The sequence below is a fragment of the Populus alba genome, chromosome 17 (assembly GCF_005239225.2).
Source record: "Populus alba chromosome 17, ASM523922v2, whole genome shotgun sequence".
Lineage (NCBI taxonomy): Eukaryota > Viridiplantae > Streptophyta > Magnoliopsida > Malpighiales > Salicaceae > Populus > Populus alba.
In genome coordinates, this window is record NC_133300.1 from 17,722,558 (window position 1) to 17,793,691 (window position 71,134).

General features: G+C 33.0%; 7 protein-coding genes across 13 annotated transcripts; 3 read left to right on the forward strand and 4 right to left on the reverse strand.

Moving 5' to 3' along the window:
- Positions 1-4,824: 4,824 nt before the first annotated feature.
- Positions 4,825-17,798, reverse strand: LOC118039622 (valine--tRNA ligase, chloroplastic/mitochondrial 2). Of its 2 annotated transcripts, XM_035046374.2 has the most exons (27): positions 17,498-17,798; positions 16,562-16,652; positions 16,282-16,408; positions 15,415-15,498; positions 14,960-15,054; positions 14,229-14,320; positions 13,914-13,967; positions 13,606-13,658; positions 13,454-13,515; positions 13,114-13,189; positions 12,342-12,425; positions 11,998-12,146; positions 11,787-11,904; positions 11,555-11,671; positions 11,014-11,234; positions 10,355-10,444; positions 9,297-9,408; positions 8,939-9,049; positions 8,638-8,775; positions 8,477-8,527; positions 8,288-8,400; positions 7,530-7,677; positions 7,103-7,207; positions 6,880-6,981; positions 6,134-6,206; positions 5,778-5,944; positions 4,825-5,505 (listed from the first exon to the last, which is right to left on the reverse strand). In XM_035046374.2, exons 1-27 carry the CDS (start codon positions 17,652-17,654, stop codon positions 5,377-5,379), a joined length of 2,919 nt encoding a protein of 972 aa, XP_034902265.1. In that variant the 5' UTR covers positions 17,655-17,798; the 3' UTR covers positions 4,825-5,376. The 2 variants fall into 2 exon arrangements, with proteins under 2 accessions (XP_034902265.1, XP_034902266.1); XM_035046375.2 differs by lacking the exons at positions 16,282-16,408; positions 16,562-16,652; positions 17,498-17,798 and having other exon boundaries at positions 14,237-14,320.
- A 4,337-nt stretch (positions 17,799-22,135) lies between these two features.
- LOC118039623 (geranylgeranyl pyrophosphate synthase, chloroplastic) lies at positions 22,136-23,298 on the forward strand. The gene has a single exon (XM_035046377.2). The coding sequence runs from the start codon at positions 22,204-22,206 to the stop codon at positions 23,296-23,298; it is 1,095 nt and encodes a 364-aa protein (XP_034902268.1). The 5' UTR covers positions 22,136-22,203.
- Positions 23,299-24,779: 1,481 nt separating this feature from the next.
- On the forward strand, positions 24,780-25,901 carry LOC118039625 (heterodimeric geranylgeranyl pyrophosphate synthase large subunit 1, chloroplastic). The gene has a single exon (XM_035046378.2). It carries the CDS (start codon positions 24,787-24,789, stop codon positions 25,777-25,779), a length of 993 nt encoding a protein of 330 aa, XP_034902269.1. The 5' UTR covers positions 24,780-24,786; the 3' UTR covers positions 25,780-25,901.
- A 29-nt stretch (positions 25,902-25,930) lies between these two features.
- LOC118039626 (1-(5-phosphoribosyl)-5-[(5-phosphoribosylamino)methylideneamino] imidazole-4-carboxamide isomerase, chloroplastic) lies at positions 25,931-30,826 on the reverse strand. Of its 3 annotated transcripts, none has more exons than XM_035046380.2 (8): positions 30,609-30,826; positions 30,408-30,439; positions 29,755-29,965; positions 29,144-29,229; positions 28,381-28,482; positions 27,946-28,079; positions 27,143-27,191; positions 25,931-26,537 (listed from the first exon to the last, which is right to left on the reverse strand). In XM_035046380.2, exons 1-8 carry the CDS (start codon positions 30,766-30,768, stop codon positions 26,361-26,363), a joined length of 951 nt encoding a protein of 316 aa, XP_034902271.1. In that variant the 5' UTR covers positions 30,769-30,826; the 3' UTR covers positions 25,931-26,360. The 3 variants fall into 3 exon arrangements, with proteins under 3 accessions (XP_034902271.1, XP_034902270.1, XP_034902272.1); XM_035046379.2 differs by having other exon boundaries at positions 30,408-30,475; positions 30,609-30,825; XM_035046381.2 differs by lacking the exon at positions 28,381-28,482 and having other exon boundaries at positions 30,408-30,475.
- Positions 30,827-32,309: 1,483 nt separating this feature from the next.
- Positions 32,310-36,174, reverse strand: LOC118039627 (uncharacterized). 4 transcript variants are annotated; one of them, XM_073405506.1, is made up of 6 exons: positions 35,987-36,174; positions 35,761-35,845; positions 35,115-35,250; positions 34,311-35,042; positions 33,727-33,919; positions 32,310-32,965 (listed from the first exon to the last, which is right to left on the reverse strand). In XM_073405506.1, the coding sequence occupies exons 2-6, from the start codon at positions 35,835-35,837 to the stop codon at positions 32,940-32,942; spliced, it is 1,164 nt and encodes a 387-aa protein (XP_073261607.1). In that variant the 5' UTR covers positions 35,838-35,845; positions 35,987-36,174; the 3' UTR covers positions 32,310-32,939. The 4 variants fall into 4 exon arrangements, with proteins under 4 accessions (XP_073261607.1, XP_034902275.1, XP_034902276.1 ...); XM_035046384.2 differs by having other exon boundaries at positions 35,761-35,846; positions 35,984-36,174; XM_035046385.2 differs by having other exon boundaries at positions 35,761-35,846; positions 35,980-36,174.
- A 2,574-nt stretch (positions 36,175-38,748) lies between these two features.
- Positions 38,749-42,787, reverse strand: LOC118039628 (glutathione S-transferase DHAR3, chloroplastic). Its single transcript, XM_035046386.2, has 6 exons — positions 42,401-42,787; positions 42,226-42,316; positions 41,181-41,324; positions 40,515-40,632; positions 39,944-40,084; positions 38,749-39,089 (listed from the first exon to the last, which is right to left on the reverse strand). The coding sequence occupies exons 1-6, from the start codon at positions 42,630-42,632 to the stop codon at positions 39,003-39,005; spliced, it is 813 nt and encodes a 270-aa protein (XP_034902277.2). The 5' UTR covers positions 42,633-42,787; the 3' UTR covers positions 38,749-39,002.
- Positions 42,788-61,260: 18,473 nt separating this feature from the next.
- On the forward strand, positions 61,261-63,646 carry LOC118039629 (DELLA protein GAI). The gene has a single exon (XM_035046387.2). It carries the CDS (start codon positions 61,496-61,498, stop codon positions 63,362-63,364), a length of 1,869 nt encoding a protein of 622 aa, XP_034902278.1. The 5' UTR covers positions 61,261-61,495; the 3' UTR covers positions 63,365-63,646.
- Positions 63,647-71,134: the final 7,488 nt, after the last annotated feature.

Consider the following 71,134-nt stretch of genomic DNA (forward strand, 5'->3'; position numbering starts at 1 on the left):
TAAATACTAGATTAATTTGTCGACTGAACCAGGTTTCAAAACTATATTCTTATTCTTCTTTCTAATAATTTATACTATTTGAAATTTACCAATCTTGAATTCCCATGCCACTTGTCGTGGCAATAATTGTTATATATATATATATATAAAAGAGAAGGAAAATCCCTTCTCTATGTGTTTTTGCCCACGATCAAGTATCTGTAGTCCCATCCCATCTTTGTAATTTGAGGAAGATGGAAGGGCAAATAGGGAAAGTAAAAAGATCCGATATGAACGAGGGCCTGTTATTGTTTTATTTTTTAAATATATCTCTGACTGTTTTAGTGTGGGGCCATCAGCACCCACGTAGAGAGACCCCGCCCCTTCATTTAGGGTTGTCTCTCCTAATCGGCAATTTAATAGTCTCACCATATCAGCCTTCTTTCTCTCACTAAGAACACCTTACTTACTTTCGTGGCCCCCACTAAATTCTATCCCCTTCGGCTATTTTAGAATTCCATCACAGTTTTATAAAGTTTCAAGAAAACAACATTTATTAGAGAAATAGTATGGTTTGAATATAGTCACTGTCAAGAATTGTAGTTGACATAATTGTTATTGAAAATAATGTTATTTTAAAAATTATATCTCTTTTAATTCAATTAATATAAATAAAAATTTAACTCAAAATCTAAAATCTAATATCTAAGAAATGAAATTTAAAATCCAATGGTTAAGAAAAAAATAGATTATTAAAAAGATATCAATGTTTTATTTTTAACATATTTAGTACTGTTAAATTTTTTTGATAAAACAATTCTAGTCAAGCCTTAAAAGACCATTAAACATGACTGTAATTTGTTAAGGGTTTTGATTGTTGTTAATTTGAGGTTAATTATGATTTTTTTTTTTGTGTTTTTTCAAGGTATAATTAAAATTATTTCATTGAGATTTTTTTAAAAGTATTGGATATATCAAAAATATAATCTGAGATATGCATTTTCTCTTTTTTATTATTATTTTTTTATTTTTCTATCACATCACCTTATCTTTTTTTTCTCTTCCTGGCAATTGGATCTTTAATGTAATTTGTTAAGTATTAAATTTTTATAAAATATTTAGTTGATTTTTGTTGAGGTTAATTGATTTACAAATAGAAGATGTTTTGAAATGTTAACTAAACAATAGATATTTTGAAATGTAATTGTGTAGAAAAATATATTACAACACAAGTATAAAAACAATATTTTAAAATAACATATATGTTCAAGCTATATTATTTTTCAAATATTTTTTTGATATGTATTATTTTCCCAAAATTTTTAACAAATCATGCTATTTTCAAAGAAACCCACTGTAACGCATAGGATTCAACTATGAATCATCTATTTTCAAAAGTGATTTTAAGAATATTTTTTATTAAAAAAATATATAATCAATATTTGTTTTTAATAATCTTAATATGTTAATATATAAAAAAAAATTAAACATATTCTTACAAAAACATAGATATTTCACATTTCCAAACACACATTTAAAGCTGCCTTGTACAAATTCCGGCAACCTGTTTCACGTTAACTATCTTGATAACCTTTACAGCAAACAAAATATCTTGTGTGATTTATCGTGTGGTGAGAAATTTCAACTTATGGGGCTACCGGAGCCAGAAGATGATGATGATGTCCAAAAATCTGCAACAACCTTGCAGAGAACCTACTTTTTTTGTTTAAAGAAAACCCATCTTTCTCTGTTTTTATCTTCCTTTTCTTTTAACGAAAAAAGAATCATCTCTTCTAGTAAATTGTAGTTTGGAATTCGGAAGTTTTCTTGCTTTTATTTCCTTCTGCAACTCACCCACCAACCACCTACCTCCGTCATACCCTCCGGTTGTCCTGGTGCTGGCAAGGTTTTACAATAAAATAAGAGTTGATCCTTTAAAAATCCCAGTTAACCCGTAATCCGGTTAAAAGATCATTGGTTCTAATAAAAATTCAAAGCAATATTATTATAATTTTTATTTAAATTAGGTTAATTCATGATGACCTATATCTTGTCCCGGATAGAATTTAATAAACATGATTCAAATCCAAGACAGACTTCACAAGTAGTAACAGAAGCCCCTTTCCACACTGTGTGGAGTCTAAGCCCCGCCATCCTCTCGTCTAAGACGTGGCTATCATCATGAAAGGAGGAGGAAAAGGCTTGTAATCTTTTCTAATCTCTCCAAATGGCCAAAACACCTTGAAATCATAGAAGAGAAGAGAGCCATAGGATGCTCTGTTGGGTTAATCAAGCAAATCAAAATCTAAAAAATAGATAAAAAAACAACTTAAAATAAGCAATTTTTATTTACTGCTTCCTTATTTAGGATAATCTACATCCTGTCCTCAGAGTAGTTGTGTAGCCTTCTACAGTACAGGGTCAGGAAGCCGTGCAAGTGGAAGTATGGGGGCAGAGAAGATACTGTAAGTTTTCCCTCAAAGGGACATCACAGGGAAAATGTTGTATCAGCTTTAATCTCATTGAAGTGATCTTTTGAACTCGAACACATATTGATTATCAACTCAGAACCCAAGACTCCTCACTCAAGTGAGGAGTACAGCTCAGTTAAAGTAAAGATGGGTTGATAAGAAAATGCTGATGTAACCTCTGAGCAATGAAGTTTGGGGCAGAGTTGACATGGTTTATAGGCTAGGAAATTGTTACCTGCCACAATATGAGAACGTTTCTTGGGTACAACATAACAATCCAATACAACAGTGATGGATGTTTTACCATCTAGGAGAGCACAATAGCAAATTCAAGAAAAAACAAACTCGTTCTGAGAAAGAACAAAAAGAGAGAGATAACAAACTCCTGATGCAGCATTTTTCTTTTCTTTTTGCCAAGTTTTTGCAAGAGCAATGGAGCTGAAGAACTGGGATCATAGCATAAACAACAATCAAACAACTTGCGGCAATCTGGGTTTCAGAACTGCAAGCAATGCAGCATCAGCAGATACAGCAAATAGAGCAAGTTTCAGCAGCAACATATACTCTTGGTACGTAAATAGCAATGAGAACAGTCATCTCAATGCAGCGTTGGAGAAGCACCAAAAACTAATCCACCTACCACCTCCGCCACAGCAATGCAGCAGTTTGCACCGGAAAAATCAACATGAACCCCACCGACCGTCTCTAGGAGTTAAAATCGGAAGAATTTCCCCTGCCTGCACCTCAACTGTTTTCTTACCTCCAAGGTAAACTCTTCGTTTATCTTTTGTAGTCAGATGGTTGGCTCCACGAGCCCCGTCTTTTCCCCTCTTCAAACCTCTTGGTGCATGCACACGCCTTTCTGAAAGGATGCATTGCTCACTACAAATGGCCGACTGAACTCTATCTCGTACAAGGCCATAACTCCCTTTATGAAGCCCAGATCGAGCCTCCACTGTTCTACCTGTGCAAAAGAACTGGATACCTCGGATAAAAAATCTCTGGATCAGTCATTCGAGTATTGGTCATATGGCACTGGACTCCACTTGTCCCATGCCAGAGCGGACCAGCCCCACTTCCAGCCAGGAGTAGTACCCCAGTCTCTGCATGATGCCCTCTACATGCAACGAAAAAAACCAGTTTCCCATTTTCAAAAACAGGTGTGATGATAGTTATGTCAGGAAGATGGCTACCTCCAGCACTAGGATGATTGGTCACCAAAACATCACCTTCATTAGACTCGTTTTTTTATTACTGACTACGTGGATTAGGTCTTAGGACAGGTAATAGAACTAGGGTACTAAGCTTCCTTGCTCTCAAGAATGGCATTGACACTCAAACTGTTGGCTTGAAGATTATATTTACTTGCACTATAACAAAATTTGAAAATTCATTCAATGTCGATGAATCAGAAAAGTACAGCGAATACTTCCAAACAAAAAAAAAAAAGAAGAAGAAGAAGAAGAAAAGGCTTGTCGATGTTTTCAAATAGCAAAGCAATTCGTTTCTTACCACTTTTGAATGTCAATAACATGAAATATTCATCATGTTATTTACTAGACAATGCATTATAATTTTTTACTTAATTTTTTGTTATTAGATAATGATGATTTATTATATTAATTATAAGACTCACTCAAGACTCGAGTCATGAATTAAAAAAATTGATTCATGGGTTGACAAACCAATTTATTTATTTTTTTTTTTAAAAGTATGAAATGATGTTTTTTAAAAAATAACATTATTTTATATATAAAAAACACAATACCTAATATCTAGTTTATATTTTATAATAATTGCATTTATAAAGACAAGATTTCGAACTAATTGTAAAACTTGTCAAATTGACATGAACCCCTATAGCACAAGATTATTAATCAACAGAAAAGAACAAAATAAGGCAATTCATCCAGACAAGAGGGGAAAAAAGAATTTATCAACTACAACTAGCACAATCATAGGATAGGAATAAATTGACTCTCATTACCTCAAGTTTCCCTTAATCAATCACATAAAACTAGTTGCAAAAGGATGTAAAATCATTGAAGCCTAGTTGATCGCCTTGACGTGCTTTTGTTGCCGGATTTGAGAAATCTGGTGTGAGCTTTCAAGTCCAGAGTGTCAAACTGACTTCGCAGTTTTTGCTCGACTCTTGTACATATAATCCTCAAAGACTTAAAATACCTATCAAAATGTGTTTGATTGGTCTCGTTTCTTTCTTTTTATGAATTGGACGAGATGATTTTATTAGACAGTAAGAGTTAGGAATTTAACAAGAAAGAACTACCAGCCAAGTAGCTATCCACCAACTATTTAGAATCATCTGATAGTGCTTCAGTGAATTTAGCCTCGTTCTTGATATATTTAACATTGATAAGGGAGAAATTCTACAACTGCATTAAAATAGCCATTGGCAATACTCTTACTAGGTTTCAAGTCATCAAAGCTGAAAAGACTACCTGATCATGACGAGGCAAAATGGCAGATACATCCACATAAATGGTAAAATCTATGCAAGAATTAATGTTAATTGTACAATGTCAAAAGGTAACGGCAGGCCAAAATGACAGAACTGCTGCTGCTAAACGAATAGCTGTACATTTAGATGGCCAAGAATTCTATCAGTGACCTCTCGCACAAAAATAATCATGGATGGGAGCACGATCTCATAAGCAATTTGTCAAATACTTCTATCTCTACCATGAAGCAAGGCAAAGCAAGACTCAATTTATGCAGAACTTCCAGATATCGGACTGTCCACTATCCTGTCCAACTTCTTCTCCAAACGGTCATCCATAATTGCCATTGTCCCACCAGAAAGTAGATGGTGTGGACGTCAGATGGTTGTATGGAGCACTGGTCTTGCAATGAGGTGAATCCAATTTTGTGGATACATTGAGAACAAATGAAGTCTACCCCAGACAACCTATTGTGACACCAGAATAGAGGATTTTAGGAAAGCTAACCGGTTCTTGGTGAGTTTTATCTTCTCCTCTGCTTCTGCTGCCTTTTCTCGAACCCCACGGACAACATCCTCGGGAGCTTTCTCTACAAACTGGAGAGTGAGGCAGATTGTAAGCATATTGCAAAAGTCCACATGTCAAGAGCTATGAAATGTCATAACAGTTTTTAATTAACATTAAGATGTGCTACGGCCTAGAAATTATATAACCTTGGATAATGCATAATCCACAATGAGTATGGTTCAGCAATCCCCTATTATTATTATTGTTGTTGTTGTTTCTTTTTTTTTTTTTTTTTGTGGGGGGGGGGGGGGAGAGATCTTTGGACATGAATGCATGTATATGTAAGAGCAGAAGTTTATACTTTCTGGGAACTGAGACGAGCAGCAAGTCCATCATACTCCACTTGCATCTTGGAGAGGCGCTTTGAAAGGCGTTCTACTTCAGCAGATATATCGACCATATCTGCAAGAGGAAGGTAAGCTTCCAGTCCCTCGCTAGCAACCAGATGTACCGACTGGTTTGCATCCCCTAAAGCACAATAGAATTTACATCCATTAGAATATAAAGTTCAAAGGCCAGTCATGAGTGAAGTGAAAGAAAAAAAATGATAGAAGCAAAAATACTATACACGATTTATATCTGTCCCATTGACAAGAAAGAAAACAAAAGGCATAAACAATGCACAAACAAGAAAAATTGATTGGGAAATAAACATGCCTGGAGGAGAATCTGTGAAATGGATATTTTGTAGATCTAGCCTGGAAAGAAGAGCTAAGACTTCCTTCTCGTTCTGCAATGACAGGTTATTATACCATGCTTAGTGTGCACATGCACAGATTTAACAGATAACCCAGCTATGAAGTGTAGATGATCAGTGGGCATATTACTTTTCCTATTATCAAATAGAAAACATAATATTGATGAAAGAAACAGAGCTAAACAGATAATGAGAGCATATATCTCTATCATTCACAGCAAATTATATGAATGGTTGAGAGAGGACCATTTCAAGTTTCAGAATATAGCTTGAATTAGTTTTCATGATATGACAGGGCATTTACAAGTTATAATCAGTTTGGGCAACAGAAGTTTGAGAATCTATACATGCAAGAGTTCTTCCTAGCTTTACTGAACAGAAGGCCAGCATGTTGCTGCATGTTTTATCTGCATTCCTCTCTTTTAAGAATTTTTAACATCTCTACTGCACAAAGATTTCTTTTAGCCAGGGGGGACCCTGGCCATGAGCTCAGTAGGTGTTTGTAGAGGTGGGGAACAGAGACAGCATATGAGCCTATTGGAGTTGAAACGTAAAAGGTTCAAATGTTACTTTGCCAATCCAACAAAAATCAAGGACCAAGAAAGAATGTTTATATCCCTGCTTGAATATGCAGCTAAAGCTCTAGTTAGAACAAGCACACTAATGCCCACCTAAAAGACAGGTTAGGAAATTGGAGTGCACTTACAGATATATATTGGATGACTTCTTCACTGGCAACTATAGATGCAGATATACGCTTGGCTGGCTCAACTGAGTATTCTGCTCGAGCATTGCGGATTGCTCTAGTCTAATTCATATGTGAAGATGAAATCATTATGCTTGTACTAAAAAAGATGAGAAATAAATATAAATTTTTTTCACAGGATGACAATTGAGTGTGCAAGAAATGAAAGTAGTTGTGTACTCACCAAAGCTTGGAAATTTTCAAATTTTTTTATGGAGTTGGGAAACCGTGGAAGTGAAGTCTGGGGCCAAGGAGATACTATAAGTGCTTCTTTCGGGTCGGGGAGTGCCTGTATATAAATTGGAGGATGTCAAGAATAAAAAAAATGCATCATACAGTTGTTGCATCTGTACCAAGTTAACAAAGCGACATCACAAGGAACATATTGTATCAGTTTCAAACTTAAAGAAATGATCTTTTAAACTCAAACACATAATATCAACTTCTAAAATAAAAGCAGCGATCTTTAAACTCAAATCTCAACACAGTCACTCAAATGAGTCCAGTTGAGTTAAAAATAAAAGATGGATTGAGAAGAGATATTGATGTAACCTCTAACCAATAAAGCTTTGAGCAGAGTTGAAATGATTTATATGCTACAAAATTGTTACCTGCCATAGTTCTTCAGTGACAAATGGCATGAATGGATGTAGCAATTTCAATACATTTTTGAAAACATACAATAGAACCGCCTGTGCCTCTGAACAAGCTGAATCGGCTCCAGACTGGTAAAGGCGAGCTTTACTGGCTTCGATATACCTGGCCAAAGTACATCAAAAGAAAGCTAAATGTGGATTATAAATTAAGATAACAAGCACCGCATATACCTAGAGTTCCACACCTAGTGCACATAATGTGGCAAACAAGATTCCAAGGATTCCCCTGGTATTATCACAAATATAAATGATGCACAAGTATGAATGTTAGCACATGTTTTTGCATCATATGGATATGCGCCAAATAGGAAAAAACTATGAGTTTCACCAATAAAGAATGACAAGACAAAACAAAGAACTGCTGACATTTTCCCACTTTGTGAATCCAACATTTTAAGGGATCAATTGTCACTTTATCTAAAACAGTTGTACTGAAAACTAGCTGGATAATTAATGAAAATCTTATTCTTCAAAACATAAAAATTATAACGCTGACAACCATGTGACATAAATCATACATGTACTAAATCTCAACCACTATATTTCATCAAAAGTGCAGCCTCTCCCTTGTATCAAATGCTTTGTATTGTGATGTTTAAATTGAAGGCTCATTTTTAAGATTCCAGGATCAGGAAATTATTCATCATCTACAGTACCTCTATTCAAATAACAATAAATATTTTCCAATGAAAAACTAGATAGATTTAATGTACCAATCAGCAAAATCACTCCAGAAGAAATCATATATTTCCCTCCCAACATCTCCAAAGAAAAACTTATCATAGCTCGCTGTGACCATGTCAATAAGAACATGAAGTTCTGACACCTGAAATTAAACGAGGTCATTAGCTTAACTATAGGTATTTGACAACGGACACGATGCTTCATAGCAATTTTCTTACCACCCAACATTCTGGTAAAGGTAGCCTGAGAACAGACTCCTCTTTGTCAAACTGCAAGAGGAATAAAATTGGTTCAGTTTACTGAACACAGCAATTCCTACAGTAAGCATAGAAAACGTGACCAAAACAAAACCACGCCCTCTCATAGAGAGCAAACAGACCTTACAATTCCTTATAGCTTCCCAAGCAGATACATCAGTTTGACTAGGCATATTCTGTAGCACAAACTTGCCCGCATTCCATAGTTTGTTGGTGAAGGCCTTGTTGGCAGTCAACCTCTCAGTAGACAAATTAAGATCCTGGGTCAAAAGTAAGTATTTAGTAAACAAACAGCATCTGATGTAAGCTTGAAACCATCCACTGAAAAGGGAGGTATAAGATAGGCTTCATATATATGTATTATATAAAATGCCAATAAGTCTTTAAGGAGGAGTTTCAAGGATTATAAGAAAATAAAGCAACCTGGCCAGCAGTTCCTAGAGAAATAGTGAATCGTAGAGCATCAGTGCCAAACTCTTTGATTGTATCAAGGGGATCTATTACGTTACCAAGTGTTTTGGACATTTTCCGTCCCTGAAAAAAAGACAAGAGGATTTGGAGGTAAAGTGAGGATAATACATGCAAGCTAAACTATTGGAACAACAACTGAGTAAAATGCTAATAATCACAATAGAAAAGCCAAAGTTGGTCACTAATCCTTGCAGTAATTATCTTTTCATTGTCTTCATAAGACATGAGATGCTGTACATATCCATGAAACTGTACAAAGATTTATGAACCAATACATGCATATGAGCAAAACTACACACACTCTACTAACCTGTGAGTCCCGGATAAGCCCATGAAGATAAACATATGAGAATGGAACAGTCCCAGTAAACTCAATTCCCATCATGACCATCCTTGCCACCCAAAAGAACAAAATGTCATGCCTGTTCAAACAACAGAAACAAGTGTCAATGGCAGCAATCTAGAAGTAACAGATAAGCCCATGGAGGAGGAAATCTGAAAACAATGAAAAGGCAAACAGTGACAATAAAAGCCATATTATCAAATGAGAAAAAAAGAAAGAAAGGGAATTCAATGGTATTAAAGATGGTTCCCCTCAACAGGAAAGACAGTCATCTCGTTGTGAAGCCAGAAGGCAGGTAAATCACCAAAACTCTTAACATCATCACATAGATAAAACTGACTGTGATATGACTCGGGCATGGTTCTACCAAGATGGGTGCCAGAAGGCAGGTTTTGCGAAAGTTCTGCCCTTGAACATTTTCCCATGATGTGGTTAGTCGAAAAGAAAAAATGAGCACTAGTTACTGCAATCCAAAACTTTTATGGTGTATTTACCATTGTGTCAAGAAAATAACTGATTATTATTCACTTCTTTAATGCTGCAAATTGTTTCCAGCCTATCTTATACCAACGAAGTCAGCACCCGCAGTCATAATTATGATGCAGAATATATATTCCATCAGAGTTGGCAGAAAATTATCAGCAAAGGCCAAATCATAGCAGCAATGCACTAACAAGAAAACCATGACTAATCCTGTGATGAAAAGATGCAATTTGAACACTCTCTTGCTCACTGTTCATGTTCACTCTATAAACAAAGAGTAAGGGCACAATATACAACCCAAAAACACCAGAAGCTATTTTGCTCCATATTCAGCGTGTCATAGATTGAGGCTTGGCTGCCAAGCACTCCGGATACTCTTTTAAAACTGGCCAGGTTAATTCAAAGTTTTGAACTCCCCACTCAGCCAAACTGGTTAAAAAGTATCAATCCAACTTCAATGTTTAAAAAATGATTAAACTACAGCCAAGATAAAAGGACAAAAACAAACCAAAGTAGCAAGAGTCAGCAAGAGAAGAACATACCCAGTTTCAAGCATTGTTGTAGGATAAAACTTCTTAAAATCCTCTGATGAAACATCTGGCCAACCAAGAGTACTGAATGGCCATAGAGCGCTGAAGATGGAAGTTGAATAAATGAGGCTAAGGAGAAGGAAATCCACTTCATTTTACAATGATAATTCCATGGGGTTATGTGGAAAAGGTAATTCCAGTTACCCATGGGTTCTTATGAAATTATTAGAAAGTGATGAAAGATCCAAAATTCCCTCAAACAAAAATTAAATGATTGATAAGAGATTGATTACAGCATGCAGGAGATAGGAATAATCATCAAGGCTTCCACAATATACAGAAATGACACAGATTTATTATCCACGCATAATCTGAGGTAACTTCTTTTTTTGCAATCTTTATCCCTGTATCTAACCAGCTAGATTATATAAAAGAAAAACTGTTTGGGGGGAGGGGGAGTGGGATTGACTGAAAGAAGAAAAGCCAATGCAGAAGAAAGTTTGGTGCTTATTCTTCACTGTTGGCACTTCTAGACTCCGAGTCAAAACCATTTGCTGCTTTAGACATTTCCAAGAGAGAGTCATTGATCGCTTAAACTCTTCAATCTTTTTGTATAGAATTTAAGTATTAATAAGAAGAGATAAAGGATTGTGATTCATTGAAAAACAGACCTTGAAAACCAAGTATCCAGAACATCTGGATCTTGATAAATTTCAACATTTTTCCCATACTTCTCACGAGCTTTCTCAAGAGCTTCATCAGCATTCCTTGCAACTATGTAATCTTCTTCACAGTTTTTTCCTACAATGTACCACACAGGTATGCGGTGCCCCCACCATAGCTGTCTGCTTATACACCAATCCTTGATGTTTGACAGCCAATGATTATAAATCTGTCATCAGCAAAAAGAAAGTTGTAAAAAAAGCACTTGACACCGAGTATAGTAAATAGTAAGGAAACTCATGACACAATGATACCCAGGTTGATGTATATTGCTTCAAGATTAATAACAATTTACATGGTTATGGGGGACAAGATAGGCCACATAGAAAAACTAATATCAAGCAGGATAGCAACTACACAAATTGGAAACTACTGGGATAGAAGGCTCAGAAAAGAGTCAATTTAAGCAAGCATGAGAGTAAGTCTAGCTGATCAACACACGAATCAAATGCAGACAAACATGACAGAATTTGTCTTAATCTTGCATACCTTCTCAAATCTTTCAGGTATTATGGTTAACTCTCCTTTTTCAACAGCACGAAGGGCCTTCTCAGCCAAGGGCTCCATGGTAACAAACCACTGTTTACTTACCAATGGCTCAATTATCTATAAGAGGGGAAACAAACATCATGACATTAAAACTGCCAGTTAAAGCATTTTTTCCACCAAATTTCAATCCTCAATATTTGGAAGGGCATATGTAAAGACAGTATTAACGCACTTCTCCTCCACGTTGGGATCTAGGAACCCTTAAAGTGTGCGGCTCCTTTTTGATAGCTAACCCGGTCTCCTCAAGTTCTGACCACAGTTTTTTCCGTGCCTCAAATCGATCGAGACCACTAAAATTCCAAGATTTGTTTCCGAATGTTAGGCAAACATAAATTCTCCAGCACATAAATTCTTCTACTTAAGATAATTATTTCATGTCTCACCTGTACAATCCAGCAACCTCATTAAGGGTCCCATCCTTATTCATCACATTAAGAATAGGGAGACCAAGCTTTCTAGCAAGATAGTAATCATTATGATCATGTCCCGGGCTTATCTTCAACACACCAGTCCCAAAGTCTTTATCAACATGCTGCCAAAATAGCAATCGGGTTATTTTCCAGAAACTTTCATCTTGCTTGAAAGAACACAAGTCCAGGTTATATGTGCATGGTTGACACAACATTCAATAATTACAGAACACTAGGGGAATTACCAAGAAAAATATATCATGAAAAGCAGCTAAAACAAAGCAAAATGCACCAAGTATCAGAAAACATGCTTTTACCTTGTCAGCGATGATAGGTACATGGCGGCCATATGTCATGGGTACAATTGCCATCTTCCCAATAAACTTAGAATAGCGGTCATCCTGCATAACAAATATATATAATAATAAATATTGAGTTATCAGAATTTATGTTTCCCCAAGTCTCATAAAACTTTATATAAGAGAGCATATGAAACAACTAACTAAATCACAGGACATTTTATGATATCTGAGCCACCTCCAAATTGTAAATACTACAAGTAGCTTATCTGTGCAAGTGCTTCAGTTTTATCACAAGAAAGAGAATACTGGTACATCTATTTCATCTTTTGTTTCAGATTAAAAAACTAGGATATGTCTGTGACTAAAGAATGCATGGATATGCGTTACCACAAAATTGTTTGGTAAATAATATCCACACTGAAATTATGGAAAACCCGAGGTTTAGTTAGAGGGCTTGCACACTTTATCACAATTACAATGACTATTATACTGTCAGATCCTCAAAAATCTTGAATAATAATAAGAATTGGTTGATCGCTATTTTTTTTTTTCCTTTTTCCTGTGATAATGGCAACGAAGTTATTGTCAATGTTTAACAAGCTTATAATGATGAAGATCAACAAATTTTTGGACAGCTTATCACCATGTTGGTACTTATTAACCTATGCAATGATAACGTATGTTCCTTAAATTTAGGATCTAAATAATCGATTGAATAACCATGTTACTTTGTGTCCTAGTATGATAGTTTAAATAGTTAATGTAGATTGCATAAATATGCCCCTACCTTGGGATTCACAGCAATAGCTACATCACCAAATAAAGTCTCAGGCCGTGTTGTTGCAACTGTCAAGAAGTCACTCCTACAAAAGGAAGTATAAAAATTCCAATTTGCATACTGTAGCAATGTTCTAGAAGCTGTGGCAACATAGTCAAGTTCACGAAGTGGTAATTCCAGAAGTACAAGAATGCAAGCAGATCAAATCACCGACACAGTACCCAGATAGTAAAAAATATGTTATAAGTGCAAAAACAAAGCGGTACTTACTTCTATTGATGAGCTGTTAGACATCATTTACTTACAAAGGAAATGAAGAAATAGTACAAGTGAAATCTCTGATACTTACTGTCCAGCAACTCGATACTTGATGTGATATAAAGTGCCAGGTTCCTCAGAATATTCTACTTCCTAAGCACAAATAAAAAGAACTTATATCAAACTATATTATTTGTCACAATAACAGCAATCAATTGAAGCTGTAACCCAAAAATAGCATACCAAGTCTGAAACAGCAGTCTGTAGATTAGGAGACCAGTTAACCAAATACGAGCCTGGAAGAAAGTAAAAATTTAGTGAACTATTTATCAAAGTAACCAATCGACTGTTTAATATCCTAAATAGTAGAATACCCTGCACAGTTAAATACACAAACTGAAAACAGGAAGCAGAAAGTAGCCCCCTCCTCTTTAGCACCAATGAGCTGGTTTAATCTTGTAAACAGGATCAGACTGCAAGAATGTGGATCCCCCAGCCCCTTTCCCTTTTAGTGGAAAAAAAAAATAGTTCAGCCAATAAAAGTATGATACCTTGATAGATTAGGCCTTTCTCATGAAGCTTGATAAAAGCCTCAACCACAGATTCTGCAAAATTAGAAAAAATGGTGTGAGAATAAGGGAATATCTGATAAATGCAGCTTTAGAAGGCACATAAGAGGTGCTTGTCAGGTACAAAAGCATGAGGAGTCCTTTTTCAAATGAAAGTCAAATAATGAGCAGAGAAAAAAAAAGAGAGAGATAGATGGCACCCTAGCACTTTAACACTACCCATAAACTATCCCCAGTCAGATACAGTTTTCTAGATTGGCCACTGTTCTACTTCTGCCAGTAAGAAAACTGCCTTACGACTTAGCTGCTCATCAAGGGTGAAACGCTCTCTAGTCCAGTCACAGGAAGCACCGAGTCTCTTAATCTGATTTGTAATAGTTCCACCATATCTGAAATCATAACAAGCCAAGTAAGGAAAAAAAAACCCATAGGAGGTGGCGTGCCCTGAAAACTGAAACAACAGCAAACTTAGCAGTAGAAGTAATCTGAAGTTGGATAGGCAACCTTCAAATTTCAACTTATTTTTCTTTTGTCACTGGGACAAGGACCTACTGAAGAAATTAAAGCCGAAAGAAGAAAGGAGGCGGTCATAAGAAACAAAGAAGCTGAGCAACAATTAGCAAACTTTAATTTTAGAATCTATAGATGGGTGTGGTTTGTTTTTCAGATCTCAAAACAAATGCATTAAAAACATAATAATCAACAATAGCATTCATACCACAAAAACATGCAGAATACTGCCTAAATTTGATCTCCAACAACACATTCCTTGTCACCTAATAGCTTAATTTCTATTAAATGTCATTACCACTTCAATTTTTATACCCCCACACCTCAGAAGTTCCCTTTGATTCTTTTGATTACACATGGTATATAAATATTTTTGGAACCAGAAACACGTGGCCAAAAATTGAAAGCTGGAAAAAAGAAAAAAAAGGTGTCCAACACAGAAGAAGGTAATGCCATGCTCAATCAGAAAACATAGGTCACATAAAGAATAAATACAGGAGTAAGTTTGGGATATATACTTCTCTTTCCACTCCCAAACTCGTTTTGTGAACTCATCTCTGCTCAGATCAGTCCTTTTGATTCCTTCAGATGCAAGCATTTTTTCAACAACCAACTGAGAAAAGAAGTGCATTTATTCAAAACATACAAGCAATTCAAGCAACATTACATCAGAAACTTATAGCCAAAATCACAAGTAACAAGAAAAGTAATGGAATGACTGAAAATAAAAACCCTAAAAGTACGTCAAATCTGATTTAGTAAGATCCCTGTAAAAACAGTTTAAGAGGGAGGCCTCATTTCACCAAGAAATACAGCTAAAGAGTTAGGGAAACAAAGTTAAGGAGAAGCTCCAACACTAACAATATTTTTATGGAAGAATAAGTGAAAAATGGAATTTTTTCTGTTAAAATTCCCCACTAGGAGAATCAATCAATACACTAATATCAGTAAAATAGTCAGTTCATAGACAAACCTGAGTTGCAATACCAGCATGATCAGTACCAGGAAGCCACAGTGTTGGTCTTCCCTTCATACGATTGTATCTAACCATGATATCCTAACCAAAAAGGTCACCAAGTTAGGCAAAGGAAGAAAATTCAAAAGGCAGAAAGGGTGATATATGATCCTTGCACGACAGACTGCAGGGAAAATGTAAATGTAATCATGATACACAAAAAGCACACCACTTAATATTTATCAAACTCAGTTCTCCAGATTGATTAAAATGAATCGAGAGCATAATATCACGCTGAAATGTCTGTAAAATGGTAAGTGTCCTCTGCATATACTGTCTATTGAGAAATTTAAATTGTTGTTGATGACATAGGATGAGATGGCCAAAAAAGCCTATCAAATAATTGATTCAAAATATTAAAGGGAGGTTTAAAGATAAAAGTTCACAGAAAAGTGAACGAAAGGGTTTGATAAACTTAGTGTTCTTATGCATAAACATACTCCATCCTCGAACCTTAACTTTATTTGTGGGTTTTAACATTTTCCTTCCTTAAGACAAGCACTTTTTTCCACATTCTTCTAGCATCATTCACAATAAACATCAGCAGTTGAGGTGCCTTTATATCATCTGCTTTTGCTAATAACTTTAGATGATAAAATTCAGACAGAATCATTCCATGTTACATCACTCATATCTTACTATCAAAATCTTGCTCATTCATTTAGCCCTTGAATCCCAATATTAGAACCATAAAGATATGATATTTGCTTCTTTTATTTTTAATTTTTTAACAATGCTTCAAACATGTAGTGTGGTCCTACTATGGTGTACAGGAAAGATAAATGAAAACTCAAGTCATAAATCAATTAGTTTCAGTTCCACAACCTCAAGAGTCACAAACATGGCATGCCCCATGTGCAACGAACCAGTAACATTTGGAGGTGGCATTGATACCACAAAAGGATCACTCCCCCGGTCAAAAGTTGGCTTAAAAAATCCTTGAGATTCCCACCTAGCATCCAACAATTAGATGACGTTACTGCTGAATGAACATTTGATAAGACACATTAAGAAGTAGCACAGCACCATTTGCATATGAAAATACCATCAAGTAAACATTTACAAAATGTAAGATGAAATTAGAGTATGTTCAAAAGAACAGTACCAATTGTATATTCGTTCTTCTGAAGAAAAATCAAACGACTTTGCATTTTCTGGAGAAGTAAATACACCATTTTCTGTTGCAGCAGAAGCAACTGAAAAGCAATAAGAAATGTGATTAAGCTCCCAAAACAAATTATATAAACAAAACAAGTACTAGTTTGCTTAAATCCCAATTTTTCTCTTCAACAAATTCACAAACCAAGAGATAAAACATACATTTTCATACATAATTTCCATTTTCAGTTCTTTACACTGTTAGTTATCTGATACTTTTAGTGATATAAAGTGATAGGAAATGCCATAACAGGCTTCAGCCTGTTTCACTTGATCTTCAACGACCCTCGGTCTTGTATTTTTACCATTTTTGCAACTTCAATTCACCCTTTGATCCTCTCTTCGATACCAATTTGTCAAGAACTTAGGAATTTAACCCTCGACAGTTATGATTATGACAGAAAAAAACTAGAGAGAGAGACAAGTAACTTCTAAATAGTATAGCAACTTCTAAATTGTATTCTACTTTGCAAATTCTGTTACAGCAATCACTCCTTTATACACTACCAGTTTTGGCGGGAAGAAACCAACCAGCTATCTTTCACAACTAATCAACTAACTGTATTGATATGCTAACATACTACAAACCCACATTAACACTCAACGCAGTCAATATTATCAGCAGTTGATCGCATCAGGCTGCTAACAATATCAAAAGGTTCAGGCTTTGCGATTTCAATTTCTCTCGGACAGAAGTAAAACCCATTTAAAATCAAATATTAATTAACAAAAGAAGAAACCCATTTTCTATAACCCACAAATTTGAAGCTCCAAGCTTCACATAATCCAAAGTATCAAACTTTATGATCCCAAATTAGAGGACTAAAAGATTGTGTAATTTAAAGTTTCAAACTTTAAAAAGATTTAATGATGATGGGATTACCTGCAAGCAATCTGGGTTTGGTGAGTAGATGGAAAGGGAAGTGAGAGAACTTGATGGGACAGTGGCGTCGTTTAGAGAAGAGAAGAGGGTTGAGTCTGTGAGCAGAGGAACAGGAAGAGAGGAGAAATGGAGAAGAGAGCGTCATTTGAAGTATCATGTTTTAATGGGAATGTGAAAAAAGATGGTGGATTGTGGAGAAGGGAAGGGCAGGGAAGGGAAGGGATAAACCCTGTGAAGGGAGGGGGAGGTGTGGATGGCGTGGGGTTCTAGCGGAGGGATAAACCCTGTAATTGAATCATAATTGAAATATGATGTTATTTTTTTTAATATTCCATTTGAAATCTAAATAAAAGAATTAACAAGAAATTAAAAACGAAAAACACCCAAATGGGTCAAGGTCCAGCCCGCAGAGATGGTCCTTTTTTTTAAATGGGTAGACGAGACAACATCCTGATATTTTTTTGAAAAAACTGCTTGCCCATATTTGTTGGAGTTTTTTTATCTGAAAAATAATATATTTTTTTTACTTATTTTGATCCAAAAATACCTAAATATAACACCTTAATTTAATTTTTCAACTCAAAAACATCCCTAAATTGCTCCAAAACACAAATTCAATCTATAAAAAAAAATATATCTTCAATCCTGATCAAGGTTTCAGACAAATTAAAAATCTAAAAATTCTAAAAAGAACTCATTTTATTTAATGAAATTCATTAACATAGGATTAAATTTTTTTTGTAGTTGAAACATATGTTAACCAACAATTTTCTCTCTCATTCACTATTATCTGATGAGTTTCTTTTTTGTTTTTTAAATTTAGAGGCTAAAAAATAAGCAAAATAAATTTTGAATCAAAAACAATAATCACAAAAACTATAGGGATTATTAAAAAAAAGAGAGGGGCAAAGTTGGTGGATCAAAATGTACATTTTTATTTGAATATGTGAATCAGTTACGAGATTTTTTTGTTTTTTTGTTTTATATATTTATTTTATTTTGTTGAATTTTTCCTTTTCTGAAATAAATTTTAACAAATTAGTTATAAAATTAATTATAAATTAATGCAATTGAGAAAAAAATAAAGAAAAAATTGTAGTCACAATGAATTGTTATAGAGAAATGCCTAACCCTCGCTGTATATTTTCTAATGTAATGTTGATAGGCTAGCATGACTCTGTTGATAAATACATAAGAAATTTAAAGAAGTATAGAAATGAGACAAACCGATAATTATGATGATGTGTTCCTTTGTTTAGTGGGACAAAAGCAATTCACCAACGTAACTAATAATTTATCTAATAGACAAATAGTATGATTTTATATAGTATAGTTTATTAAATTAAAAGATATAGTGGTTTTTCTGTAACAATACTTACAATGCACCGGGATTGTAATAGTGCGCCGTGAGTTTATTATTTTTTTATCATTTGATTTTTCAGTTATTTATTTTTTTTATTTTATCATTTTATATTACTCTGTTGTAACTGATTTGGAAAAATAAAATTTAATTATGTTGATTCAAAACAATTTAGACTTTAGGACCATATTAAAACTTAAGCAAATTTACAACCCCTTCATAGCTAAGGATGGATAAATGATTGGCGCATATAACCCACGCGCTAGCGTGTGGTGAAGGTCACAAACTGTTGTGGTATGTGCATCTTCCTTCAAGCTCCTAAGATAATCTTTTTATAGTTTTGTTGGAATCGTGTTGTCGATGATATATTTATGAGGGGACACATATTAGTATTGGAGGCCTGGTGTAGTTTTGATGATCATATTTTTTTTTTAATATATCCTTTTATTAATTCCTCGTTTAACTCTCTTTAAAATAGAAAATATGGATTATTAACTTTTTTAATATCAAATTTGATTTTTTTTTTTATTGTTATTTTTAATATTTTTTTAATTTTATTATTTAATGTTTGGTTGGTTGGGGATTATGATTTGTAATTTTTTTCAATTTGCTTTCCATAAGCAATCTTGGTTTCATGATTCGGATTATGAGTTTAGCAGGTCACTCGGGTTTACTTGTGTTATTTTTTTTTTTTTATTAATCGATTTTTTTTTATTTCATCAATTTACATTGAAATGGTTGAAAATTGAGTTTCATAATTTTTTTTATTTGTTTGTTTTAGGTCATCTCGATCTAAAAACCCAGATCATTGGTTTAATTAATTAACATGGGTTGACCTTGAATCATTTTTTAAAAAAAATCTTTTTTTTAAAATTAATCATTGTTTTTAATTTTAATCTTCAATGTTAGGTTAGATGAAAATTGGGCATCATATTTTTTTCTATTTGCTTTAAATGGAGATATTTCATTCTCGTTATCTGGATCAAGTGTTTGGTAGGTCAACTCGAGTTAATTTTTTTTTTTTTTATTCTTTTTATAAAATTGAACTTTTTTCTAGTTTTTTCTTCAATATTTTGTTGGATGGTATTTTTTGGTTCTTAGATTTATTAAAAAATTATTTAGATATTATAAATCACCAATCGATAAACTTTTTTTTGTCAAGAAATTATTAGACGAGTCTAATTCATCATTTAAGATCATGGAACAATCAATAAATTTATTATAAATCATTAAGTTTATAAATCACCTAATTATGTAGCCACCAACTGCTTCTTCATTTTTGACAGATCATTTCTCGTTACTAGCTAATAAAATTTGTCAGTGTAAACATCCACATACCTATCTCCTTGCTTAAGTGTATGAAGTCACTAATATAAAGTTTATGCATATACAAAAAGAAGAAAATATTTCTTCATCTTCTTCCCGTCATTAATTCTCAATTTTTCTTATGCCTCTAATGTCCTTTTCAATTACTCCCACCAAAAAAAACTCGCTCCTTTAATATTATGCACATACAATTGTATTTATACAAGTCTTAGGTCTACTTTGAAGAGAAAAAGAATCTCAATCAATAATTATAAAGTTATTTTAGGATATTTAATTTATTGATATTACAACCTGTATTTATAAATATATTAATCTTGATATTTAATTTTTTAAACTAAATTAGAAATAATAATAACTAAAAAAAAAATAAACAAACCGATATAACAAATTCTTCAAAATGAATGTCTTTATAAATATAAAAAAATATTTATAATTTATAATATTAACTTCAAAACATATTTCAAGATAAATAGATATCGAAACTTTTCGAACCAATATTTGAAAACCCTGAATAATATTAACAACTTTGAATGATCAAGTTCCAGTTCATCCCTAAAAGAATATGAGGAAATTAAAGTAAAATCCGAAAATAAGAATTTAAAATAAGTGGATAATAATCCATGTAAAATAATTAAACAAATCCACCAGCCAACGAAAAGATTTTATGGCTATAACAATAAAGAAGAAAAAAAGAGGTGTAAGGAAAGATAAAATTTTAGTAAATAGAAAAAATAAAATTATATCTAGTTCATTTAAAAAGTGATAAGAATTTTTAAATTTGTCTTTCTCTCCTCATTATATTTATTTTTCTCCTAATAATTAATGTAATGGAATGAATTGTCTATTTAATATATATATATATATATATATATATATATATATATATATATATAATATAGAAATGCCAGCCATGACAAAATCCATCCATGCATTTGTTAACAATATGATCCTGGGCATTTATGCAGAGGAACCACCTAACCTATAGCAACTTTAAAAATAAAAATAAAATAAAATTGTAAAGCCTATCTTTAGTGATCTAGATCTTATAAATAATTATAAAAGTAGCCTCGTGGAAGTGGATCACGATCTCAACCCTAATATAATAACATATATATTTTTTCAAATTAAGGAAACTAAAATGAATGGAGAGATGTGCTTGCTGTTTTTGGCTTGGGGTTTGGTAACATGCACCATTTTAATAGCTTTCCTAAATAAATATATAATCTAACCGGCTCATGTGCAATTAATTTGATTCCTTGAGATAATAATTTATTAATTATTCAATGGTTTTCAAATATTCTTACAATTTAATGTCTCAACTTTGATTTTTATCAATTGATTTGTTTAATAATAATTTTTTAAAACATTTTTAAACCGAATCAAACTAAATAAAGAAATTAAATTAATTGGTTCGGTTCAATTATATAAATATTAAAATAAAATAATTTTAATTTAATTATTTTATTTTAAATTAAACTAAATAAAAAATTATCAGAAAATAATCACTTCTAATGATTGAAAAGTTATTTAGAATTAATATTCTTACATGATCATTTAAAATAAAATGAAATTAACAAAATCTGAGAGTTAATGAAATTAACAAAATCTGAGAGTTTGCCCGTTCATAGACCTGATCCTTATTGCTTTGCTTGGGTTTTATGATGAGCAAATTCTTTACTTGACTCTTCTACATACACTGAAACTAAATCTTTTTTAGATTTTAATAAATCATTCCATATCTAAATTAAATTTATTTATAAGAAAATATTTTTGTTCTTATAAGTTGTCCTTGAAAGCCAATAATCACACAAGGGTCCAAAACCATGTAAAAGGGAATAATAATCATAACTTAAAAACCATACTCTCAGGAACAAAATCTGTATATTTTCCTATCGTCTTCAACCATGTAAATACATGCCATGCATGTACAATTAGCAAATCTCATCATTAAGAATCCTCTTACAAGATCCCGTCTCAGTAGCAGTGCTTCAATACCTTCTCCCAAAAACCCATTTCAGTCATGGCCTTCTCTGTAACAATTTCTTGCTACGACAATTTACTTCTGAAAAACTCCATCAATGGCCTAAACACCCAACCTAGAGCCTGCTCATTAGACCAGATCAAGTGTTTTCACATGAAAACTCAAGCAACCTCTGCTGCAAACCCATCTTTCAAGCAATCGTTTAGAGCCCATGAAGAAAACAAGAAGACACAAAAGGTCCCTTCACCGCCATTCGGATTTAAGGAGTACATGATCCAGAAAGGAAATCAAGTGAACAAAGCACTAGATGCGGCAGTGCCCTTGCAACATCCCAGAAAAATCCATGAAGCCATGAGATATTCTCTCCTTGCAGGTGGAAAGCGTGTTCGTCCAATTTTATGCATTGCTTCGTGTGAATTAGTGGGAGGAGATGAGGAATCAGCAATGTCGACGGCTTGTGCACTGGAGATGATTCACACCATGTCACTAATCCATGATGATCTTCCTTGTATGGACAATGATGATCTTAGACGAGGTATGCCCACAAGCCACAAAGTTTTTGGTGAAGATACAGCAGTTCTTGCTGGTGATGCACTCCTAGCCCTTGCCTTTGAGCACGTAGCCAGAAATACCAAGAATGTCTCGTCGGACCGCGTGGTCCAGGCCCTTGCTGAGCTTGGATCCGCTGTTGGATCAAAAGGTCTGGTGGCAGGTCAGGTTGTGGACATTGAAAGTGAAGGTAAAGAAGTGAGTTTGAGCACGCTGGAGTACATTCATGTCCATAAAACAGCAAAGCTTTTAGAGGCAGCAGTTGTCTGTGGAGCAATAATGGGAGGGGCAGATGCTACAAGCGTTGAAAGACTTAGAAAATATGCTAGATCTATCGGGTTGTTGTTTCAGGTGGTGGATGATATATTGGACATGACCAAGTCCTCCGAGGAGCTAGGAAAGACCGCCGGCAAGGATTTGACCAGTGACAAGGCTACATACCCTAAGCTGATCGGCGTAGATGAGGCCAAGAAATTTGCTGCCCAGTTGACTGATCAAGCTAATCAAGAACTTAGTTTCTATGATCCCGTTAAGGCTGCCCCATTGTACCATTTGGCTAGCTATATTGCTAGTCGACAAAATTAATTGGGTTATTAATTATAAATGTTCATGATTTCATCTTGTTTGTTTAAGGATACAATAAAGATGTGTTTCTTTTCAGTAAATACATTTAAAATACAAAATAAAATAAAATAAAAACTCTAAATATGCTTAAATAGATAATCTTGAACATATGTGAGGAAGGGTTTCATTTCAAAGTAGTTTGAATATTAATTATATCAAATTCAATTGATTTGATTAAACTGTATTTTAATTTTTTTTATCTAAAAATATTATTTTTTATTTAAAAAAATTAAATTAATATTATTTTAAATTAATTCAAATAACTCAAAATTCTTGATCTAGGATAAAAGTAGATAACTATGTATTTGCCTGCCATTACATTAATTGGGTCATATTTTGAATGTTGCGTCAATAAATTTCATTGCTGATGAAACTATTTATGGTCATCAGTCCCAAAGATTTGAGAACCAAAAATAATTAAAGCAACGAATTATATATTTAATATTTAGATCATAGCTATAAAATATGCCTAGATGATGGACTTGAAATAAGGTTTGGAATAGAATTAAAAGAATTAACTCTGATTCATTTATTTTTTAAATAATTAAAACAATATTATTTTATAAAAAAAAATTAACAAATTGAGAGCTGAGTTTTTATTGGATTTTATCCTAAATCAATAGAATTATGAATTATTCAAGTTTTATTTATTTATTAACTTGGATGTCCGGGCTAACTTGTGCTTATCTCGACTAATCCTACGGGCCCTGAAGTTAATGACTATATAAACTTTTAATGATCATCATATTAGTAATTACAAGTCTCGAACTTAAAATCATATGAGAAGTAAACTTTTTAATTCGAAACTCTTAGCATTGACAACTACTAAAAAATTTGAACAATTCAAGTTTTTAATAGGATAAGATTGAGCCATTACTTTTTTCTTCTTTAATTAGAATAGGTCTAGATCTCATATTTATGTGGATTTTATAAGTATATTTCTTAAAATTTATTTTAATTTATTTATAAATTATCTTTATAGAAATTAGAGTGGAAAAGTCAAATCAAACAAATGATTTTTAAATCCTAACCTCAATCTCAATGACATTGCATCCTGTGATTTCCACAAAAGTAATTGAGTCCTTAACATTTTGGATTTCTGCCAAGATAGTCCTCTTTTCAAATTTGTTAGAGATTTCCTTTAAAATCATAATTATTATCTAAAGAGGGACACACGTCACAACTCTTATCCGCTAAATTTGAGTCAGAGTTTGACTATTGATCACTGACCCCTGAACTTTATCGAAAACTGGTAAAAGAATTTGTTGGGGCATTGCATTGTCCTAAAATTTAAAACCCAGGGACTTAGCTGCTTTTTATCGAACTACAAGGTTCAATATGACTTGATCTTTAAACTGCAGGGGCCAAAACCATCATCAACAGTCTTTTTTTTAAAAAATTTATTCTTAAAGAAGTCTCCCCCACCAAGATCCCATCTCACAATCAACCATGGCCTTCTCTGCATTATTCTGGAGCTTTAACAGTTCATTTTTTCTCAAACACTCCATCAATCACCTTAAAAATCCACCAAAAACCCCACTAGGCCACCTCTATCTTTCCACCATGAAATTTGCAAGCTCGAATCTGAAGCAAACGAATCAAGCCCAAGAAGCCCCTTCACTTGCCTTTCAGCTTAAAGAATACATGTTCACCAAGTTGAAGCAAGTGAACGAAGCACTAGAAGAGGCAGTGCCCTTGCAACAGCCCATTAAAATCCATGAAGCAATGAGATATTCTCTCCTTGGTAATGGAAAACGAATGTGTCCGATTTTATGCATTGCTTCATGTGAGTTGGTCGGAGGGGATGAAGAACTAGCGATGCCAATGGCATGTGCTCTAGAGATGGTGCATGCCATGTCACTAATCCACGATGATCTTCCTTGCATGGACAATGATGATCTTAGAAGAGGCAAACCCACAAACCATAAAGTATTTGGTGAATGTATTGCAATTCTTGCAGGTGATGCACTCCTATCACTCGCTTTTGAGCACATAGCTAGCAAGACCAAGAATGTTTCGCCAGACTGCGTGGTTCGAGCCATTGCGGAGCTTGGTTCAGCTATTGGGTCAAGAGGTGTGGTCGCAGGCCAGATTGTGGACATTGATAGTGAAGGAAAAGAAGTAAGCATGAAGACGCTAGAGTATATTCATGTCCATAAAACAGCAAAGCTTGTAGAGGCATCTGCTGTTTGCGGGGCAATAATGGGAGGGGCGGATGTTGCAGGCATTGAAAGGCTTAGAAAATATGCGAGGTCTATTGGGTTATTGTATCAGGTGGTGGATGATATATTAGATGTAACCAAGTCGTCGGAGGAGCTAGGAAAGACAGCCGGGAAGGATTTGGCAAGTAACAAGGCTACATATCCCAAGTTGATGGGCATAGATGAGGCCAAGAAGTTTGCTGCTCAGTTGGTTGAGCAAGCCAAAAGAAGAACTTGCTAGCTTTGATTCTGCCAAGGCTGTCCCATTATTCCATTTAGCTGACTACATTGCTAGTCGACAGAGTTAGCAAGGTTACTCTAAAACATCCATGATTTTTGCAGGGTTTGTATAAAGAGATACACATAAAAATGCCCATTTCAATTATTTTTTTCATGTCCCATTGCAATAGATAATGTTTTATTATTTTCAACAAACGCTACATTCATTCTCAACTTGGTTCAAATTTCCTGCCTTTAGAGAGGATGGAGTTTGAATGTTGCTTCACTGCTGTATCAAACAGTAAGAGTTTGTTTCATGGAGAAGGACTCCTCCGTATCTTCAGAAGGCACCATGGAGATGCTTGTTTTTTGTTGCAAATTTTCTTTAATTCCACCAATGCAAGACAGCGTTCAACATATATACTTCACTCCATCATTGAGTGTGAGTCGCAAACAATTGCCAAGCCTGCAGGAAGAAACAGGAAACAACTAGGATTCCTCCGCGGTCTAGATTTTTGTCATCTATAAAGACCTACGCAACCTCAAAAACCAATTGAAACTCTTTTCAGAGTGGGGTCATACAAACACAACTATTAGAAGGAACTAAACCATCAGAGTCTCCTGTCGAGTATGCCAAGCTACAACATCTTTGTATGGTAAGTTACCCCCAAATATATCAAGAGCACTGCCCACAGTAAGATCCACGCATCCGTCTCCTGCCACCTTTATTCTTTCCAAATCAATCATTGTTGTCACACCGCCAGCATAAGTCACAGGAATCTGACCCACCCAAACCGCAATTCGTTAGCAATTCATACATTAAAACAGTGCATAAAGACATCCACATATTAATGCATAAAGACCTGCTGTGCTGTGTTCTATTGAAAAAAGCTAGCATTGCAATTAAAAACTGCTAGTCCTGGATTCAGTTAGAACTCCGAAGATCAGTTCCATGTCCATCAGAAACTGCTAACCAATGGTTCACAACCACTTGCACACCACAGACTCCTCCACATCAACAGCTAAAGAGGGTATCAATTTATGACAATTTTAACTTTAGGCATGCATAAAACATTTCTTGGTTAGTTTATAGCAGTCATCCTGATAGGACCTGTCACTAGAGGTAGATGGTTTCTTTTGCTTTCTACCATGTAACACACAGATATTATCATCAAAGATCTCAAAAAAGAAAGAAAAAAAGAAGAAGCTATTATTAATAGCAACAGTTTTTGGTGTGATGTGGATAAACTGTATCAATGACATCGGTGCTTAGGCATTTCATAACAGAATATCAATAATGAATAAGAGCATAACAAGATAGCTAAGACAGGCAAGAGAAAACAGAAAAGTCATGGTATGCAAAATGATACTCCTAAGTCACTTACTGGTGAGTGCCTGCCAAGCAATGCCACAAGCTCTTCATCAATTCCCAACCTGCAATAAACAGTAGTTTGGTGCATGTGATGTAAATATAATGAAAAGGAGTTTTATAGGATTAACCTTTTCTTCCCAGAAAAGGAAATATTGGATAGAATATCCTATCATGTTAAGTGCCTAAAATTAGAAAGCAGAATGGCATCAAAGTTCTAACATGGTTTCTTCAGTGAAAAAGAAAATGTCCCAGACTGTTGAAGAAATTTCACGAGGTTTTAGATTCTATATTAAAAGCATCACTGTTGTAGGGTATAGTAATGATTAAACACATTCCTGCTTCCTGAATACATTCAATCTAATCCGGGCTTTACTGATTACTTCAACTCCAAAGTGTTGTATGATCTGTAGCTGTGATGTATTGCCATAATCATGAATTCATTACCAACACAAGGCGGTATCCTTTTTGTTTAATAAAACCAAGGGTTGTTAAATAAAAGTAGAGGCAGGATATAAACAGCAGAGCAATCAGAGATCAATCCTCCAACAAGAACTCATAGCACAGTATTCAGAGACATCTAATGGAATAACCATATTACTCACAATGGAAATAACAGAAAAGTGAGCAGAGAGCATGCAGTGACAGGTTGTTTTGGAGAAGAAAAGATAAGGTTGATGAAAGGTAAATTTCTCCTAAATTGAAATACACGATCATTATCCACCACTATTATATATCTAATAGAAACTAGATGGTAAAACTTACAGGAAAAAAAGAACCTAGAAAATTGAAGGCAATGAAGCAACACTCAGAATTTACCTTTTCCCTTCAACATCAACACCATGAACTAAAAACTCATCAGCATAGTTAGCGAGAAATTCTAATACTTCCTCCTCAAGATATACATCACTGAACTTCTGCCATCTATCAGTGACAATTGCATATCTACCATCCTGCACATCAGAAACAGCACATCCAAGGTCATAAAAGGTAGAAGTTGAAAATACAGTACCTTTAATTTGTGAAGGGAGATAACACTAGATGCCTTCACAGATACTTTGTTTAGGCTACAATACTTGAGACATGCTATCAGTTCTAATATGTTACCATGTAAAACTTGAAATACCAGCAGGTCATTAAAAATTAAGTTGCAGAAAATGTCAGAAGTTCAGTCATAATCTTTCAAGTTGGATATCACCCAAAGTTGTACTCAATGTCTACAAAAACAGATATGTGTGCTTATTGATTTCATACCTTCTTTCTGCAGCTAAGGTCTAAAACAAGCTTCTGCTTTCCAACAACACGAACAAGATCTTTCAGCCTTTCTAGGTCCATTTGACCATTATTAAAGACATACTGTGAGAGACACAAACGAACTATTTAAAGAGCATGTAATCACAAAAAGAAAAGAAAAGAAAGGGATAAATGAAAACAAAAGGTCTTCCAGAATACTTTCTTGAGGGTACTCAACATGCCTGTTCCAATCACATTAAACACTGGACTCGAAATATTAACCACTAAGACATGGACTTAGCACTCCTATGAGCATTTATTAACAAACATAGAGCACTATTGATGCAAGACTCCCTTTAGATTTTATGTGTCACATGATAAGCATCTGAACTTTTAGAGAATTTCCTTGGAGGTTAAGTTGTTTTACATGGTGACTAAGACTAGTGAATACTTTTTGTACAAGGATCTAGGGCTTTAACTAGTATAAATAGGTAACCACCTAGTATATATAGGTCGCAAGGATTATTTTAATGAACTTTCTTCATTATTTATCAATCCATTCAGATTTTAAAGGTTTCTTGATGAACCCTAAACCTTATTATCTTGTTCCAGCTTCAATTTTATTCATCTTTTAGCCATTATTCTGCTGCCATTGCTGTTTTATACTGTATTATTCTTCTCACCCTCCGTCAACTATGAATATATGCAACCTTGTAGCAGGAACTACAAAAATGCCCAAGAGACAAATGCATGGCAAAATGTGAGCACAAAGTACATGACATACTGAAGTAACAATAACATGGCTGGCTCCTTCCTCTATGTAGTTCAAAGCGTTGTTTACATTGATACCACCTCCAACTTGCAAGCCTCCTAGATTTTTCAAATCCTCGCAGTAAGTTCAGCAGAGGAAAAATCTGTAAGTTTTAAACATCCCATCAACCATACAGAAGTAAAAGAGCATATTCACTATACAATTGACCCCATTTCAAAATCTCAGTATAAACAATAATACAATCCTTTTTGCGTTAGAGGAAATTAACACCCACAGATGTTGTATTTTAAACAGCATCTCAATAGTAAAATTACCCCAAATATACCAATAGAGTCAGAATATCTCCAGCAAAACAAAGGGTTTTTTTACACTCAACACAAATACAAGTCAATAAAAGAATAATCCAAATAAAATCATCTTTTTTCTATATGAGGGTTTATCATTAAACAGAGAAATTCCATGAACCATACCATACCATCAACCAAAAGTGAATTATTTGTGGGATAGGCAATTTGTATTTGCTGAAATAGTTTTCTTAAAGAACCACAAATATGGAAAAAAACTAACATTACAAAAGTAAAGAAAAAATCTAATCCACCAGAAACAAAAAAACATAGACCTACCAGGATAGGCACGCAGAGCTTCAACAGCTGCAGCTTTGCTCAAATCATCAGCTCCGAGCATGATCACATGACCACCCATCAGCCCATCTTCTTTATACAAATTTGCAAACTCCGCTGCCGACTTATCTGATTCAAAATTTGTCACAAGAGCTGAACCATCCTCTTCCTTCGAATCTCGAAGGGTAGACCCAACAATTTGTTTCACCTTCCCCTGAAAAACAAATCATGATTTAAACACGAAACTAAACCCACTCTTTAACCTAACATAGAAATAGCACCGATATTTGAAATTTAAAACCCAGTCCCTAAACTCAATTCAATGATAGAATAGGCAATAAAAGCTGAATTTTGCTAAAATGTGACTTCTTGACTCTATAAGTGAAAGCATAAGCCACCAAATTACCTACTTGACGATTGATAATTTGATATATAAAATAAAAAAAGGGTGCTTAAAATAGCAGTCATATCACACTCTCATTCATGAAATTATCTAACAGTTTACACACTTTTTAAGCAATTCCCTCAAGCATTCAACTTAGTAAATCTTACAGGATTAAACAAAGAAAGAGAGAACGAAAGAAAAGAAAACCCAAAAATTGAAAAGATTATCAGTGAGAACCATGAAGAGAATTACAATACATTGAATCAAATACCTTGTGTATATCAATGCAGGGTCGAAAACGAACTGCACATTTTATAGATAAGCAAGAAGAAGAAGATTCTATAAGAAAAAAAATTATAATTTCAAGTCAGAACAGGTTAAAAAGGACTGAATCTCAGAGAAAATAGAACTTTTGCAAAAGAGTGAGATAAAAAAGAGAGTGAAAGCAACGAAGCAGCCAGCAGGAGCATACGAGAGGAGGCATGCAAAGAAGGGAAGGATGTAATGAATCTGTTTCCGTGGTGTCTTTGACAACCATGAAAGAATGAAGAGGAGCTGAAGACCTTTCTTGATGCAAGAAACTTGGAAGAGGATGAAGCGGAGGCGCGTAGGCTGCTGCTGCTAGTTGCCATTCTTGGTTTTGCTGAAGAAACTGCGAAGACAGGACTGACTGAGTGTGTTTGGTAGCTTCATTTCAAATATTTTTTTTATTTAAAAATTTATTAAAATAATATTTTTATTTTTCAAAAATTATTTTTAATATTAACATCAAAATAATCTAAAAATACTAAAAAATATATTAATTAAAAATAAAAAAATTAATTTTTTTTATAAAATATAAAAACAAATAAGCCCAACTACCAGTGTTTAAAGTTTTGTTTTTCTGAGTTTTACTTAAAAATAATATTTTTTTATTTTTAAAAAAATATTATTATTAAAAAGAATTTTTTATGATAATCTTGTCTTCTTCTTTTTTACACCAAATGATCATTAAAGGATAGCAAATGGTTATTTTTATCTTTAAAAAAAATAAAAATAGTATAGTTATTTATTTGCCTCAAGCTCAAAAATAAAATTGAATTGCTATCTAAAGATATTTATGTCTTTATATTTTTTTGCAAGATTATGAAAGGCCCTTTATACTTTTACAATAAAAAAAAAAGAAAAAAAAAAGAGTATGGGGTGATTTTATTTTTTCACATATTTTTATTTTTATGAATGCTAGAATGAATGAGGAATGTTTTGAATTTTTTTACTTTGAGTAATTAATTTTTAAATAAAAAAGCAATGTGTGTGACCCTTAAAAGTTGGCTTGTGGGATGCGCTTGCTTTCTTTAAAAAATACATTTACTTTCTTTAAAAAATACATGTGGCGCATCTCTATGGTTAAATCTATTGTTCCGCTATATCATTGAAAGCGCCACCTTGCCCCTTGATTTTGGGAATTGTGAATCTCATTTTCTTCTAATACTTCGGGCCAAAGTTGTAAGATTCGATCCGATCCGATCCCGGTTCAAGGCCTGGATTTCCAGAATTCTGATCAAATTATCGAATTAGCCGAATCAATTTTTTTTAATTAAAATAACATCGTTTTAGTAAAAAAAACATAATAAAAAAATCAACAAGTTTACGGCCGGCTCAACCAGGTCACCGGGTCACACCAAGTTTTTTCTTTCTTTATTTTTTCTTCAGCCTAGCCCAATTCCAGCCCTGGATCGGCCGGATCCCGAGTCAACCCATTGAGCCAAACCAAATTTCAAAACTATGCTTTAAGCAACAGAGTCCTTGAAACATCTCCTTGGGTCATTCTAATCCTAAAACCCAAATGATATCAAATGAACCATGAAGGGGAAGATGGCTTTCAACTTCCGCTCATAAACCAACTTGCCTATGAGAAGAGCTCCATTCAAAAGCAAGATGTTGCCTACCATAATGTCCTTGTTATATGATAAACTTGCTTGTGATCATATCTTACTAGCATTATTGAAAATTTCTAGCTCTTTACTATTAGTTAACTTATTCAAGTTTGTCACCACAATCTTTTCTTTATAGTGATCAAATTATACAAGTTACTGGGCAATCAGCACAGGCTGTACGGTGGCTGATTTGGAATACAGATTGCCTTTCTTCGTATGGTTCATGGTTCATGTCCTAGTTGTGCACTTCATATAAATAGACGAAGTAATCTATTTTCATTATATTATGTTATGCTATATCAAACAACATTTGAAATCATACATTAACCATGGAAAATATATGGAAACAAAAAAAAAAAACTATTCTGCTTTTGTCTGAGAATGGCCAAATCATAAATAGTCAGTGGCGTGTCAAGTTCCAATATGTACTCAAAGAATATGTATGTGGAGGTCCTAGAGGATAACATGGATCCTTTGGCCAATAAAGGGGGTGAACGAGTGAAGATATGACCAGCATCTTTTGCCACTCAAAGAATATATACATACTCAATAAAGCCTTGGCTTACTGACGTAACTATACAAATAAAATTATAATCTTTTGCCACTCACCAATGCCACTATGCTATCATGCAATGCTAATAAAAAGCCATCTCAAACAGCCAACATAAAAAATAAAAAAAACCTGGATTCTGTCGGCTGAATCCACAGTTACACTTTCAAAATGCATTACCAGTGGTGACCAATAGTCATGACATGACCAGCAAATTCATCTTTTCATCATTCATTAGCAGCTACACATTTCCTGTCAGCATGGCAGTAGTTGCGACCAACAAACTTTCGGTCAGAACACTTAGCTGTTTGCAGATTTTAGCAGCAGCTTACCATCCTCAAGCAATTCTGGACACCAATAAACCTGTACCAAGCACACAATTCCAGGTAATTTAATTTCATGTTGTTGCTGGTTGTCTATCTCCCAGATGTCAGTGAAGAACAGTTATAGTAAATATCTAGAGTAATGCGCTACAATAGAAACAAAGAGAATGTTTCAACATAGAGATCTCTAATTACTGCAAGTTCCACCTTTTTAGGTAGAAAATCTCAGGTGCTAAGAAACTTAAAGCAACTCATGCTAGGAAAGGATAGCGGGGCAAGCACTGTAGCTTTATTTTGTATCTACTGAAAATTGATTGTTAAACATGGACATTGTTCCATCATCTTTGCAGAACATCTAGCATCTAATGGGACATCATATCCTCACATGGCATTTTATTGCATAAGTACAAGTAGAACCCTCATGACTCTCGGTTATAAATAATGAATTCAAATTTCTGCTTGCTCAGTTTCTTTTAAAAAAACTGCTAGTTAAAGCATCCCTGTTTTGAAAATGCAATTCAAAATTCTGATTCAAGAAGATCTTAAAAGTAAAAAATGTTCTACCACCTCTGAATCATACCTAACATCTATAAGTAAACAGGGAATATATATCATTATGTGGCCTTCTATTGGATCACCCAAACTCACTCTAATTTTGGTTTTACATAATGATATCAAATTTTAAGGGACCAAAGGTTTCATGCATTACCTTACTCTAGTTTGATGTGGTAAATAATTGCAACTTGAAATCAAGAAGAGAGAAAAAAGGTGATGGAAATTCATAATGCAAAGTTGACTTACCCAAAAATATGAGGGTAAGAATTGTTGTCAATATCATTTTCATTGAATGTCGATTAAATTCAAAATGAAAGGGGAATCTTTGATATCTTGCCCCAAGGCTGCTGCCCAGGTGCATTACTTCTGATTGCAATCTAAAACATATTCCTTGGAGGCTTCTGTATCCAGATCCTAGCATTTGTCCTAGACAATGGCCCTGTAATAGAGAAGCAAACTGATAAGCATCTACTGCTTTCACATGATTGATAGGGAAGAACCATTTTCACTAGCATCCCAAGTCATCTTATCATGCTTAAATATGTTTTTGTAAATATGGGATATCAGACTTTCTTATAGCATCTGGTGCATCTTCCAGACATGCATGTAATTTCCAACTCTTAAAGCACCAGGAAACAACAAAAAGTTGCATGATCCGTGAATATGAAAAAACAACAAAGAATCCTTGATTGGGCAGAACTTTTCATATAGCTGTCATGCTTCAATACCTGAGAAGTGGATTTTTCCTTTACCAGAAAAAAGGCTATAAACAGACTTTCTGGTAACAAAATTTTAGTTAAGAGTAGCCTTAACATGGATCATCAAAGTACCTGTGCAGAATGAGATGATTCAGTGTAAGTAGGCGAATGCCTATATTCTTCTCCATCTTTCAATCTCTTTGTATAGTTCCTACCAACTCTGTTCCTATGAGCAGTCCATAGGTTGCTCAAGAAACCAAAGAAGATCATGATGCTGTAGATACCTCTTGACTTGATCTCATGGAAGAAGCTCCTAGATTTGGCTTCATTAGCTTCCAGGTCCCAGTGATCATCACCAACATGCCTATCATGATGGATCTCTTGCCGAGAGTTCATCATATCTGAGCCTAATCCGGTGGAGTTATGTGAAGCAACATTTCTCTTATCCTCATTTGCAGATTCAAGATAAAGATCAGCATGCCCAACTCCAGTCATTTTTACCCTCTCAAATTCTCTGCTGTCATGCTCAACAATTTCATTATCCTTTAAACTAACACCTGAGTTTGGATCAAGGAATCTGCTCAAAATGCTACTTTCTTCCATTTCATAAGGATGCATATTTTCAGTGGGATTTCCTCCTGTAAGAAATGATGCTAATACATCTCTGTCTTGGTCATTTAAATTAACCCAATCAGAGTTTCTCATGGAATCATCCATTGAACGGCCCTTCACACTCTTCTCCACTTCATTTATATGTTCCCTAATGGCTATAATAAACTGTCTGTGCCTTGAAATCACATCTTCTCTGGCTTGAGATTTGTTTGCTGTGCTTGATGAATTAACAGCTCTTTCAAAATCTTCCAGCTGTTAGGGAAAATAAACAGAATCAGACAACTAAAACCACCAATGGAAAGTAAGCTTCTCATCAGCAAATACCTGCCATTTCGCAGTTCCAAGTATGGTAGCAAGATCACGCTTATGATATTCTATTGATGAAAGCAATCTTGGGTCGGGATGTTCACTCCGAACAAGACTCTGCTCATGCAATAGAAGGCGAAAAAGCGACTCCATCCTAAACATTAACAGCAACAGCAATCTTAAGTTCAAAGCAACATTAAAATCTACCCTACATATGCATCTTCCCACGTTAACACGTTAGAACAAAATGATTCAACCCCGAACGAGAGCCTAACACAGGCAGTACCACAATTAAGTTTAATAGTCAACGAAATGCTAGCAAAATGGTTATTTTAAATTTTTCTAGACATCAGATATTACCACAATGTGCTATGTGCTTTGTGCTTTGAACTAGCAATAAAAGGAAAGGCCACACCTAATCTTACAAAACATGATGTACTAACAATAGAAGTAAAGCTAAAAAAACACAACTAAAAGAAAACCAATCCATCAAATATAAAGTTTACAAAGAACCCAGAAACTAAATCTTCAAAAACAGCTTAATAATCAATAAAAATGAAATCTTTTCGTTAGCCCTCTAATCAAGCACATTCCAAAATCAAGCCAAAGTTCCCAACTTTAAATAGAAACCAAAGGAAAATGGCAATAAATGATGGAATCTAACCTGTCAGCAGAGTCTTGAACCACCTCAGCAGCTGAGAATAAGGGGTCGGATTCCCATTCATGAAAACTTGATGCCATTTATTGAGCCTAAGAAAAAAACCCAACAAAAGTTCACATAAAAAAGCTTAAAGGCTGCACCTTTAAAGAATGATGATCTTTAACAAATGAAGAAAGTGAAAGACATGATACAAATGGAGAATAGAAATGGGTTTTTGCAAACTTACTCTCTCTCTCTCTCTCTCTCTCTCTCTGAAGTTAAAATGGAAATGGGTTTCTCTTTCTTTGGAGAGAGAGAGAGATATCTATGAGTTTGTATGGTAAGATTTAGGTTTCACGGAGGATGAAGATGGTGCAAAAAGGCAGAGCAAAAAGAAGGAAAGGTAAGGAAAAGCATAGATTTGAGGTCTTTTGGTCATTTTAATTTACAGATGGATTGTCTATCTGTGAGTTTCTTTTTATTGGATTAACCATTTTTACTGTTTTTTTTTTTTTTTTTTGCTTTTGTGATGATATTTTATTAGAATCAAAGTACAGCAGACTATTTTCAAAATCAAAAGCACGGATGAAATTAAAAATTTCTGCTTCGAAGGGTCAGGAACAAGGTTGTTAAAAAAATATTTTAAACACAGTAAAAAATACAAAATAAATTTGAATTATAAAAATATATTATGAAATCATAAAAATCATAAAAAGTTTTGTATTTTCAATTTTTTTTTTTTTTTTTTTTTTATGATTTTAGATTATTTTAATGTATTGATATTAAAAATAAATTTAAAAAATAAAAAAAACTATTATTTATATATACAATTGAGCACGTAAATATTATTTAAATTGATTAATAAAAAAACTTAATTAATTAATTGTTATAGTATAAGAATAATACGAATTATTTTGTGTAAACTTATAATAAATAATGCTTTTTAAAATAATTTTTTATTTAAAAATATATTAAAATATTTTTTTATATTAATATGTTAAAATTATATAAAAATATTCCTTGATGTTAAAAATATTTTTTTAAAAAAAAATATAGAAACACAAACAAAAACTATGCCAATTGCCAAATACCCATTAATATGAGTGATTTTGTAAACTTTACTTGGCCACGTCATGCTATAAATATAGTCTTTACGACTTTACTTGGCCACATAATGCTACAAGTATATTATTTAGATACAACCAAGGTCATGCTGATGTGAGCTGGAGCCTTAAAGTATACAATTCTTGATGAAATCGTAAAAACGATTCTAAAATCACAATATTATGCGATTTTATTGATTTTAACTCGATTTCAACCATTTTCAAGTTTTTTAAATGATTTACATGTTAAGTATATATTGACTAGTCAACTCATAATTTTAACAATCTTTTCAATACAAGAAGACAAAAATAACTTTTAAAATTGTTAATTTTCTTTTTTCCAACTTTTTTTCCTTTTTAATTTTTATGTGTTCAATTTTTTTTAGAATTATAAATGGAGATACTTGACATGGATAAGACATGTTTTTATATTTTTTAAAATTATAAAAAAATTCAAAATTATTTAAAAAATTTAATTTAAATCAAAAAAATTAAATTTTAATAAAAAAAATAAGTTAAAACTTACTTTAAAAAACCACAAAAGTTTCCATTGAAGAGGTTTCAATCCAATCTTTGACAATTAAGGAGCAAGACAGTTCCACTAATCCTTATAAAGGCCCAAGTTTCCGGCACTAGCTTCAAGATCAACTTTATTATTATTATTATTAAGTTAAAATTACTTTGTTTAGGTTGATGGTGATCTAAGCGAAAAAAAAAAATTTATTTTATGTCCCTGTTTATATTCCAGTCTCTCCAACTCTCTTTTATATCTATATTTTCTATCTTAAACACTAATCAAAGATTATTATTATCATATGATCATGGAGGTTCAATACTAGGTCTATTAAAATTGTACCAATTAGCACTTTAGCTTGTAGCCCAGCAATAAAAGAGTTTTATGTCTTTCCTCTGTACTGAGTCCTTTACGGTGTCTTATTATTGTTGTGAGTCCGGGGATTCGTGTAAGCTGACCCAGAAACCCGGGTTACAAAAAAAAAAAAAAAAAATTGTACCAATTAACCCTTGTCTTCAATTGCTAACAAAAACTGTTTTTAGTGTGTGACGTGGGGTTTCTACATTCCATGCAGCTGAAAAAAGTGTGAAATGGTCATTATGCCTTTTTTTGGTTCCCGTTTCTGAATCAACTCAGGTGATTTTTGTTAGCATATAACCTTCCCATGTATAGGACAAGCTCAGCCATATATATATATATTCAGAAGAGGAGAACACTTGATGAATTTAGGTATCAAACATCAAGAGCTTTAACTAAGATAGTAGAACAATTTTTCATTATACTAGGACAAGAACGAGATGGGAAAAGAGAAGGTGAGAAGTTATCGTGTGCTGTGCTATCCATAATTCTAAGCATCAGCATTCATGTATTCTGGCATGGGATTTGATGTAGAATCTATTAACACTTTTGACTTCTGTAAGTAAATCCTTGTTTTGATGAACAAGGACAACCATGTCACAGTAGATGTCATGTTTGCTTTAGTGCTTTAGTGCCCTAGGACATGTTGAATTCATGGAGGAAAGCTTGATACACATATCCATGGTTCTTCAAGAGATCGATGGATGAAGAGGCTTCCATCTTCCTTGGCGTAAAGAAGTTGAATCACCTCCAAGAATAAAAGGCCCTGTGACCTCAGAATTTCAAAGATTTTGTAAGAGCTCTGTCTGCCTCTAGGAATGTATATAGCAGTGGGCGTATAGGGTTGACACTAGAGTACCGAGGCAGTTATGCGTCTTGTTTAGGTATGAAAGGAACTCACTACAACAACCTCCATGAACTCCAAGTGCATGGTAGCTCAGTGCTTCTGTGTAACGTTCTTTCATGTGAGCACTAGGCAAAAAACATACTTACCAAGCAAACAAATCATAAAAAAAGAGAGCAACTTGGAACACTGGGAAGTATAAGTATGCACATGATGCATTTTGCAAGACATTTATACCATCACACTGACATACTCATGACCTATACATATGAAGATTTTTCTCGTCCCCACAATGTGGTGATAGAATTGCATCGGTTAACTGAAAGAAAAATTATATTTAGTTTCAAGGTCAAGTACACACGGAGGAGGTAAATCTGATGGACCTTGCAACTTCGCATTAACTATAGAAGATAAGAACGGATGTCTAAGGAATTATTCAAAGGAATGTTTAACCCACGACTTTTGGGCGCCAACCGGCAATGACATCCTCTGGCAGAGCACGTGTGTTAACAAATGAATCCCTGGAGAAGATTTCCTGAATAACAGAAATTTAGCATTGTCAAAAACCAGACATCATTATACAGAATACAAGATGGCTATGATTATACTAAACCAGTAATCCGCAGAACTATACTTCTATGGATGTTTAAACACAGAATTAACGTCATAAACCATGCATCAAAATAACCAGTTGCTCAAGCATATTGAGTCCAATGTCTATGCCAGTTGCTCATTCGGAGAATAGGGATTTGCATGTACTTGGTAATGTGACATTCAAGTTTACTCGTTAAGTCTCTGGCAGGTAGCAAGAGGAAAAGTACCTAAACTACATGACATTGTTTATATATGTTCCCAAGGAAACAGTACACCTCTTAACCAAATAGGGGTAAGAACTTGTGAAGTCATGAAGACAACACTGCATGATTACAGTGAGTTCTGAGGCAAGCTTATTGATTCATTATAAGCAGAATTTGCAAAGCCTGTGGACTTTTACATGAAACCTATACTTGTCTTCAAAATACATATTCTATGGTCTTTTCCCAAGTAATATACTTAATTATTCTTTGTAACGAATGAACAATGTAGTGATAGGACAGCAGCTCCACGAAAAGCACTCCCAAATGAACCTAATCTATGAAACAAAGCCCAAAAAGAAAAAAAAAATGGAGCTTAATGGAAGTCATAAAAGCAAAGCAAGCAACTTCAACCAAGGAAGAGGAGTGAGGGAGGGGAGGATGCCTATTCTCGCCACTGTGCCATTATGGTAACAGCGGTGCAATAGAATATGTTACAGGTAAAAGACCATGGACAAAGTCTGCATTCATTGCCCGCACAAACATGTTCACATATGTAACACACCATATCAGAAGATTAGCTTATAGGAGATACCTTCATGTAGGATTTGACGTAGGGAAGTGACTCTGGAACTGACCAGTTCTTATAATGCCCAAGAGCAATCTCTAGATGGTACAGCTTCGGTCCAAGGGCCAAATCAGCTGCAGAAACTCTTTCCCCGTTGATAAAAGGGCCCTTCAAAGGAGAGAGGACAAACAATCATATAATCAGTAAAAAGAACCATCAGATTCCAAATTGGACAGTGCATAAAGAAATTTTTGAAAAACAAAGTATTAGATCGAAGCAACAGAGGCCTACAGATAAAATGTCATTACTCAACCAATTGTTTCAAACAAATGCATTTTAAAGTCTTGAAAGCAGCACCAACACTGGCATTTACGACTTCAGAACTCAAGAAGAATTTCTATGTTCAGGAAATATGAGAATACAAAGCAATTTACATTGCTATAAAAAAATGAATAGGCATCTCCATTGCAATAAGATTAATCCTTCACATGCTTAAGCTGATTCTAACATTAAAAGGATGATATCATTGCGGTTCTTTTTTTCTTCAGTACCACAAGGTTAGCTGACCACCAGAACTTCAAGGTAGATAAGGACATACATTCTCTTTGATATGATCGTTCAAAGCACTAAGCTCATCAAGCAATGCCTGCTCTGTTCCATCACCAGGGTCTTTGCTTTTAAGAAATCCAATAAATGTGGAGAAGATCTTTGAGCCACTGCATTGAAATGGATAAATAAAATCAATAACATAAAACCTCAACTAAGATATAAAATCAAACAAATGCATTCTAGTATGGAAAGTTCAAGCTAGAAAACTCTAGTAAACTATAATACTCTCCAAAAACCTCAAAGGTGGCAATTCAACAAACATTGACTCTAAACAAACCATTCACTATAGTTGCATCTGACTTAATCAGAAGTTCAAACATGATGACAGTCCCAGATTTTCTTTATCAGAAGAAAATATTTTTTAAATAATTTTGATTTTTATAAGTTGAATTTTATGTTTCCACCACCATCAATCCCCCACAATCCCCTCCTCCTCCTCCTCCTCCTCACAAATAAATCAGTAAATTTAAAGTTATCACAAATGAAAATATTTAAGTGCAATATGAATGCACTGTAAATATGAAAGAATTTGTAACTCGTGCTTTACAGGATGGTTACCAAACACCTCCCAGAAAATGGAAGCACCAAAAACATTATTAGGTCAGAAAGTAAAAGTGACGATGGTAATTTTTGTAGCACTGAATGTAAAACATACACTGAAGCCTTTTCAGGTGGGATTGCCAACGGGGGATCTGGAAACTTTTCTTCCAATGCTTGTGTGATAACATCTGAATCTGAAACCCAGTTCTCCTCAAACTTTATCACAGGAACTTTACCATCTGGGTTTAGTTTCAAGAACCTATATCAAAGAAGAAACATAACTGATAAAGCAAATGGTCATATACAAACCAAGTAGACAAAACAGAGTAATATAACTATCCACCATCACTTGCTTTTCTTCTTCTTCAATGCCTTTGGTTAAAACCAAGGAACTGCCTTTATTTTGACCAATGTGGGTTGAATTCAAAATTTCATCAACAGGCAGTACGGCAGTTCTTTCTTGATGGTTAGTATAGTCGACACTATTATGATTAGACAAAAATGTTGATCAAATCATGCTCAGTGCATTCGTTTTTCACCCAAAGTCATTATAGAATTTGACTATATGCTACAGCAGTAAGAAGTATTTTTTTTTCCATCAGGATATCTATTCAAAGCCCAATACAATCAACTTATATTCTGAAATAAGTGTAAATAACACCAAGCACGTAAAGGGTTGGCCAAAATTGCAAGACCTACAAAATTTTCCAAATAGATGAACAAAATCATTATCTACTCGCTATTCAATTCTCACATGGGAGCTCCGCCAACATTCAGTTAAAAATTGGAAACTTCTAGGAGTTTTCTGTATGATCCAAAAACTTTTGGATAGCACCCACAATTTCGCCAGTGCCCTCTACAATGCCTTGTTTACAATATGGACAATGTTTTTTACATAACATTTTGCGATTGTGCTCCAGCCTTCCCTAACATTACAGTAGAAATCCACGAAATTATCAACCATAAAACATACTAGTAAATTTATGGAACTATAGTACGATATCTTTTGTTTACAGAATTCTAACGAAGGAGCTGGATTCATGTCAACTGAGTCAAGAAGTCGAAACGCCGTGAAACATTTTATGAAAAACGCATTAATATCGTAATTTCTTCAAGGCATTGTAGAAAAGAACACGGGCAAATGGCTTAAAGTAACTTACCATTCAGGTTTGTTCCCCAAATCAACAAACTTCATGTCATAAGGCAGATTCTTTTCCTCCAAAGTAAGCAATACCCTTTGACAAAAAGGACCTAAAAAAGCATTAAAAAAAGACCCATCAATTGCCATTTCCAAATGACCCAACAAAGAAAAGAAAGAAAACGCGATTCACTCACAGTCACCAAGTTTATCAGGGACAGTAAGAGAAGCTTTGACACAGATTTCAAGAGGGTCAGAAATTGAAGTAGCGGACATTGAAACAGTGAGGTTTCTTTTGATTCTTTGGCGTCTAAAAGCAGCAGAGTGGTTCGTAGGGAGTCGGAGAGAGGTTAAACCGAAGTGTTGTTTGATTGTGGAAGACAGAACACAAGCTGCTGTTACTGTTGGTTGGATTCTTGCAGTCGACATTTTTTTTTTAATGTTTTTGTGCTTTGCTTGATTGCGTGGCTGTCTGTCGAAAAATTGAGAGCGTGAAAGAGATGAGGCTCTGTAGTCTATACAGGTGGGAACTATCCCTATGGAAGCGACTAGATTCTGGCCGTACTGTTCTATGAGGTGTTGGCTTGACATTGCAGATAAAAATACTTTTTAATATTTTTAAATTATTTTAATATATTCACCTAACAAATAAAAAAAATATTATTTTAATATATTTTAAAAAACAATATTTTCCCAGAACTCGTTTTAAGGCTATGATTGAACCGGATTTTATAATTTTTATAATTATTTTTTAGATAATATGATAATTAATATAAATTTAATAAAAAATATTATAAAAATTAATTTCTAACCTATTTTTCTATTTTTAAACCAGCTCCGAGAAAACCTTCTAGGCGGGTAGAGCGACTAATTATCGAGAGCGTATAGTGTCAAGTTAGCTCGAAGAATTGACCTTGAATGGGCTTGTTCATGGACCGGGCCATGGCCCATGTTTTAATAAATTTTGCCAGATTGTGGGCTCGTCAAAGTCTGTGAACTGTTCTTTCCATGAGTGAATGATGAACCATTCAAGTGATTTCGTGCTTCTTCCTCGCCCAAATTTACAAAGAAACTTGACGGGAGGTCAAATGTGGGTTTTGAAAAGTTAAAAGGATTTTTGGAAAATACGTAAAAATTATGTATAATGATTATCATAATTGTTAAAAAAAGCATAGTCTAGTAGGTTGATGTAAGTCAGGTTTCTATTTGAAGCAAACAACACATTGAACAAAATATACAGCGAGGAAGCTTTTCATTGTAGTGACAGATATAGTTTACTGGAGATTATTAAATGAAATTATTATTTAAAAAAAAACAGTGGCTTTGGTTATGGCTGTAATTTGATCTATTTTAGTACTTTATAGGTCATTAAAAAATTATTCGGAAGTATATAAGTTTTTTCTAAAATTTTTACACATTAAAATTATATTTTCACCCTGAAGTTAATAAAATCTAGAAATTTTGACAAAGGTCCTTTTCATCTTTGTACAAACATTAAAACAGTAAAAATACTTTTTAATTCTTAGGAAAAAAAAATTATAGATGTTGATCAAGGGTTTTTTTTGGATTTTCCCTTCTGAGATCATAGTAAAAATACATCTTTACTCTTAGAAAAGGAAAAAAAAAAAGAGTATGCATTTAGAGGTGTTTTTGTACTTTCACACAAGTTAATTTGTAATTTCTAGGGTAATGAAAGGTATTTTGATATTTTGATATTGAATTATTTATTTTTCTTATTTTAAAAAGTTGTTGGCGAGTGTTTAATACACTCTAATGCGTGTGGTGTTCTTCATTTGGGTAACACGTGCGATGCCACCTACTGGTCAAACCTGACCTTTCATCGTCTCCTTGGAAGCATTATGGTGTCATTTTTCTCCTCGTGTAGTGCATGACAGTGGATGATGAACGGTTAATTGTCTATGTTCGTTTCTTTTTTCTTTCTTTTTTTCTTTTTCTTCTAGATAAAGTGCACGCCTATCCTCTTTTCTTTTCCCTTTTCAATTCCAATCCTTATGTTTTTTATTGCTTATTTTTATCCTTAGCCCATTTAGAAAAGTTTTTTATGGTTTCAATTTAGTTCTTAAATTAATATTTGTCGTATATTATTTTTTCTAATTTGTTCCTTATTCATTTGATTTTTAATTTTTTTCCTTGACTCTTTGTTAAAGTTTTATTGGTTTTCAATTTCATCTTTCAATCAAAGTTTATGTTTTTTTTTCAATTTAGCCCTTATTTCTTTTTTACTTGAGACATTTGATTTGTTTCATGGTTTTTTAATTTGTTGTGCTTTGCAATGAGTTTTGAAATTCCTCCTTATTTTCTTTTACAATTTTATCATTCTATATTTATTTCTTCAAAAAATGGTCATCAAACTTTTTATATCACTTTATCCTGATCTCATGACATTGACCACGGGTTTTGCAAGCTCTTTTTGATAGATTTTTTTAAAATATATATTTTGTTTTGTATTCAATTTTTTTAGAAGTTTTTTTTAAATTTATACAAACAAGAAAAATAGTTATTTTAATATTTCTAACATGTTAAACCTTGCATAATAAGTTATTTTATTCACTCAGTTTCATATGTATTTCTATTTCTATTATCTTTTATTGATTTTAATAAATAAAATCCATTAACGTGAATGGGTAAATGTTTTATTTTACAAAATCAGATATCTTAATCTACATTTATTTTTTATGTTCTCTAGTTTTTCTTTTAGTTATTGTTAACAAATTGTTTTTGTTTATTTACATAGATGATTATTGATTTATTTGATTAGATGCATGTATAAGCTTTTTGATGTACACTTGAATTTTTCTCATGTAAAAAACATATTGAAATAGTTTGTATACTCTTTTTTTTTTAAAAAAAAGCATTATAACTCACAGTGAAGCACATGTCAAATAGCTAATTGTTATAAAAACTAGTTGGCCCAGCTGAATTTTTAGAGACTGATGATTCAATCAAACCTATCCAGGTCAACATCAAGCAAAAAAATGTAAAAAAACAACCATCATTTTAATAAAAACAATTAATATAAATTGACATGGTGACCGATACAATTTTCCGAATCAATCTCAAAATTGATTATAGCAACAACAGTCACAAAATTAAATAAATATTAATTTTTTTTAAATCAATCTCTTTCTATTTAGATTAAGTTCATGATTAGTTGTAAACTATTTTCAAAGTGTTATTCCAATCTCTTAATCTGTATTGCAAGTTTAATAGGTTAATACAATTGATTTAAATATTTTTTTGCTATTATTTTTTAATATTTATTTTATTAGAGACTGAATTTTATGATTTGTTTTGATTTATTTTTGTTATTTACGTTTGGTTTTTATGTGGACAGTCTCTTGACGCTTGGATCTAGTTTTTGCTGATGGTAGGTTCCAAGATCAGGACTGATCTTGGAACTATTAAGAACTGGGCTTGTACCAAAAGTTCAGAACAGAGAATTTTTGTGCTGGACGAGAGCCTGGGTCTCGCCAGCTTTTCTTGTCACCAAAACCTGTCTTAAGCATCTAAAGTTTCTACACATTTTCTTCTTGTGTTTATTATGTGACAAAACATTTATATTATCCGAAAATCTGACAAAATACAAACTTCTGATGCTGTGCTTCTACACTAAACCTTGTAGATTGATAAATACTTCACCAAAAATACATTATATCAGCTGTTACTTGCATATTTCTCAACAACAACTGTATTGAGTTACTTTGAAGTTCAGAAATTAGAATCAAGGATTTAAAAGCTTTTTTTTTTGGAAACACAGGTGTTTCAATAAATTTAATTTTTTTTATTTTTTATGAAAAATTATTTATATATATATATGTTTTAAATTGTTTTGATGCGCTGATCTCAAAAATAATTTTTATAAAATAAAAAAAATATCATTTTAATATAAAAAATACTTTAAAAAAATAATTGCGACTACCCTTCCAAACAAGCATTAATTGTCTTGAAATTTGCACCATCAACTACATTTTCTTATTTTATATTCTTCTAAAGGTCAGATTTTCACGAAGTGGATTTGGCTTGTTGAGTACCATTTTATTTCTGGTCATATTTTAAATATATTATCATAAAAAAGAAAGAATAAAAGAATTTCATTATTGTTTTAAATGCAAAATGATAATGTGAATGACAAACCCACTCGCCCAAGTAGCCAAGCCTCATATTTACATGTGATATGCGTTAATTGACAGATGCATCTAATTGGGTTGACAGATCTTCAGATTTGAAGATTTTACTTAGTATTTTGTCCATTTTTTTATTTTTTTTCATGTCCTTCAGCACTATACAATGACATGAAGTCATTTTGTTTTGTTCATTTGTACTTGAAAGCTTACAACAAATTCCTGACAGTCCTTTGACCACCTAGCGTATGAAATAAAATTAAGGTATGGTTTTTTTATAGTATTCAAAATATTATGAAATTTAATTGTGAGGTAAAAAACTTGCATCCAGCTGTGTTTATATATATAAAGCTAAAAGATGCAGTGAAAACATTGTTTTCCATAGCTTGATCAATTTTTTAGGGCCATGTATTTAAGCTCTTATTTTTTTTTTTAATTATAGTTTGAAAAAATAAATCAAACGATGCATTGTTTGAATTTACCTTGATTCCAGTTACTATGATGGCTAAAAAAATCAGGGATTAAATTTTTTTTACCAAAAAACTTTTTTTCAACCCATCGCTAACCCAAAAGTACTTATACAAAATCCTAGAAATTTTTTATAAATTTATCCATGACCTCAAAAAAACAATCTCAAAACTCGAAATTAATTCAAAATAAAAAATTTCCCCGAGCTTAGATATGTTTTCCTAGGTACTTTCAAGGTAAAAAAAAATTTACCTAATATGAACCCACCTCATCAAATGAAACTATTTAACACAAAGATTGACCCTTTTCGTGTCTGAAATCGATGTTAATGACATCTTTTTTCTCTGCCACCAGAATCCAGCAATCTCTCACTATCCTCTCCCAAACTAGAGACTAAACAATAATTAAAATGAACTTTTATACCAGAATTAAATTGAAAAAATATTGAGGGATCAAATATATATAATTTTTAAATTGTGAGAACTAAATTAAACTTTTTGTGTAAACTTTGAAACTATCACCTATTTGTAGCACATTTTCTACTTTGGTCCATGTTTTTTAATTTTGTTCTTAGTCAATAAATTTGATTTAAATGCCCTTGAATTTGTCCCAAAAAGGATGCAACCAGGTAAAAAAAAAGTTTGACAATCTAATATATATATATATATATATATATATATATATATATATATATAATTTTGAACAATATATCCATAATAAAATACGAGAGGATAAAAAATGGTGTGTGAATGGTAAAAAAACCCCACACCCTTTACTATTTTACGAGCTCAAATCTGATTTTTTTATGAACGTTAAAGGTAAAAAAAATTCTAATATAAACTTTTCTCATCAAATGACAGATATAGTTTATTTTGGTAGTCTAAATCCGCGTCAATGAGGCTTTTTCTATTTTATCGTCAAAATCCAATGATCTTTCTCTCTTTTCTTTCAACTAGTGACTAAAAAATAATAAAAATAAATTTTTATATCAAAGTTAAATTGAAAAAATATTAAAATACTAAAATTATATAATTTAAGTGATTTTTAAAATTCAATACATCTTTTATAAAATTAATGACATCTTTTTTATTTTGATCCCTCAAATTGGAACCCCACATTTTCACAAGCCTCATATTTGCAAGTGCTATGCGTTAACTGACAGATGAATGTAATTGCGTCGACAGTCCTTCAGATTTGAATACCTTTACTGAGTATTTTGTCGAAAATGTAAAAAAAAACAAGTCCTTCAGCACTATACATTGACATGAAATCCCTTTGTTTTGTTCATTTGTACATGAAAGCTCACAATACTCTCCTGACCGTCCTTTGACCCCAACTTTGATCACGACATTGTACGGAATCACCACCCACAAAGTAAGTTTATGTTAACTAAACCATCTAGGTGGTGGTCTAGTTGTAAGAGTTTGAGATCAAGAAATTTGTTCCCTCTGTGGTCTCAGGTTCGAGCCCTGGTTGCTCATATGATAGCTACTGGAGACTTACATGGTTGTTAACTTCAGAGCCCGTGGGATTAGTCGAGGTGCGCACAAACTGATCCGGACACCCACGTTAAACTAAAAAAAAAAAATTTAGGTTAACTAAAAAAATACAGGCAGAGAAAAAACGAAGATAAAAAAATAATAAAAATAGATGAAATAGACACACGCACATATATATATATATGCTTGTTATTTTAGAAATACATAAATTTATTTTAAAACCATTTCAAAAACGAATTTGTTTTATATCTGAATTTTTTTTTTCAATAATTGATGGATCGAAACAGAATAAGAATGTTCAACGAACCATGAATATAAAAACACGATCTCAATGCTTTTCAATGTTACAAACCCGCAAAGATGGAGGATTTGGATAAGATTCGACTCAACAGGGATCCAAGTCTTCTCTTTCAACTGACAATCATTCAAGCTATATCCGATGTATACTCAGAGCTTATTTAATCTTCATGAAAAGGAGTGTAAAACCAAGTTCCTCAGGGCATAAAAAATATTCTTACAAACCTAGCCACTGCAGGTTTTAGAAGTCAAAAACAGTCATGGTGGGGTGGTCAACTGGTCATGAACCAGGGTTGAATGTTTTCAGACCCATCAATACGTCTAGTCCTCTCTCATGGGGGCACTCAACAGGTGATTTTGCCCTCAGGCCTTCAAAGCCATGTGTGGGTTTTCAGTGGACAGCACTGGTTGAAATCACATGAAACCCCATGTGAAGGGGTGCTCGGGAGGAGAAACAATTTACCTAAAAAAGTGTCCGCCATTGATTTCTCTTCCCATTTGCCAGGTCAAGTTGCCTCAGCCAACTGGAGCACAGAGGCGACGGCCTCTCATTTAGGACCCCAGAATTAATGGCATCAGAAAGGGAAAAAAACTGGGTTTCAGATTTAATTTGATGCTTGTTCGTACTAAGAGAATGTAATGGAGGAACATGACGCACATGGGCTAGATTGTGTTCGTTGTCGTCTGGTCCTACCAAAAGCATGTACATATGGTTTTGAGAGGCTTGGCAGATGGGTGACAAGCTAGTCCATGTTCGGTGCGGGTGCCTGAATCCCATCGATCTCTGGTGCAATCTTGAGGAGGAATTATTATATGCTTTCTCAATCGTCCTTCCACTTTCTTTCCTTTTCTTGTGAAAAATCAACCTGTAAAAGAGAGAAAGCAATTGCTCTTGCGTGTGTTCTTAAGCAACAAAATGTTGATTTTGTTCATGTAATATTGCTCTTGTTTGACATTAATGGAGTTTTCCATCCCAAATATGATTGCAGATTAATAAAGAAGCATTATTAATGAAGCATTTTGTTCATGTATTATTGCTCTTGCATTAGCCGGACTTATAAGATAAGCCTCTCAAATTCAACATAAATGTGAATAATTAAAAATAGTTTTTATTTTTTTTTTTAGATTGACATCTTTTTTTACTATATTGTTAAACTAGGATCAATACCCGAGATTAGGAGCTAGGATCCTAAAAGAATTGAATAGGAAATCGGCTTAAAATCCAAATCACAGGTTTTTTCTTGGTAGCACAAACAAAACATGAACTTGTACAGATTAAAGGCATCGGATGCCCTGCATTTGCTTGCTAAGAGGATCCCACTTGGATATTTGGAAGTCAGGTCCATCCGTCTCCCAAAAACTGTACACCTTCAAGCACTGGTTCATGAGCCACTTTGCACCCAAATCATGACGCACAATCACAAAAAAACCATCAAGGTAGTGCAGAAAACACACAGCTCACATCACATGATGGGGGGTCCCAGATGTACGGATGGATGGTGGCAGTGATTTTAGAGGCATGGGAGCCACATGATGGAGGAGGGGCCCTGCATTGTCTTTCAAGTTCCATGGCAGTAACGGTACTCCATCATCATAAACAACAAACATGATAGGTTGAACGTGAGAACAACCAAACCAGCCACTAAACCAGTCCAGTTTTCAGAAAGACTGTTCAAGTAACAGATTGAAGTCATAGAGCCGGAAAGAACCACTGGCTAGCTTTTCCCAGAATTGGTTTTCGCCACTGCCAGTGGCTCCAAATCACTTTTATTCCCTTATTCAAGATTCAATGAAACTTCTGATGAATCAAAGCTCTCATGTACAGGAAAAATGTAGTATACGGTAAAAAAAAAAAAAAACAAGGCCATGCTTGTTTCAACCAGATAATAAGGCGAAGTGATTTGACACCATATTTTGGCATCTGCCCACGATTCGTCGCCGGGCCAAGTCCTTCAAAGAGGTTGACGAGACTAATGTACAATATTGCTTTGCTGTACCCAAAGAGTGAAGGAAGTGGATGAACATTACAACTTTTTTTCTTGTTCCATGGATGGAAATGTGCAACAGGTAAGAATCCATTCAATAGCTAACCAGTACCATGATATTATTGATAGCACTAGCACTGCCACTAGCATGTAACTATGCTCTGAACTCCAAAATTGGTTTACTTTTATTGTATCCTTTTCCTCGAGGAGATAAAAAAAAAAAAAAACATCATCCCCTGTTTGTTAAAATACGTGTTTGAATCATGTGGAGGGGAGTTTAGATTTTTTCATTTAAATTTGATAATTTTATGTTTTGGTTCATGCATTAACATTTTATATATATATATATATATATATATATATATATATATATATATATGTTATTTTTGTTTAGATCCAAGTTTAAAAAGGATAAAGACAGGGTAATAACCTAATGTCTTGTGACTCAACTACGCACTAAACTCAAGTACATATGAATTTAATAAGCTATCAAACCCAACATCCTTGAGTCTAGTTACACGCTGAGCCTTACATCATTGAACTTAACTACATGCCGATCCCAAACACATGTGAATCTAGTGACCTGTTGGACCCAACATCCTTAAATAAATATAGAAATAACAACCTTTTCATGCCCCGTATCAAACCATAAGATTTAGTTTGTTTATTCTTGTGACCCTTAACATAAAATGTTAAGATTAAAGATACTCATCTCTCAACATCTTTAGATGTATAAAAGTTTTTTAAGGACCTACAACTTGTCCTGCAAGGTTCCTTTCATAGCTCATGTGGATCTATTTTCAAAGATAAAGAACCAACATATGTCGATGCCCACAACCAAATAATAACAAGTTCTAAAGATGTTGATTGTAGGCTCGATTTTGATGATCTTAAGAAACTTATCAAAGACGAATAAAATTATCCTTAGAGATGAAAGGGATACCCTAACACATGCATGTAAAAAAGAGCTGTAATTTTAAATTGACCCTTGGTAAAGCTTAAGGTCAATAGACTTGTACACATAATTCTATCAGGCATTAGAGATATGTACTCTTCTAACTATCAATTGTCACCAAACAACAAGTCCAATATATCTAGTGTACTAGGAGCATCATCCTCATGGGTTTAATGTAGCTTTTCTCTCCATTGAGGTTTTTTGGTGATAACAAGAGAAGAACTTTTTTGATAGGGAGAACTACTTCCACACTAGGATACCATCCTTCTAGTTTCGGGGCCTAATTTGATAGACCCATATCTCTTATTACTTTATCTAGTTTCAGGTTGGAACCTAAACTCCTTACCAGAGGCAGCAATATTTTTATTTCTAGGATAAGATCCGACTCTTTTTAGGTCCATTTTGCTGTTAAAAAAGAATCTTTTGGTGGTAAATACCTAGAAACATGATTTCTTCTCTGATCGGGGAAAAACTATCTTAAGGATTCTTCAACAAAACTACTTTTTAGAATTTACAGAGAATAAAAAAAATAAAAGCAAGATGACTAAGGTATAAAAAAAAACAACTTTCCATCATTACCGTTGGATGAATGACATTAATTCATGTCATCTCAGATCTCCATAAATCTACTCAAATACTACATTGAATGTACATTGTTGTTTTGTTTCCCAAGGAACACCTCTTTTAATAAGGACAAGTCACTTAGCCATGATGAATCCCAACAATTCTACATGGACAAATAAATCTTATAAGGAAGGTAAAAAGTCTTTTATTAATGGAACATAAAACTCTTAGGTAAAAATTTTTTCATTAAAGCTAATAACCTATCAAATCTTTTCATATTTAATACACAAAAACTTAGGAGGTTACTGATGGATTAATGTGTTTTATATATGTATTATCTTTTCCTACATCCAAGTTTAAAAGGGAAAAGGTGAGGTGATAACCCAACGTTCTCGGGCTTAACTACGCACATATCCAAAATACATGGGGGTTTAGTGAGCTACTAGACCCAACATCCTTTGATTCAATGAGCTATCAAACCTAACATCCTTGGGCTTAGCTATGCACTGAGCCTAAATATATGTGGGTTTGACAAGTTGTCGAATCCAGTATCTCTAGGCTCAACATCATGCCAAGTCGAAATAAATATAGAACTTACGACCTTTCTAGACCTCATATTAGGCCACGAGATGATTTTTTATTTTTATTTTTGTGACCCTTAACATATAATGTTAAGATGAAAGATATTCATCTCTCAACACCCTAAGTGTATAGAAGTACTCTAAGGATATACTACTTTTCCATCAAAATTAATGACATGTAAGGTATATTTTTCTGTCTTTGATACTATCAGAAGAAAATTACTTTCTAGTACTTTCTCTTCATAAAATCACAATACTCTTGGGCTATGTATATCTTATAAATCCTTCAAATGCAGGGGGCACGATCCTAATTCTTTATTGCATATATACTCTAAGAGTTTTATTTTCTCTAAAATATCATTAATATCTCTCTAAACAAATACTCATATAAGCATTCAAGAATCTCCAAATCCACCAAAGATTATCCAAATTTTCATTTATCCTTAATGCCATCACAGCCGAACCAAAACTATAGCCGATTTTAGTTTTAGAGAATGGTTAATTACGTTGACACCTTGTTGCCTTGGCTTTCATTAATTCTATTATTTATCAGCTCTAAATCTTGTATGAGAAATTGTATAATTTATGGATGGATGGCAAATATTTTGTTGGCAGAATAAGAGGAATGGGTTTGTAGTCGGTTTTCTAAACAAAATCGGTATATATATGTATAAAATTAAACACTAATCCATGTGGTTTCTAAAACTTAATTCATGGGTAAACTCAGATCTTGATTTCAATATTTTTTTTCATTATACTCTACAATAGGAAGGGTGAGAGAGGCATTTTGAAACAAATATTATATAAATGGTGATAGCAAAAACAACCTCGGGATGATACAACGACGGCAGGAATAATTAATTATAAATGAATACAAAACTAAGTAACAAAGAGTGACATTTTTTAAGAAAACAAAAGAGACTGAATATTATTATGCTGAAATCTTAGGGTTCAAATTATAATTTTTCTTGATTGAAATAATTATATGGCTATATATGTGTGTACAATACCTATAATTAATATAATGTCTGTTAAAAGGTATAATATCAATGAAAAAAATATAATACTGCTTTTAAAAAATTAATAAAAGATTCTACTCTTTCACCATTAATTAATAATTGCTTTTAGAATAAGTCTCCTGTCACTTTACACCATCAACTTTGCAATTAAATGCATACTTTACTGGCTCATATTCATTGAAACTAATAATACTCTAATCACCTGTTAGAGAACAAGAGGTAATAATTAATTGGTTTTTGGATTGAGATGCAATGTTACTTAATTTTTAATCAATTGGTTGTATGTGCTTTGTTTGTATCCCTAATTAGTACCGCCGGCGTGAGTGCTCAGGGAACAATAATCTGAGAAAGTGGAATTAACAAAGATTAATATCTCAAATTAACATATAATAATAATAATAATAATAATCTCATGCACCGAGATCAACGAAAGAAATCCTAATGCATATCATTATCAAATAATTTGTGGGGTTTAACGTAATGTGACAGCATGGTATCTAGCCATTGATCAGATCTTAATTCTGAGAGAAGGAATCTTATTGACTTCTATTTGAACGAGGAATTGTTCTGCTATTTTCTACTTGGATCGACGATGCAGTGACAAATGGGAAAATCTGGACATGGGAACACATGATTTGGACAGCCATGTGATCATGGTTTGGATTGAGGTGGACAAGTGCTGGAGTTTTTGATCCTGACCACCTAGCGAGTTTGAATAATTCTCTTCGATTACCCTTTTTTAATCTTTGTTTTGAACAAGTTTTCGAGATTAGTTGTGTTTTATTCTGTCATTCTACAGCCATAATTAAGAATAAATTAGCACTAACCGAGGATTAAGACACAAACATCAAAGACTCTTGCACAGTGTCTTGCATATGGCCGGGGAATATGAAAAGAAAAATACCCTCGATAATTCACGGCCAGAGAAAATAATAAAATCTACGCTACAAATATCCTAAGATTCTTCAAGAGAATTTTGTGGGCGTGGGAGAGAAAAGAAGTGGAATATATATATATATATATAACCCTCTTAATTATCACAAGAAAAAAAGAAAAAGGTGCGGTGCGTGGTCAAAACTAGTTTTATGCAAAATTATACGCATAAAATGTCAATAACAAGTTCTTGCTATGCATGTCTATATGCACGATTGAGATTGATATGATCCACAAAACTATTCTGGATAATTTTTTTTTTCTTAAGCCTGTGGTGAAACAGGGGATGCAACATCTTGAAGCAATCATAACTCCACGGACCATAACTCTCCGTTGATAAGTTAAGGGGTATCAGATAAGATCGGAAAAGGGTTCAAGCAGGAGAGCATGGTCGTTAAATATCGTCTAACTAGCTAGCCCACCACACGCAGCTCCGGGAGGATTATTTTGCAGTAGGTCGAGGCTCAAAACTACAGGAAAAGGCCTGCAAAGTACTGAATGGCGATGGATGATAATTGATATAGGTAGGTTAGTGTAGGCTGTGGTTGATTTGAGCAAAGAGCTGAACCCTAACCCTAGCACTAGAATGCTCATAAAAGGAAAAGGTTGGAAAGTGTACGACGGAGAAATTAAAAACAATCAGCTCAGGATAATAATGTAATGGGTGAAAAGATTATGAAGAACTACATTGAATTATTGACACCAAGAGTAGACAATTTGCCTAATTACATTGATGCGGCCAGTTCAGAGATTTGAAAGCTAACACTGTACAATACATTTGTTTCATTTCATTAATGTCCTTGTACTCCACGATTTAATTTTATGTACCTTATGAACCTAGCTATAGAGCCTTGGTGAGGTTTCATATGACTTTATTATTATTATTATTATTTTGGACTGTGGTGATTGTCAATTAGTATTTCTTTTTAAATCTCAATGCCAGAAATTCAGAATTCAATTAATTGGGAATTAATTTTTTGTCTCTTAGCATTTTAGTTCCTCTTACCTACTTTGTCCCTCAGTAATTGTATACATATAAGATTGAAATCCGCGAGAGAGTTTTTAAATTATTTTCCGTTTGGGTTTCTCTAATTATTTTTAAATTAATTTATGGAATTGCTTACTAAAAAAAATATCAATTTGATTCCGGGTTTCAGGTTTGTACAGCAACAATAGATAAAATTAAGTTTCGGGTTTTTATAATTATTTTTTTAAAGTACGTAGTTTATGGAATTGCTTACTAAAAAGATTCGATTGCAAGACTTGGGAGATTTATAAATGAAATCCTTTTATTTTTGCATGAGATACCCATGAAAATCTTAATTTCTTTCAGTTATATATATATATATATATATATATATATATATATATATTGTAAAATTAGCATTACTTCTCTCTGTTATTCTAATATTTATTGATATATAAAGGTTATTTATTAAATATATAAAAGCTATATAATTTTGCTTTTATATACAAAACAGTAAATCAAAGAAAATTAGCTACTAAGAAAACATATCCAATCTTTATCAGCATCAGAAAAGGTCGAATTTAAGGAAGATTCCCATAGCAAAAGGGTATAATCCACTTTCGAAAATTGCTTAAAGTCGTTTTCTTAATTCATGTGGGGAAAATAGGCTGTCTACTTCTCAAAGATAAGTATGACATTATATATATGAAATTGAACTAAAATTGAAGTATTTTGAATATTGTAATTAAATTTAGTACAACTCGATGAATTTGTTAATTTTAACTTTAATTATATCAGGTTTTAAATTAAAATAGATTAGGAATTAATTTGGGTAACTCAAATAAGATCAATTATAATTATGTATTCAACTCGGTTAAAACCTGATTTAACTTAAAAATATATATTATAATAATGTTATTAATTTTAACTGTTTTTTTAATATTAAAATAATATAATTTTGAATTAATTTAAATTAACTCGATATCTAACTTGCGACTTAAATGCTGAGTAAGGTTATAAATTTAACGAGGCTTAGTAACTTTTGATTTCAATTATATTTCAAAATTAAAAAATAAGTAAATTACGTTTCAAATGTATTTTCTAATAAAAAGTAGTAGTGAAAAAGTGTAATTTGGAAGTAACAGACTTTGAGGTGAGGGATAGGTGGGGACCATCATGAGATGAGAATCTAGGTAACGTGGCAGAATCACATGGTAATGGACCAACATGAGAGTTGAAGGTGTCAGTAATCAGTACTGCTCCCCTTGTTTCAATGTTTTTTCTTTTCTTTTTCTCTGCTTTACACTGATTTTTTTTTTTTAATTTTGGAAAATTAAAAAAAGAAAGAAGGAAAGAAATAAAAAGCCAAAATTGCCATAACGTCATCCTACCTCCACGTTTCCACTCCGTTACATAAACGCCACTCTCCAACAAACAAACGGCCGAGCAGGAACTACGTTTAATTTTTTTTTCCCAAAATTTATCTCCGCACAACGATTAATGCGGACCTCATCAACCCAGAATTTAATTTAGATTATGATTTTTTAAAAAAAATATATAGGATTTGGTTTAGTCAAAATCTGAGTAATCTGAGTAATATTTAATTTAATTTTTTTAAAAAAATATTATTTTAAATTAACTCGAGTCAATCCTTCAAATTTACAATAAAAATTTACTTATGATCGAGTTATATTTAATAATTTTACTATCTATTATTTTTAGTTAGCTAAAAAATTCAAAAATAGAATGAAAAATCCTTTTATTTATCATTGTGCCATTACCTTTTTTTATGCATAATTAAAATTCAATAAAAATAATTGATTATAGTCTTTGCATGAGTATTTCACTTCAATTGATGATATCATTAAAATTCAAATCCAAGACACATTTATATATAACTTTACATGTTTCTAATATTTTCTTTATAGTTAGTGCACAATTAAATTTTATTTTAGATGGAATTTCTAATATCATAAATTGATTTATGATATCATGAATAACTTTGCATAAATATTTATGTAATATGATTTATGATTAGTTCATATTAGAATTATGCATTTTAACATTTAATTTCAAACAACAATAATTATAATTATTTTTTTATTAATCTTTTTACGCTAAAAATGCATATTAGTTTCCCAATAAGAGAATGAATTTCTTCTTAATTTAAATATATTATTTATACATAAACCATCATTAAACTTTGTTTGGCTTGGCTAGTTGACCTGGAGCTAATTGACATGCCCTTAGACTAAGCTGGGTGTAACAACTAACCTGGCACATTAATTATGATCTGGTTACCCATCTCTAATTTGACTTTTTTTATATAGATTTTTAATGAAAATAATGTTATTTTGATTTATCTAAATCAACTCGTCTAACCTATTGATTAATCAATGCATTCCATACTGAAATATATTTCCTTTTAAAGCTCGTGGCTAAAGGAATAAAGAGAAAGAAGAGCCAACATAAAGGCTCAACATAAATCAAAACTTGTAAAAAGAAGGTTTGAAAAGAGATCAAACCCAACTTTTTTGGGCTTGGCTATGCACCAAGACCAAGTGCCTGTGTATCCAACAAGATGCCAGACTCAATTCTCTTAAACTCAGCTACACACCAAACCCAACCTCTTATGGGTCTTGCAAGATGTTAGATTCAACATCTTTAGACCTATAATTACTTCATATCCAAGCACTCAATATGAAAATTTAAGATCATCATCTCCCTACATCATAGCTGTGCAAAAAAGTTCTATAACATTTGTCCATACACCAATCAATATTAATGTTGATTATGAGAGTTGATTTCATCAATATTAATATCATATGCAAAATGACACATGATCATCTTCTATAGTCACGTGGTACTCCTATCAACATTAATATCATGTGATATTTATATCAACATTAAAATATTGATATAAGGGTTTCCCTTCCCACTTGGATGTGAAGAAGGAAGAAATGTATGACTCCTTGAATAGGAGGAATAAAGTTCAAGATATAAAGGTTATAAAAATTTTCTGAATAATCTAGGTAAAATGTTCATAATCTTCACTCTCTTATAACACATCCTCTTATCATACATAAACTAAGAACATGTATTTTTTTTTAATAATTTAATGTCAATTTACTACAACTCTTCATTTAAAAGTTATTAACTTAATCATTGGAGGGTTCATAAATCCCATAAAAAAACTATTTTACAGGGACCCAAACATTTGTCACCAACCTTCGGGACCCTCAATAATAGAAAATAGAAGATTAATATGAACAAATGATCATCCATTATCTAAACACTTAAAAATTCAAGTTCTTTGTATCCCAAAGCATCATCACCCATAATCTGAGCATTTGTTTTGTTGGGTTTATTACCATAAAACATTGCGGATATTAGATTATCTGTTAATTTTAGCAATTATGTTTGATAATCATGAATTAGGGTTTTAAAGGGTGATTAAATTGGAACATTGACATTCTATTTCCCATGAGGAACAAACAAACATTGCTTGAAAGAGAAAGATCAAAAGACGGCACGTTACGTAAACGCCGTGAGCTTTGTTACCTAAAATTCCGTAACTTTGAGAAATGGGTCCCACAAGAGGAGGAGCAGGGGAGGGGACGAGGGAGAGGGTGGTGGTGTGTGGTGGTCCAAAATTCGATGTCGACGTCTGAATCCTTCACCCTTCGATCTAATCTTTCCACTTATCTTGTGGGTCCCTTCACCAAAACAAAAAAAAATTATAGTATGCATCAAGTAGCCTTCCTAGTCATCATGTCTTTGACGCGAAGTACACTTGCCTTAACAGAGAGCCACTTGGCAACTGAACGACGCTAAGCTTTCAGTGATTGGTCTCTGACGACCACTTGCTGTGTTGCTGTGTTCGGTCCAAAAGTTGACAATTGATAATCTTCATGTGGCCATGTAGTAAGAGATGGGTCTTCCCCCGCTTGATTCAGGTGGTGCGTGGGTGATTCTCTTTTTTTGGATTATGACACCATATTTCATTGTTTCTGCTATTTTTTACTTTTCTCTATTATTTTTTTAAAAGTTTTTATACTCATCTAAATAATAATAAATATTTTAATTCATCCATTCAAAATAAAAGAACTGAATTGTGTTTTTCATAATCGTGAGAGATTAAAATAATGAATTACACCGGCAATTCCTATTATATAAAACTCGATAAGTATTAAAATTATCAAAATTGATTTTATTTTTATTTGTTCTATTTTGTGTTATTTAGAATTCAAGTTTTTAGACGTATTCCCTTCTAGTTATTTTACTGCTACTTTAAACATCTTGATAATAAATTTATTTTTGATACATGAAGTTGTTTTTCCAGAATTAAAACTGATTTTTATTGCATTTTATAAGTATTTTGTATTTAAAAATAAGCTAGCCTGAATCCGTGTATTAAGAGATCTATTTTATATTTTTTTTTCCTATTGGCTTCTAATTGTTTTGTTTTATTATTTTGTATTAATGTATTAACTTTATAGAAAATTATCCAAACAAATCCATATCTATTGATTTTGATAAAATAAATCTTGATCAAAATCCATCCTTTAAATTAATCAAGTGTTCTCGTAACTGTAAACTAATCAAAAGGGAGGGAATCGAAGAAAGAAGATATATTTTTTCCCAATAAAAGTAAAATAATAATAATAATAAAAAAAAAAGCAAGTAACCACGCAAAGTTGAAAAGGGTGATGAAGGAGGAGTTCCCATTCGTGGGTTTGTAAGCAAGCAAGAAGCAGAAAGATAGTAATATTTTTTTAACCGTACGGCCACCTGAGTTGTGTAAGCGTATGTATATAATCATCGCACGAGTGCGCGCGCACAGTGACCCATCACCACCTCCATCTTTTTGAGCTTGCGGTGCTCCCACGGCTCTTTCTTTCTCACACTATGATAATTATAGAAAAATATACTCCACTGACAACCTATATAATTCAAAGGAGGGGTTTTACCATCTTTTTCGAATTTTTTCTAATTGAATTTTGGATTTTTTTGGTGTTTGAGCTTTTGATTAATTTGAAGGGGTCAGTGGAGTGGAATAATTGCTTTGTGGATATGAATTCTGAGTTCACACTCAACAATGCTCTAAAATCAGGGGATAATCTTGAGTTAATTCTTAACAATTTTTCTATTTCTGATGTGAGTGGTTTCAGCAATAATAGATAATTTTAAAATGGTTTTCTATTTTTTTTAAAATCAAAACAAAAAAATAAACAAACATGTCATTTCTGTTATAATTATTTTTATTATGTTAAAAAAAATAAAAAAATTCTATCATTTGTGCGCCTATTGAAGCATCAGACAAAAATATATTTGAATAAATAGAGATATAAAATAATTTTTTTTCATGTATAAATTTGGAGTAATTTTTTATCTTAAAAAAAAGAGGCATACGTGGGGTTGAATACCCAGGGTTAATGCTCATGCCATGTTTCAATAATTAATATTTGATGCAAAATCTAAACTTTTACTAAAACAAGAAATTAATTTAATTAATTACTAGAGATAGAAAGGAAAGAGAAGAATAGATTTACCATCACTCTCACAAACCCAAAAATAAAATAAATAAATAAATAAAATAAAATAAAGGACAGGGAAAAATAATGGCCATCTCCATTGTTCCTCATCCCTTCCATCTCAATTGTTGGACCTCTCATCCATCACACCAGCTGCCTATCATTTCTTCACAAACTTTTCTTTTTTAAAAAAAAAAGAAAAAAGAAAAAAGAAAAAACAAAGCAAATAAACTAATAATTCATCTCCCATGTCACCACCATAACACCAAGCTATGAAATGAAACCATAAAGAAACCTCCCTCTCTTTCTTGAGCCCTTTTCTTTTGCAATCAAGAAAAAACACCAAAAATGAAGAGAGATCACCAAGAAACCATTGGTGGTGCTGGGAATTCTATTGGCAACAAAGCTGAATCTTCTTCTTCGTCAATGACAACTGGGAAAGGAAAATTATGGGTTGAAGATGATCAAGATGCAGGTGGCATGGATGAATTACTTGCTGTTTTGGGTTACAAAATTAAGTCTTCGGAAATGGCTGATGTAGCTCAAAAGCTTGAACAACTAGAGATGGTTTTGGGTTCAGAGGATGGAATCTCTCATCTTGCTTCTGATACTGTCCATTACAACCCTTCAGATCTCTCTGGTTGGGTTCAAAGCATGCTTTCTGAGTTCAACAATCTACCTTCTACTGATCTTGATTCATCTACTCTTCTTTCCAATAATCAAGATTCAAATCTTTCCACAATGACCTCTTTAGATTTCTCCAATAATTCTCAATCTAAAGCATTTGTTGACGACTCTGAATATGATCTCAGAGCAATTCCCGGCGTAGCTGCCTATCCTCAACAAGAATTCGATAAGAGCAACGATAGGAAGCGAATGAAGCTCACCCTAGTTGGGTCCAATACCGCGCCGGCGCCGGCGCTAGCTGTGAATTCCTTACAATCTTCCAGCTCGTCTTGTACTACTTCTTCTTCTCCACAAGCAATAATGGCAGTTTCAGGTACTTTATCGGAGCCCACGAGACCTGTAGTCCTGATTGACTCACAGGAAACTGGGGTCCGTCTTGTTCATACCCTTTTGGCTTGTGCAGAGGCAATACAGCAAGAAAATCTTAAACTTGCTGATGCCCTTGTTAAGCATATTGGAGTACTTGCAGCATCTCAAGCTGGTGCTATGAGAAAGGTTGCCACGTACTTTGCTGAAGCTTTAGCTCGTCGAATTTACAAGATTTTCCCTCAAAATCACTGTCTTGATTCTTCATATTCAGATACGTTAGAGATGCATTTCTACGAGACTTGCCCTTATCTCAAATTCGCACATTTTACTGCCAATCAAGCCATTCTTGAAGCTTTCGCTAATGCAAGTCGAGTCCACGTTATCGATTTTGGCTTGAAACAAGGAATGCAATGGCCGGCTTTAATGCAAGCGCTTGCATTAAGGCCTGGTGGTCCGCCGGCATTTCGGCTGACGGGAATTGGACCGCCGCAGCCTGATAACACTGATGCTCTGCAGCAAGTGGGGTGGAAGCTAGCACAATTGGCTCGAACTATTGGGGTAGAATTCGAGTTTCGTGGGTTCGTAGCAAGTTCTTTGGCAGATCTTGAGGCGGAGATGCTTGACCTCCGTCCTCCAGAGGTGGAGGCAGTGGCTGTTAACTCAGTTTTTGAGTTGCATCGCTTGTTGGATCGGCCGGGTGGCATCGATAAGGTTCTTGGGTCTATTAAGGCCATGAGGCCTAAAATCGTGACGATTGTTGAACAAGAAGCAAACCACAACGGTCCGGTTTTTCTAGACCGGTTCACCGAGGCCTTGCATTACTATTCAAGCTTGTTTGACTCACTCGAAGGGTCCGGGGTGACTCCAACGAGTCAGGACCTGGTTATGTCTGAGTTGTACTTGGGGAGGCAGATATGTAATGTGGTGGCCTGCGAAGGGGCTGACCGAGTTGAGCGACATGAAACGTTGGCTCAGTGGAGAACTCGGTTTGATTCGGCTGGGTTTGACCCGGTTCATCTCGGGTCGAATGCCTTTAAACAAGCTAGCATGTTGTTGGCCCTCTTTGCTGGGGGTGATGGGTATAGGGTAGAGGAGAACAACGGGTGTCTCATGCTTGGGTGGCATACTAGGCCACTAATTGCCACCTCCGCATGGCGGCTTGCCGCAGGAGATTCACGATTACGAGTAAACTCAGCTGAGTTCGAGCTACCGAGTCAATGAAAACTCAGGAACCCTTGTGAATTTAGTGGAGTGAAATGGTTGTGAGTTGATGAGGGTGCGAGTGAGACTTTAGACTTGGAGGTTAAAAGGTAAAAGTGAGAATCCAACACCTCTCGGTCAATTTTTAATTTTTTTTTTTTTATTTCATTTGCTTTGAAGACCTTTTCCATGTAGTTTCTTAGATTTTTCTTCTTCTTCTTCTTCTTCTTCTTTTTTTTTAAGAATCGAGATGTGTATCTATTTGTTAACCTTTGAATAAAATGGGTACTTCTTTTTATATAATTGCAAAGATTCTCAAATGGATCAAGAGTCCTTTTTCTATCTTCTTTTGTCTGGATGCCCTCGATTCCTCTCGGCCTGCATTTTCTTTGGACTAGCTTTTGATATTTCTAGTTTGGAAACGTTGGCATCCTTCTCCTTTGTCACCACCTCTGCGTTAAGAAAATCCTCCACGCACTAGCTTGTCATGACTTTTATTAGTTTCGTGCGGCTGTGCGACGGAGATAAATTACGGTGATCTTCAACCGTTCAATTTATTCGATTGAATCTTTTTTATTTTTCTTTTTGGAATCGAATGAATTGATTGGTTTAGTTTTGTATTTTTTAAGATCAAATAGCCTCATTTATTATATATTTGTTAAAAAAAAATAATTAGCTCATAACTTAAATTAGGTGAAGTTTCAAGATATAATTTATATTATTTTTAACACATTTTTCAAATGAAAGTATTTTACGCTTGAAACTTTGTATATGTTTATATTATCTTGTACTTGATTTTTTTATCAAATAAATTAAAATTGTGAGATTTAAACTCGTGAATCGTTTGGTTATCAAACTTAAATATTATATCAAAGAAACCATCTTTATCCCATTAATTTAAATTTTTAAATAAAATTTAATATATAAATTTATTTTCTAATAATATTTTTGATAAATTTAAAAATCCATCCCATTCACTGTATATTTGATGCAAAGGTTTCTCGCAGCTAGATTAATTATGTCGTGGATAACTTATTATTTTTATGTTGTTGACATGGACACCTTATCTAATTCACTGTATATTGATTCTATCTACTTCTAATTATAATTGTAATAGTGATATTTCCTTGCAATAAATGTAAATAAATCATTAAAATTGCTTGATAAATATACCTACCATGCCTTTGAAAGAATAAAAAATATATTTTAAACATTAATGATTAGTCGTTAGTGGAAGAAGGGAGTCGCATGACCATGACATTCTGAGTTTGCCGCTAATCATAGATAAAGAAATACTCTTCCATAATTTTTTAATTTTTTTTTTTAAAGTCGAAGCCTATTGATATAATATATTTTTATTAAAAGTAACTCAAAGAAGTGGCTTAATGATTAAGGAGATTTATTCTCTTCTTTGATTTTTGAAATTAAACCTTGAAACCAATGTAAAGAATAATAATTATTCATCTAAGTAAATTCTCGAGAGAGAGAAAGAGATGCATTTTAAAATTTACTAAAACAATTTACTATTGTTTCTATATATTTTTTCTTTTATGTTTAATGTTGTGAAGGTTTTTTATTTTTATTTTTTAACTACAATGAAATCGATTCAATCAAGTTGGTGCTATGTGAAGAGGTATTTTTTTTTTATTATTATTAATATAATGTCCGGATCAGTTTGTGTACATATCTCGATTAATTTTATGGGTCCTGAAGTTAACAATCATATAAATTTCTAACGATTATTATATTAAAAACTACATGTCTCGAACCTGAGATTATAAAAGAAACAAACTTTTTGATTTTAAATTCTAATTGCTGAATCATTTATTAAATAATTTCTTTTCCCTTCTTGAATATTATTTTGAATGCGACATGAAGAAGGGAATTACGAATTTTCTAAATGGATCTTCCATATTCATAGCCACGGTCTATAGACGGCACGCCATGTGCACATATATTGACTGTAGGTGTCTAGAATTTTTATAGGATGGAAATTGAGTAGAGATTGAAGATTTTCTATTTGGATAATGGGACTGGTAAGTATCCTTCCAGTTTTTTTTCAGCCTTTTAATTTAAAAATTAGTCTTTATTATATGACTATTTGTACTAAAAAAACTAAAAATTAACATAAAAAAATCATAAAATTGTAATTTTCCTTCTATATAATATTGTTATTTATTTTAATATATAGTTTGGGCTAATATTTTCCCATAGATTCCCTGTTTGTGGATTGAATTGGCGGGATAGGTACATGACTTCTTGGGTGGCTATTAATTACTACGTCCTTTTAACCTTTTGAAGTGAATATGTCTTATTCTTTGTTATCGCTCTCTCTCTCTCTCTCTCTCTCTCTCTCTATTTCTTTTTATTCATACAAAAGCCTGTTTACAGGAGTATAATTAGATGGAGACACTTCAAGAATATAATAAACTACATATGGACCACCTTCGGTGACCAACATAAGGTCAAACAACAGATTTCAAATTTTTTTGAGGGTGCCTAGACACCAACACAATGGCTAGTTTTCCCTGCCTACTATAGGTCTTTAATTGCTCATACAAGAGAATTATTCCCAAGCTGTTGCTATTGTATGATGAACTAAATAAGCATTGTAGTGCTTGGAATGATACGTTCAGTTGGTAAATGAGTTTCTTTTAAAATAACATTGTTTTAAAACTAGAAATGGCTCGATAAATCAACCGATTTGTGATCTGAACGGGTATAAATCGAAGAAAAATTAGAAAAAATAAATTGTGTTAGAACCATCAACATTCTGAATCTGGACAGACGTTTCTCAACATGAATTTATTAAAAATTGTGCTCACATGGAATCTAGCTACCCATAAATATATATACACACACACACACATCACGAAGACCCTAAAATCCAAGCAGGTATGACTCCACTTGGTCAAGAAACTTCATCATCCCTAGCTAGATATGAAAAACATGGTTCCAGTCGTGCTAGGAAACTAGGGTTAGATCTGAAATCAAAAGGTTAAAGATGCCATTTGGTCTTCTGCTAGCATCAAATGGGAGCGTGAGGATATGTTGAGGTAATCTCTAGCTCGCTTCATTATGAAGATGGGAAAAAGTAAATGTAGTTGGTGTTAAGGTTATCCGATAACCAATTATTATGGACAGCAGCAGGGGAAAAGCTATCGTTAAAATGAGTAAGCAGTAGGGAAAATAACAGATCATAGGGTTTTGGGTTAGGTTTATCATCTTATGAAGATGTGTAGGGACGAGCTTAAGTCGATCCTAAGATAGTGAAAAAGTGCACTAATTAAGATTTTATGATACAAATACTTCGATTTTGTATAACCTTGATATAATTAACTATATATGGTTTTACTCGTGGCCTTTTGTATCGTTTTAATTGTTGATTATAGCTGATTAAATAATTATATTTTTTTAACTTAAATCATCGCATTAACAAGCGTACGTACAGAAAAAAATTATTTAATATTAATTTTTTCTGAACAATTCATTTACCATGAGAATGCAATTAAAGCGTAAGTAAGAAATATGCTCGTTAAACTCTCAAATTTAAATTAAACATAATAAAAAATTAACTCGATAAAACTTGATTGAATTTTCAACTATATAATTACCCGATTGAACTTAACTAGATAAACATCAAGTTTTATTTATATGTATTTACATAAAATAACCCAATGATATTTTACTAAAAATGGCTGACCCTGTGATTGAATTATAGCTGACAAATCTGTTCTAATAACTACAGAATGAACAGATAAAATCTATGATTTAGCCATTGTAACTTGGAATAGTTATAATTAGTTGAGATAACGATTTGATCAAATCGAATTGCTCTCAGATAAAAAAAGTATTAAACACCAAATATTTGATAAAAAAAAAAAAGAATTAATTACAAGAGCCCACATTCTTTAAATATGGCAGACCATTTTCGTGGTAGCTACAGGGCAGTTCGCATAGATTCTTTGTGTTGTAGATGCAGGTATATATGATTTTACTATAGCCAATCACACAACAAAAAATCCAATATATATTCCCTTGCTGGACTGTACCTGCATATTATATGATTTGACTTCATACCAACATTTCTCTTCTTAATCTTTTATTTGGTATTTATATCTATGTAAAGCTAATTAATGTTATAAGAATTCCTGGTGCCTCTCTTTTTTTTTTAAAAGGCCGAAATTAGCGTGGACCTTGACCTGGCAAGCATTAACTCAGGGCAATGTGTTGTACAGACAAGATGATACATGTGACATGTCTTTAAATTTTGCTCTCGTTAAAGGTGCTTAGCTAGTTCAATGATCAAGCCCAGGTAACCTTTGTCAAAGCTTCGATCTCTTAAATGAGAGGTTAATTAGCGAAAACATCTTAGGAAAAACTTAGTTATAAAAACCATGCCTTACCCGGTTGATATATATTGGATTTAAAAAAAATAAATTTAAATATTATTATTTTAATATTTTAAAAGAACCGAAACGATGTCGTTACTAGTGTTTTAAAACAATTTAAAAAACGAGTTTTAAGACAACACAAAAAACCTACGAATTAATCGAACCATTTGACTTGCCAATGAAATGTGTTTGACATAAAAGTTACTAGCCCTATTCCCATCGGGGCAAAGCAAATGGCTAAAGACCAGTTGCCTAACTTTCAATCATGGGTGATTTCTTGCTCAATTAAAATATATTTAAAAATATTATTGTTTTTTAAATTATTTTTTACTTTAAAAAAATATATTAATAATATCTTTTTATTCTTTTAAAATTATTTTTAAAATCAGTATATTAAAATAATTTAAAAACATCAAAAACATATTAATTTTAATTTTTTTTAATTTTTAAAAAATATTTTTAAAATGTAATACCAAACACCCACAAAACCAAATTTATAAAAAATTAAAACATTTTTAAAATACAATACCAAATACCCACAAAGCCAAGTCAACATAAGATGGTGGCTTTGATAACCTTTTTAGCATTGAAGCCTTTGACACCATGATTAGTTAATGGGAAATCGTACCAGCACTAGCCATTTTCAACTTTTATCTGAATCTAATTCTACAGAACTCGTAATTAAGCGGGCATGGGGTCCCTATCTCTTTCTAGCAAGATCAGCAAACAAATTTATGGTGGTGGGCGTTTGATGTTGACTAGAGGTTCCATGTGTGATCTTGACAACCTCCACCAACGAGCACTACTCCACCTCCTAAGGCCGGCACAAGGGCCCCCTCCGTGCATGAAACCACCTTTACACCTCCACACATCAAGTGCCATGGCCTTTCAACAACTTACATGTAAAATCTTCCCTTTTTTCCCTTTAGTGTTTAGAACACTTTTCACCAATCTTTGCAGGGAATGCCCACCTTGATCAGAAGATGGGATTAGCTTTAATATAAATACGGATCATCCTCCTCTACTATTGGAAAGCTAGTAATCATTACTATTATGCCATGAGCCTCTAAACATGCCATGCCATGGAGGAATCCATCATTAATTTAGAGAAAAGGGAATGGTGACGGTGGTTGATTCCGACTATTGGCAGCTCCTCGGTGGCGCAAGAGCCTGGATTAGACAATTAACAGCTACTAGTCAAATACAACTTAAGTGGTATCAATAAAGTTTCAAGCTTCTATTGTAACAATGAAAAGATATAATTGTGTGGAATGTGACTCTTTCCGGCATCAATTGTTTAAAAATTAAGAAATTATTAGTTTGAATTCCATAAAATTTAAAAACTTATAAGATTAATTGAGATACAAACAAATAAAAATTTATTAATTTAAAACAATTAAAGCTAACAGAACTAAATTTAAACTATAAATAATATTAAGCTCCATTTTCTTACAAATATCATAGACTGATTTGTATAAAGAAAAGATTGATTTTTTTTTTAATTTGATCATTTTATATTAATTTTATTTAAAATTGACTTAATTGTTTTTTTGTTTGTTATTGTTTAGGTATAAGGATCCTCTGATGAGAAAAATTTCAATATATCCTTGATTTTGAAAAATAAATTAAAATTTTATTAATGTAAAATAATTAAAGTTTGGGGATTAAAAAATATCTTAACTTTCCAGGCCATGTAATTTATGTTTTTTGGAATTCAAAACTAGACATATTAAAGATAAATACGAAGAGAAAGAAAATAGAGAGAGAAAACTTTAGAAATAGCTTTCTAGAAAATTCTTATGATCTCTAGTTGGGGCCGGACATGATTTCACTCTCTTTTTTATTTTTATTTTATGTATCATCTTTCTCTTACATTGTAAACACCCTGTAATAATAATTTCTCGATTTAATCTCTAAATATTATCATTATTATTTGGTTCATAAAATGGAAGAAATAGATAGATTATTTCATGTTGTCTGATGTAGAATATCGTGTCTATATTACACTTTTCTTTTTCTCGATATTATCTATTTATTTGACACCATAATTACTTGTACCAAGAATGAATCCTATAAATCGGTTCTTCGCCAAATTTGTTCCGAATGAACCCTTTGTTTTGTTTTTTTGTTTTTGTTTTTTGTTTTTTTTTTCTCCCGGCTTTGGATTTGAAGCACGGAGGGAAGGATGTGTGGATAACAGGCTCCCGGAATTTGAACACCTCCTACATGCTTTCAATGTCAGTATTCTTTTTAATGGGCCTCCATGGGCTTTAGGGATAGATGTTTTAAATGTTATTAGCCCAATTATGATTTGGTGTCAATATTTTCTCATTCAAAAATCATTTTCTACACAACATTATGCATTTTGTCTCTCATAATTTTCTCACGTAAACTAAATTTTATGCATGATTACTTGTTCTCTCTTGGTTGACCCTAATGCCTGTAGAGACACCATGATTTTCTTCATAATTTAACACCCATCATAAGCTAATTTAATTAAATTGGTTCAATTCACCCTCCATTTATATTTTCCTCAATTTCTCCTCAATTTAATTCATATTTCAAACCATGACACAAAATTCATGATTTAAACATCAATTCTTTCAATTGGATTGATACCATCCGTTTTTCATATTAACAAACATAAATCAATAATAAAAACAACAATTTAAAAAGCCAAAGTCCAAAACTCAAGATCAATACTATATTAACATACATGATATTTCACGTAACACAAAATCGATCAAATTGATCACTTGAGATAAATTTGTTGTCTTAGTTAGATAATAATTCAAGTATAAAATGCAAGAATAACCCTAGCTCCCTTCACCTTTCTTCTTCTTCTTCAATTCTCTCCAAAACCCTTACTTTGATCTTTCTTAGTGTGAATAGTTTTTCTTTCTCAAAATCCTCTCTTTTCACTTCTAAACATATCTTCTGTAATTTGTTAAGGTGACAAGAGAGAAGAAGAAGAAAAAGAGAAAAAAAAAAAACACTCTTTCTCTCTGTTGATTGCACCATCTGGTAGATTTTTGTCATGTTTACTGCCATATATCACAATAAGACATGTTATACTCTTCAATGTAGAAAAATAAAACAATCAACTCATGCGTGGGGACCTAAAAGTAAGCAAAGCCCATAAGTTCTATAACTTATCTGTATTTTTTTTAAATAATTCAAACCCTTCTTTTTTGTATTTTTTTTAATTTGTATTTTTTTTATTTTAATTAAGTCCCCTTCTATTTTTTAGATTGTTAATTGTTCAGTTAAATAAAAAATAGATGTAAAAAGAAAAGGTTATTAAATTCATAAGGGATATGATTTAGATCATGGATTAAACAGGTTAACCTACTCATCAGGGCTTTATTTAATTTTAAATCAATATTTTTCTTATTGC

Excerpts from the sequence above, each read along its gene's own strand:
- LOC118039622 (XM_035046374.2), bottom strand. The coding sequence starts at position 17,654 with ATGATACTTCAAATGACGCTCTCTTCTCCATTTCTCCTCTCTTCCTGT. Across the intron at positions 9,050-9,296 it reads GGCTTATCCGGGACTCACAG|GGACGGAAAATGTCCAAAAC; the intron begins GTTAGTAGAGTG and ends TCTTTTTTTCAG. Across the intron at positions 7,678-8,287 it reads TGGAGTGATTTTGCTGATTG|GTATATCGAAGCCAGTAAAG; the intron begins GTACATTAAATC and ends TACTTTGGCCAG.
- LOC118039623 (XM_035046377.2), top strand. The coding sequence starts at position 22,204 with ATGGCCTTCTCTGTAACAATTTCTTGCTACGACAATTTACTTCTGAAA.
- LOC118039625 (XM_035046378.2), top strand. The coding sequence starts at position 24,787 with ATGGCCTTCTCTGCATTATTCTGGAGCTTTAACAGTTCATTTTTTCTC.
- LOC118039626 (XM_035046379.2), bottom strand. The coding sequence starts at position 30,768 with ATGGCAACTAGCAGCAGCAGCCTACGCGCCTCCGCTTCATCCTCTTCC. Across the intron at positions 29,230-29,754 it reads AGCTCTGCGTGCCTATCCTG|GAGGCTTGCAAGTTGGAGGT; the intron begins GTAGGTCTATGT and ends TGAAAAATCTAG. Across the intron at positions 28,483-29,143 it reads GCCATGTTATTGTTACTTCA|TATGTCTTTAATAATGGTCA; the intron begins GTATGTCATGTA and ends TGTCTCTCACAG.
- LOC118039627 (XM_073405506.1), bottom strand. The coding sequence starts at position 35,837 with ATGGCATCAAGTTTTCATGAATGGGAATCCGACCCCTTATTCTCAGCT. Across the intron at positions 35,251-35,760 it reads GTTCAAGACTCTGCTGACAG|GATGGAGTCGCTTTTTCGCC; the intron begins GTTAGATTCCAT and ends GTTAATGTTTAG. Across the intron at positions 33,920-34,310 it reads AATCATCTCATTCTGCACAG|GGCCATTGTCTAGGACAAAT; the intron begins GTACTTTGATGA and ends TCTCTATTACAG.
- LOC118039628 (XM_035046386.2), bottom strand. The coding sequence starts at position 42,632 with ATGTCGACTGCAAGAATCCAACCAACAGTAACAGCAGCTTGTGTTCTG. Across the intron at positions 40,633-41,180 it reads CCACCTGAAAAGGCTTCAGT|TGGCTCAAAGATCTTCTCCA; the intron begins GTATGTTTTACA and ends ATTTCAATGCAG. Across the intron at positions 40,085-40,514 it reads ACGATCATATCAAAGAGAAT|GGCCCTTTTATCAACGGGGA; the intron begins GTATGTCCTTAT and ends TCTCCTTTGAAG.
- LOC118039629 (XM_035046387.2), top strand. The coding sequence starts at position 61,496 with ATGAAGAGAGATCACCAAGAAACCATTGGTGGTGCTGGGAATTCTATT.